The sequence below is a fragment of the Coregonus clupeaformis genome, chromosome 30 (assembly GCF_020615455.1).
Source record: "Coregonus clupeaformis isolate EN_2021a chromosome 30, ASM2061545v1, whole genome shotgun sequence".
Lineage (NCBI taxonomy): Eukaryota > Metazoa > Chordata > Actinopteri > Salmoniformes > Salmonidae > Coregonus > Coregonus clupeaformis.
This window is the reverse complement of record NC_059221.1, coordinates 12553965-12626053: the sequence shown is the minus strand read 5'-3', so window position 1 is coordinate 12626053 and position 72089 is coordinate 12553965. Positions and strand designations below refer to the sequence as shown.

The 72089-nt window shown below is 43.9% G+C and overlaps 2 protein-coding genes across 3 annotated transcripts; one reads left to right on the top strand and one right to left on the bottom strand.

Annotated features, from left to right (window-relative positions):
* The first annotated feature begins 5588 nt into the window (after positions 1 to 5588).
* On the top strand, positions 5589 to 21603 carry LOC121546755 (ceramide kinase-like). The gene is made up of 13 exons (XM_041857995.2): positions 5589 to 5979; positions 8884 to 8982; positions 9742 to 9879; positions 10365 to 10493; positions 10737 to 10800; positions 11142 to 11287; positions 11555 to 11629; positions 12140 to 12292; positions 14419 to 14524; positions 15829 to 15932; positions 16132 to 16328; positions 16500 to 16786; positions 20989 to 21603. Exons 1-13 carry the CDS (start codon positions 5853 to 5855, stop codon positions 21107 to 21109), a joined length of 1746 nt encoding a protein of 581 aa, XP_041713929.2. The 5' UTR covers positions 5589 to 5852; the 3' UTR covers positions 21110 to 21603.
* Positions 21604 to 37855: 16252 nt separating this feature from the next.
* Positions 37856 to 68449, bottom strand: LOC121545887 (polypeptide N-acetylgalactosaminyltransferase 6). 2 transcript variants are annotated; one of them, XM_041856779.2, is made up of 12 exons: positions 68252 to 68449; positions 58517 to 58751; positions 55058 to 55341; positions 52588 to 52760; positions 45804 to 45953; positions 44310 to 44544; positions 43905 to 44022; positions 43058 to 43258; positions 40287 to 40418; positions 39710 to 39811; positions 39149 to 39307; positions 37856 to 38681 (listed from the first exon to the last, which is right to left on the bottom strand). In XM_041856779.2, exons 2-12 carry the CDS (start codon positions 58721 to 58723, stop codon positions 38568 to 38570), a joined length of 1875 nt encoding a protein of 624 aa, XP_041712713.2. In that variant the 5' UTR covers positions 58724 to 58751; positions 68252 to 68449; the 3' UTR covers positions 37856 to 38567. The 2 variants fall into 2 exon arrangements, with proteins under 2 accessions (XP_041712713.2, XP_041712714.2); XM_041856780.2 differs by lacking the exon at positions 68252 to 68449 and adding an exon at positions 66121 to 66170.
* Positions 68450 to 72089: the final 3640 nt, after the last annotated feature.

The following is a 72089-nucleotide window of genomic DNA, read 5'->3' as shown; positions in this document are numbered from 1 at the left end:
AAAAGAGACGTTATGGGAGCTGCCACCTGTCCAAAACCCCGGATAAACCTCCGGTAGTAATTCGCAAACCCCAAGAACTGCTGCACCTCCTTCACAGTGGTTGGCGTTTGCCAATTACGCACGGCCGACACCCGGTCTACCTCCATCTTCACCCCTGACGCAGACAACTGATAACCCAAAAAGGAGACCGACTCCTGGAAAAACAGACACTTCTCTGCCTTGACATACAGGTCGTGCTCCAACAGCCTCCGCAACACTCTGCGCACCAGGGCCACATGCTCGACACGGGTAGGCGAGTACACGAGAATGTCATCTATGTACACGACCACCCCCTGCCCCTGCATGTCCCTGAAGATCTCATCAACGAATGATTGGAAAACTGAAGGAGCGTTCATCAACCCGTATGGCATGACAAGATACTCGTAATGGCCCGAGGTGGTACTAAAGGCTGTCTTCCATTCATCGCCCTCCCTAATGCGCACCAAGTTGTACGCGCTCCTGAGATCTAATTTAGTGAAGAAACGCGCCCCGTGCAATGACTCCGTCATGGTCGCAATCAGCGGGAGTGGATAACTGTACTTCACCGTGATCTGATTGAGACCACGGTAATCAATGCACGGGCGTAATCCTCCATCCTTTTTCTTCACAAAAAAGAAACTCGAGGACGCAGGGGAAGTGGAAGGCCGTATGTATCATTGTCTCAGAGATTCGTCTATGTACGTCTCCATAGCTCTCTTCTCCTCCTGAGACAGAGGATACACATGGCTCCGTGGGAGCGCAGCTCCTGCCTGGAGGTCTATCGCACAATCTCCCTGCCTATGGGGAGGCAACTGCGTCGCCCTCGACTTACTGAACACAATAGCCAAATCCCCATACTCAGGGGGAATGTGCAATGCGGGCACCTGGTTTGGACTCTCCACCGAGGTAGCCCCTATGGAAACGCCTAAACATCGACCCACACACTGGGAAGACCACTCCATCGAGTAAAGGTGTGTGATTCTCTCAAGGTAGATGTAGGTGGGTGTGGGTGGAATCAGGCGCAGGACGCAGTACGTTAGTCCAACAGACTTTAGTGAGGCACAGCAAAACAAACACGAAATAAATGCCCTGAGGCAAAAGCTCCGCACGTAGGCGTAAACACAAGCGCACAAACAGGTGCGACAAAATACTCCAAAACTAAGGAGCAAACTAGCTCAACCGAGCAAACAGTAAATATCCAGCCTACCGGCACGACAGTAAAACAATCACACACAACACCTGACAAACACAACGAGAACTAAATAGGACACTAATGACACTAAATGATAACAGGTGTGACAACAATCAGACAAAAGCAAACGAACATAGAAACATGCAACGGTGGCAGCTAGTATTCCGGAGACGACGAACGCCGAAGCCTGCCCGAGCAAGGAAGAGAGGCAGCCTCGGCCGAAACCGTGACACCCAACACCCGGCCTGGTTTGCTTGGTCTTCTTCACAAGCGTTCCCAGAAGTCTCTGGGTTTTGCACCTCTGGTTGCATTTGAGCAGATCACTTTTGTCAAGTGGGTCTAACAAACAATGGTCACCGCCTTTCAAAGTGCGTTACATTATGGGGATAAAAATTGTCCAACTTGCGCCTACATGTCGACTGCATGAACATTACAGAAATCATGTGATCAAAGCTCATGAAGTTTTGACTACAGTCGACTGCAAGTTTCTGCAATTGCTCTTCACCAACTTCATCCTGCAGCCATCGCCTGCATTGTGGAAGGCTCTATTGTCAACCAATCATTAAGGTGTTTTTGTTTGACACACACAAATGTGACCAAAGACATGACTGAAACAGGAACCAACTTCATGTAGGCTATACAGTGGATAGCCTATATACAGTTGAAGTCGGAAGTTTACATACACTTAGGTTGGAGTCATTAAAACTTGTTTTTCAACCACTCCACAAATGTCTTGTTAACAAACTATAGTTTTGGTAAGTTGGTTAGGACATCTACTTTGTGTATGACACAAGTAATTTTTCCAACAATTGTTTACAGACAGACTATTTCACTGTATCACAAATCCAGTGGGTCAGAAGTTTACATACACTAAGTTGACTGTGCCTTTAAACAGCTTGGAAAATTCCAGAAAATTATGTCATGGCTTTAGAAACTTCTGATAGGCTAATTGCCATAATTTGAGTCAATTGGAGGTGTACCTGTGGATGTATTTCAAGGCCTACCTTCAAGCTCAGTGCCTCTTTGCTTGACATCATGGGAAAAATAAAGAAATCAGCCAAGACCTCTGAAAAAAAATTGTAGACCTCCACAAGTCTGGTTCATCCTTGGGAGCAATTTCCAAACGCCTGAAGGTACCACGTTCATCTGTACAAACAATAGTACGCAAGTATAAACACCATGGGACCACGCAGCCGTCATACCGCTCAGGAAGGAGACGTGTTCTGTCTCCTAGAGATGAACGTACTTTGGTGCGAAAAGTGCAAATCAATCCCAGAACAACAGCAAAGGACCTTGTGGAGATGATGGAGGAAACAGGTACAAAAGTATCTATATCCACAGTAAAACGAGTCCTATATCGACATAAACCTGAAAGGCCGCTCAGCAAGGAAGAAGCCACTGCTCCAAAGCCGCCATAAAAAAAGCCAGACTATGGTTTGCAACTGCACATGGGGACAAAGATCGTACTTTTTGGAGAAATGTCCTCTTGTGTGATGAAACAAAAATAGAACCATTTGGCCATAATGACCATCGTTATGTTTGGAGGAAAAAGGGGGTTGCTTGCAAGTCTACCTGAAACGTTTGACCCAAGTTAAACAATTTAAAGGCAATGCTACGAAATACTAATTGAGTGTATGTAAACTTCTGACCCACTTGGAATGTGATGAAAGATATAAAGCTGAAATAAATCATTTTGTCTACTATTATTCTGATATTTCACATTCTTAAATAAAGTAGTGATCCTAACTGACAGGGAATTTTTACTAGGATTACATTTCAGGAATTGTGAAAAACTGAGTTTAAATGTATTTGGCTAAGGTGTATGTAAACTTCTGACTTCAACTGTACAAATGAATCAGGGGCGTAGGCATGGGTGGGCCTGGGTGGACACAAATTTCTGTCCACGCCCCTGAAATGAATGTGATATTTGAGTCTCTCTCTCAGTAATTGATTGTACAATGAACACACGTATGATTTTAGTTTGTGAGTGTGTGATATGGGGGTTGGAGCCATGATTATTTTGACATACAGTGGGGAAAAAAAGTATTTAGTCAGCCACCAATTGTGCAAGTTCTCCCACTTAAAAAGATGAGAGAGGACTGTAATTTTCATCATAGGTACACGTCAACTATGACAGACAAAATGAGAAAAAAAAATCCAGAAAATCACATTGTAGGATTTTTAATGAATTTATTTGCAAATTATGGTGGAAAATAAGTATTTGGTCACCTACAAACAAGCAAGATTTCTGGCACTCACAGACCTGTAACTTCTTCTTTCAGAGGCTCCTCTGTCCTCCACTCGTTACCTGTATTAATGGCACCTGTTTGAACTTGTTATCAGTATAAAAGACACCTGTCCACAACCTCAAACAGTCACACTCCAAACTCCACTATGGCCAAGACCAAAGAGCTGTCAAAGGACACCAGAAACAAAATTGTAGACCTGCACCAGGCTGGGAAGACTGAATCTGCAATAGGTAAGCAGCTTGGTTTGAAGAAATCAACTGTGGGAGCAATTATTAGGAAATGGAAGACATACAAGACCACTAATAATCTCCCTCGATCTGGGGCTCCACGCAAGATCTCACCCCGTGGGGTCAAAATGATCACAAGAACGGTGAGCAAAAATCCCAGAACCACACGGGGGACCTAGTGAATGACCTGCAGAGAGCTGGGACCAAAGTAACAAAGCCTACCATCAGTAACACACTACGCCGCCAGGGACTCAAATCCTGCAGTGCCAGACGTGTCCCCCTGCTTAAGCCAGTACATGTCCAGGCCCGTCTGAAGTTTGCTAGAGTGCATTTGGATGATCCAGAAGAGGATTGGGAGAATGTCATATGGTCAGATGAAACCAAAATATAACTTTTTGGTAAAAACTCAACTTGTCGTGTTTGGAGGACAAAGAATGCTGAGTTGCATCCAAAGAACACCATACCTACTGTGAAGCATGGGGGTGGAAACATCATGCTTTGGGGCTGTTTTTCTGCAAAGGGACCAGGACGACTGATCCGTGTAAAGGAAAGAATGAATGGGGCCATGTATCGTGAGATTTTGAGTGAAAACCACCTTCCATCAGCAAGGGCATTGAAGATGAAACGTGGCTGGGTCTTTCAGCATGACAATGATCCCAAACACACCGCCCGGGCAACGAAGGAGTGGCTTCGTAAGAAGCATTTCAAGGTCCTGGAGTGGCCTAGCCAGTCTCCAGATCTCAACCCCATAGAACATCTTTGGAGGGAGTTGAAAGTCTGTGTTGCCCAGCGACAGCCCCAAAACATCACTGCTCTAGAGGAGATCTGCATGGAGGAATGGGCCAAAATACCAGCAACAGTGTGTGAAAACCTTGTGAAGACTTACAGAAAACGTTTGACCTGTGTCATTGCCAACAAAGGGTATATAACAAAGTATTGAGACACTTTTGTTATTGACCAAATACTTATTTTCCACCATAATTTGCAAATAAATTCATTAGAAATCATACAATGTGATTGTCTGTCATAGTTGACGTGTACCTATGATGAAAATTACAGGCCTCTCTCATCTTTTTAAGTGGGAGAACTTGCACAATTGGTGGCTGACTAAATACTTTTTTTCCCCACTGTATGTGAATTCTCTCACCAGTGGTGTTTCCACCAAACTGACTTTTTGTGGATAAAAAAATCAGTGCTTGATGATGTAGTGCACACAAAGTGTACTTGTACTTTTTCGCTTAAGTCTTCATGTACCGAATAAAAATCTAAAGTTTAATGTGTTTTCATCGCATTTATAAAATTGTACCGAAACTTCCTGTTTCCATCACAGCTGTCGTGATTTTCTTTGTATGGTATGACTTTACGCACATGGAAATGTGGTTAATGTAATGGAAACGTAGCTATTGAGTGAAACCGGGTAAACTGTGTTACCCGGTGCAAGCGGGATGAGCTACCATAAATCAAGTGCAAATCAAAACTCTCCACAATCTATGCACATTGCTCATTCAAAAATGTCCCTAGCATTGGCAATAATCAGTGCATTACCAAAGTATTACGTTGATTAAAACATTTAAATAGGCTAACTAAGTCAACACCATTAGGCAACTTCTCAGTTCAATGTGCATTCAAGTTCAGACAATTTAGGCTATAAAGAATAGAACTGGCTCCAGAAAGAAAATAGGCTTATGAGATGTATTAATTCATACAGAGCATTTAAAAGTGGCCAAAGGAATCCAATATTCTGACATGACTTCCATTTATGCTAATTAACCTGCAGCGCAGGTTTCAACATCCAATCAGAGAGCAGCATGCAAATGTTGCAGACAGGTGAGAGATGGAGAGAGGGATATAAGGAAACCAAAATAGTTACAAACCTGTTACTGTAAAGGGAGGGACTTTACATATACAGAAAAGTTTTGCTGGAGGGTCTAGTTCACTATCTTATTTGTCTTATCAGAGTTTTATGGTATCTGAACAACACAAGATAACGAGACATTGTTCTCAGAATGGAGCTGTTATCTTGAGAGTTTATCAATTGTATGGAATCATTGGAGTAACATGTAGAATAAGTTGTTTTACCCTTGCTGACATTCTTCTGCGATATTGAGATAGAGAACTACAATCCTGTCTAGCTGTACTATAGATGTTTGTAGAGATACATGTAGTATGGACGTAGATCTAGTACGGTTTGAGTCCAGTCTATGGGTCGGTAAGAAACGTTACCGGGCAGCACTTACTGGCTGGCACCTCAACTGGACTGAGCTTGATAAGAAGAACCGCGATAAGAAGACCGGTGAGTGCCTTTTATCCATCACTTTCATCATGCATGGCATCTGTTGACTCGCTATCTTTTTAAATGCACACATTTCATTATATAAATTACTTTAAAATAAAATTGTGTATAGGCTAGGCTTATATAATATTTACACAGGATTTTATCTTAAGTTGCCTAATAATAACTGCATAACAATCTCATTCGCTCTTAGAATAAAGTAAATAAAAGGAACACTTGAGTAGCCTCATATGGTATGATTCCATAACACCAGCATTACCAGTGCTTGTAAGTAGAGTGAATGTGTTCTATGCACCACTAACAGAAAGTCACCAAACCTGTCTTGGAGACAACATGCAAATGGAGACTGATGTAAACAGGCTACATGTTAGTGGTAAAATGTAAAGACTTATTTCAACAATCAAATTAAATTAAATCCATTCTGTATATAAGTTAGTAGGTCAGTAAGAAGTGTGTATTTTAACCATAATTTGGTATAAAAATTGGTATAAACAGACACATTATTATAGTCACTGTATTTCACTCATGAAGAATGTTCCTTTTCCAGTAAAGGTGAATAACAAGTTATACAGCACCAACACGAAACACAACTTACAGATAACTTAACACAGTAAAAACAAAGAAAACACACACATGCAAACACACACATGCAAACACACTCACACACACCTACAGTGGCTTGCGAAAGTATTCACCCCCCTTGGCATTTTTCCTATTTTGTTGCCTTACAACCTGGAATTAAAGTGGATTTTTGGGGGGTTGTATCATTTGATTTACACAACATGCCTACCACTTTGAAGATGCAAAATATTTTTTTTTGTGAAACAAACACGAAATAACACAAAAAAAACAGAAAACTTGGCGTGCATAACTATTCACCCCCCAAAGTCAAAACTTTGTAGAGCTACCTTTTGCAGCAATTACAGCTGCAAGTCTCTTGGGGTATGTCTCTATAAGCTTGGCACATCTAGCAACTGGGATTTTTGTCCATTCTTAAAGGCAAAACTGCTCCAGCTCCTTCAAGTTGGATGGGTTCCGCTGGTGTACAGCAATCTTTAAGTCATACCATAGATTCTCAATTGGATTGAGGTCTGGGCTTTGACTAGGCCATTCCAAGACATTTAAATGTTTCCCCTTAAACCACTCAAGTGTTGCTTTAGCAGTATGCTTAGGGTCATTGTCCTGCTGGAAGGTGAACCTCCGTCCCAGTCTCAAATCTCTGGAAGACTGAAACAGGTTTCCCTCAAGAATTTCCCTGTATTTAGCACCATCCATCATTCCTTCAATTCTGACCAGTTTCCCAGTCCCTGCCGATGAAAAACATCCCCACAGCATGACGCTGCCACCACCATGCTTCACTGTTGGGATGGTGTTCTCGGGGTGATGAGAGGTATTGGGTTTGCGCCAGACATAGAGTTTTTCTTGATAGCCAAAAAGCTCAATTTTAGTCTCATCTGACCAGGGTACCGTCTTCCATATGTTTGGGGAGTGTCCCACATGCCTTTTGGTGAACACCAAACGCGTTTGCTTATTTTTTTCTTTAAGCAATGGCTTTTTTCTGGCCACTCTTCCGTAAAGCCCAGCTCTGTGGAGTGTATGGCTTAAAGTGGTCCTATGGACAGATACTCCAATCTCCGCTGTGGAGCTTTGCAGCTCCTTCAGGGTTCTCTTTGTTCTCTTTGTTGCCTCTCTGATTAATGCCCTCCTTGCCTGGTCCGTGAGTTTTGGTGGGCGGCCCTCTCTTGGCAGGTTTGTTGTGGTGCCATATTCTTTCAATTTTTTTATAATGGATTTAATAGTGCTCCGTGGGATGTTCAGTTTCGGATATTTTTTTATAACCCAAACCTGATCTGTACTTCTCCACAACTTTGTCCCTGACCTGTTTGGAGAGCTCCTTGGTCTTCATGGTGCCGCTTGCTTGGTGGTGCCCCTTGCTTCGTGGTGTTGCAGACTCTGGGGCCTTTCAGAACAGGTGTATATAACCTGAGATCATGTGACAGATCATGTGACACTTAGATTGCACACAGGTGGACTTTATTTAACTAATTATGTGACTTCTGAAGGTAATTGGTTGCACCAGATCTTATTTAGGGGCTTCATAGCAAAGGGGGTGAAAACATATGCACGCACCACTTTTCTGTTATTTATTTTTTAGAATTCTTTGAACCAAGTTATTTTTTAAATTTCACTTCACCAATTTGGACTATTTTGTGTATGTCCATTACATGAAATCCAAATAAAAATCTATTTAAATTACAGGTTGTAATACAACAAAATAGGAAAAACTTATCAGAGTCACATGAGCCTTATAGGTTAAAGCTACAATATCTAACTTTTTGGGCGACCTGACCAAATTCACATAGAAATGTGAGTTATAGATCTGTCAATTTCATTGAAAGTGGTAGATCTGTTCTATGTGCGATATTTCTATGCTTCCCATTCTTAAAGGTGCAATATGCAGAAATCGCTCTACCATTTCCTAGTTGCTAATATGCTAATAGTTTGCCTAATTTCAGTTCATTGTACCATCTAAACCGTTGTGAAATATATTTTCAATAAGCAAGTGAATTTGGTAGGGTCGCTCAAAAAGTTACCTATTGCAGCTTTAAGTTTCATTTTAGCGTCTTTTACTTTCCGTTTTGTACACCAGCTTCAAACAGCTGAAAATACAATTGTTTTGGTTATGGAAGAGTTATTCCCAGCGGTTTAGATGGCACAATGATTCTCTACACAATTACTGCTTGTTTTGTCACATAAATTACAATTAGGCGAACTATTAGAATTTTAGCAACCAGTGATTTCTGCATATTGCACCTTTAAAGGCAAAATATCATAATGGCGTGTGTCTGTCTGTCTGTCTGTCTGTGTGTCTGTCTGTGTCTGTGTGTCTGTCTGTGATCACAGTTTCATTACCAGTATCTGAGGTTATTGGTGTGGAGGAGGGGCGTGTGCAGGTTCTACCCCAGAGGTCAGTAGCTGAAGACACAGAAAGAGAATTCACAGGTGAGTTATGTTACTACCCCAGGTCAGACACATGAAAGTCTCTGGTGACAGACGCAGCTTTTCTTCTACATGGAGACAGGTTTTCCTGGCAAGGCTGTGCTCACTGAGCCTGTACTTTTGTCAAGGTTTTTCTAAAGGTTTTGATCAGTAACCATGGTCAAATAGTTTGCTGTGGTGTCCTGTCGATTTAGGGCCAGATAGCACTGCATTTTGCTTTGTTCTTGTGTTTCCCAATAGGTAATGTAGTTTTGTTTTGACTGTGTTGTAATTTGGTTAATTCTGATTGATCTCTCTCTCTCTCTCTCTCTGACTCTCAATTCAAAGGGCTTTATTGGCATGGGACACATACTGTATGTTTACATTGCCAAAGCAAGTGGAATAGATAATAAGCAAAAGTGAAATAAATAATCAGAAATTAACAGTAAACATTACACCCACAAAATATTATGGCTATGTACAGTGTTGTAACAATGTGCAAATAGTTAAAGTACAGAAGGGAAAATAAATAAACATAAATATGGGTTTTATTTACAATGGTGTTTGTTCTTCACTGGTTGCTCTTTTCTTGTGGCAACAGGTCACAAATCTTGCTGCTGTGATGTCACACTGTGGTATTTCACCTAACAGATATGGGAGTTTATCAAAATTGGATTTGTTTTCAAATTATTTGTGGGTCTGTGTAATCTGAGAGAAATCTTTCTCTCTCTCTCTCTCTTTCTCCTCCTCTCTCCCCTCCTGCCTGTGTGTCCTGTTCTGCAGTGTTCTATGTGAAGCGCAGCAGCAGTGGTAGTTCCTATGGGTTGCTATGGCACCTGGGCAGGACCCAGTTCAGCTGTCCCAGTAGGGACCTCAGAGACCAGTGGATGACCCAGCTGAGGATTGCCCTCAAAACACACAGTAAGGATAACTTCACTTGTCCTGAGATAAGAAACCAATTAAATTAAATGTAACAATTCAACTGAGGCCCCGTGTAGCTCAGTTGGTAGAGCATGGCGCTTGCAACGCCAGGGTTGTGGGTTCGTTTCCCACGGGGGTCCAGTATGAAAATGTATGCATTCACTAACTGTAAGTTGCTTTGCATAAGAGCATCTGCTAAATTACTAAAATGTATTTAGGTTCAAAGGCAATGCAAGATAATATCCTCCAGGATTAACATTGTAGTAGAATGTCCCTTGTGGTTATCCGTACTTATCCACTACATATAATACACTATACAGCCTGACCTTATGGCTCATAAACACAGCCATATCTTTATTTACACATGCTTATGTAGTCTGAAAATCTACCTTATGTCGTTTCTCATTTTTCCTCCTCTCCCTCTACTTTCCCTCTAATTTGCTCTCTTTCTACCGATCTGTCCATCCTCTCATCTCCTCTCCCAGGCCCCTCTCGTCCTCACAGGTTGTTGGTGTTCATCAACCCATTTGGAGGAAAGAAACAAGGGAGACAGATCTATCACTCTCTAGTGGCCCCACTGTTTGAGCTGGCAGGTATCAGCTCTCATGTTGTAGGTGAGACCCGTGTGAGACAATAGTAATGCCGAAAATCCTGTGACTTACTTACAAACTGTTATAACTGGCAGTTAAGTGTGTTTTGTCTGTAGCAGGCTCATTGAAAAGTGCATTGTGTGGTGATATTGGCGTGATATTGGCATGATTATGCTCATACTAACATGGTCTATTGCTATATAATAATATGGTCTATTGCTGTATTTCTAGTAGTAAAAAAAAATCCAATTTGTTTTTGTGATTTAGTGACAGAACGGGCCAACCAGGCGAGAGACCATATACTGAAGAAAGACCTGACTGGTTTCGATGGGTACATCAGACATTACAATGTTGTCATGTAAACAGTAACACTATGGTAGCCAGTCAGACCCACACAAAACAACCTGTTAATAATATTAAACTGGGGTATGTCCCAAAAGTCTACTATTTGGCACCCTATACCCTATATAGTGCACTACTTTTGACCAAGGCCCTATGGTGGGCTCTGGTCAAAAGTAGTGCACTGTGTAGGCAATAGGAGGCCATTTCGCACATACCTGGGATTGGATTTCATCACATCACTGACAGTTTTTTTGTTTTTACCTTTATTTAACCAGGTAAGCCAGTTGAGATCAAGTTCTCATTTACAACTTATGTTTGTCTCTACCTCAGTGTGGTGTGTGTGGGCGGGGACGGAATTTTCAGCGAGCTGCTGCATGGTGTGATTGGCCGAACACAGCAGGAGGCAGGGCTATCGGAGCATGACCCCTCCCTAACTCTACAGTCGTGTGATCTTCACATTGGCATCATTCCTGCTGGTGAGATAGACATTATTGGTAAAAATGTAAGGCATTTGGTTGATATCAAAATTTCTGCCTCGATTTCTTGCATCTCTCCTCACATCTTCTCCCACCTCCTTCTCAAAACTTCAGAAGGAAGTGGATGTTCTCTTCGCGTCCTTCTGAATTTTTGAGGTGGCAGCGAGGAGGGAGGACACAAGGAATCGCGAAAGACTTAAGATTTACCCTGACTATAGAGTTGTGTCTGATATGAGACTGAAATGAGTCTGTGTGTTCTCTCCTCAGGCTCAACAGACTGTGTGTGTTTTGCCACTGTGGGAGTCAACGACCCAGTGACCTCTGCTCTGCACATTATCATTGGTGAGATACTGTATGATACTAAATGAACACATTTCTTAAAACATAATAACACATTTTAGATGACATTGTTATACAGTATTTATAGCTATGGTGTCGCTTAAAATAATTTTAGCCAACTAAACAGAATCGCTTTACTGGAGCCATAGGCAACCACTTTGGCAGTCATAAGCAGCAGCATCATTTTACAAGGGCAGAGTTGTAATGGGGAAACAAACTCAATATACTTTAAAATGACTAAAACCAAATCGAATCTGTGCAGAAATTATAATGGACCTACGTTCATACAGTTTGACTGTCCAGCTCGCTAATCATCTCTGAAATTAAAGCTAGTCAGGGAGCATAGAAAACCCCCAAAATGATGGATTTTATTTACACTGAGGAAATATAACACATTTTCAGTGCGGCCCTCCAGACCTCGTTGAAGAACGAATGTGGCCCCCGGGGCAAAATGAGTTTGACGCCCCTGCTCTAAACCATCCTTGTCCTCCACCTTCCCACAAACCATTGCAGGAGACTCTCAGCCTCTGGATGTGTGTTCTGTCCACCATCGCTCGTCTCTGGTGCGTTACTCTGTGTCTCTGGTGGGGTACGGGTTCTATGGTGACGTGCTGGCTGAGAGCGAGAGACACCGCTGGATGGGGCCTCTCAGATATGACTACTCAGGTACATATGGAATGGAAATTTAAAGCATTAATACCAGAGGAGGTGTACGTAAATGTGATTATTGGCACAACGTGATGCGGTCACTAGGTATGAGGCGAAGCTGAGTGTCTAATATTGCAGACATATATCATAGATGGTGCCTCTCAGATATGACTACAAAGTTATACTGTACATGGAATGCGACTCAGGTATATGGAATGGATCCTGAAGCAGAGACACGCATTATATTCAATTATTACTGCAATACTTCTTAAAGGGATTGGCAATTTGGGATTTGTTTGCATTGGCTCACGAAACTGCCTCAAACTTCCTTCATACTGGACACAGAGACATCTGACTCTGGGGAAGTAGATAAAGGGCCTCATTGCCAAAATCCCAAAGTACCCCTTTAAACACTGTCTGCTAGACCAAGGTGGAGGTCAGAGGATAATAACTCTGTTACCCGACCACATTCTACAAACTAATTACACCTTAAATCAATCAATCTATATGTTACATACAAATTATTAGAGAAAATCCATCCTCTATCCCGCTCTCTGTGTGTTTATAGTACGAGTCAGACACACAGTGCCTTGCAAAAGTGTTCATCCCCCTTGGCGTTTTTCCTATTTTGTTGCATTACAACCTGTAATTTAAATTGATTTTTATTTGGATTTCATGTAATGGACATACACAAAATAGTCCAAATTGGTGAAGTGAAATGAAAAAAATTACTTGTTTCAAAAAATAAATGACGGAAAAGTGGTGCGTGCGTATGTATTCACCCCCTTTGCTATGAAGCCCCTAAATAAGATCTGGTGCAACCAATTACCTTCAGAAGTCACATAATTAGTTAAATAAAGTCCACCTGTGTGCAATCTAAGTGTCACATGATCTGTCACATGATCTCAGTATATATATATATATATATATATATATATACACACACACACCTGTTCTGAAAGGCCCCAGAGTCTGCAACACCACCAAGCAAGCGGCACCATGAAGACCAAGGAGCTCTCCAAACAGGTCAGGGACAAAGTTGTGGAGAAGTACAGATCAGGGTTGGGTTATAAAAAAAATATCAGAAACTTTGAACATCCCACTGAGCACCATTGAATCCATTATTAAAAAATTGAAAGAATATGGCACCACAACAAACCTGCCAAGACGGGGCCGCCCACCAAAACTCATGGACCAGGCAAGGAGGGCATTCATCAGAGAGGCAACAAAGAGAACAAAGATAACCCTGAAGGAGCTGCAAAGCTCCACAGCAGAGATTGGAGTATCTGTCCATAGGACCACTTTAAGCCATACACACCACAGAGCTGGGCTTTACGGAAGAGTGGCCAGAAAAAAGCCATTGCTTAAAGAAAAAAATAAGCAAACACTTTTGGTGTTCGCCAAAAGGCATGTGGGACACTCCCCAAACATATGGAAGAAGGTACCCTGGTCAGATGAGATTAAAATTGAGCTTTTTGGCTATCAAGAAAAATGCTATGTCTGGCGCAAACCCAACACCTCTCATCACCCCGAGAACACCATCATGAACCCCGAGAACATGTTTTTCATCGGCAGGGACTTGGAAACTGGTCAGAATTGAAGGAATGATGGATGGCGCTAAATACAGGGAAATTCTTGAGGGAAACATGTTTGTCTTCCAGAGATTTGAGACTGGGACGGAGGTTCACCTTCCAGTAGGACAATGACCCTAAGCATACTGCTAAAGCAACACTCAAGTGGTTTAAGGGGAAACATTTAAATGTATTGGAATGGCCTAGTCAAAGCCCAGACCTCAATCCATTGAGAATCTGTGGTATGACTTAAAGATTGCTGTGCACCAGTGGAACCCATCCAACTTGAAGGAGCTGGAGCAGTTTTGCCTTTGCAAAAGGTGGCTCTACAAAGTATTGAGTTTGGGGGGGTGACTAGTTATGCACGCTCAAGTTCTCTGTTTTTTTGTCTTATTTATTGTTTGTTTCACACAAAAAAATATTTTGCATCTTCAAAGTGGTAGGCATGTTGTGTAAATCAAATAATATAACCCCCCAAAAAATCAATTTTAATTCCAGGTTGTATGCCAAGGGGGGTGAATACTTCACAAGCCACTGTATGATGGTTGCTAACCCCCCCGGCTCTTCCCCCAGGTGCTATGGTGTACCTAAGTAACAGGAGCTATGCAGGCGTAGTTCAATACCTACCAGCAGATTCCCAGCTCTCCAGCCCCAGGGACAATACACGCTGCCTCTCTGGGTAACAACTAACTATATTTCATAGAGAATAAAAACACTCACTGCCTGGTACACAGATCCAAAACAACAAACTGATAGTTACAACGGATGAGGCTGATCCAGGGAGGAAGAAAAGGATGGTCCTCCTCTTTACTTGTTAAATACGTAGCACATGCGCCTCTAAAAGTTGTAATCGAGAGAGTGCGTTCTTGACCGCATATTGATAAGCTCAGCATTAACAACTCACTGATGCTAACAGAAGGGGTTCTGATATCACTATCTGTCTCAAATATAAAGGTCCTGAAAGAAAATAATTGCCCTAGATTTCATGGTACATCAACCATCCCAGTCCAGTGGAGAGAAAGAGTTCGGTGCAGGATAGACAGTAGGCAGAGATGGTGAAACAAGGATCTTTGCTGGTGTTCCCAAAACCAGGATAGAAAAGAACGGACTTGTCACAAAAAAATAAAGGAGGAGCAAATTGGTCTCCAAAAACAGGCTGACAGCAAACATACGAAATACTAACTATGACTGAATACAACAATGAAACAGGGAGAAAACTTCAAGTACCTGTACATACGTCTCGCGATCAGACACTGATTAGTACTGTTTGGCATCAAGAACTAGCAGAGAAAACAGAGCAAGGGAACACAGGGAAGTGAGGGCATAAATACACAGGTGAACAGGTAGACACAGGTGACACTAATAAGAAAATGATTAGTCCAGACTGTGAGTGAAGAGGTGGCTAAGGTTGTCGGAGGATGACACCTAGTGGGTCGCTCCGGAACTGCGACCCCCTCCTGTAACATTACATCATCAGAAGGCTATAGTGACACAGCCTCAATTCCCTCAGTCACTTCCACCTGCAACAGAGACCCAGGTGTTGGGTGTACTCCTGTACCTTAAGGAGGGCAGTTTCCATGCCAATGTAGGGCAAGCTGATCCGGAAGAAAGGAGAGACAGCACCGCCTTGGGAGAGGATAGAGAAAGAAGAGTGTAGCCTACCTCTGTGAAAGACTATACCCAATGTCTTTTGTCTGAAATAACTGCCCGACGGTCTGTGAGGGAGTGTAAGGGACTGTGAGATGCTACATATACAGGACGCTGGTGTCTTTGACAGACTGTACCTATGTTTTGTATGTGATAGATAGCTACCCCCAAGGGTCTGCGAGGGAGTGTGAGATGATACACATATGAATGGAATGTATGGCTGTCAGGAACGTGCTGTTGTTACATCACTGAAATGTATCAGTATATTACAGTATACCTATGTCACGTGTAAAAATAGTAAAAGGTGGTAAAGTAAAACACAACTGTGTGTTCCAGGTGCAGTGTGTGTTCTAAGGGCACAGAGAGACTGTTCTCCCATTCTCCAGGTGCTAGTTCCCTCTACAGCTCCCACTTCAGTCAATTCAGCAGCGACTCTGAGGGTAAGGCGCTTACACACAGTCTATAAAAAGGCTACACACATCCTATGTAATGTATGGACGTGGTTTGATTAACCACACTGGGGTGGTGAGTAACTTTGTCTGAGACCGGAAGACTTATGTTAGCTCTCAGAGTTAATGCCTAGGTTCAAACCCTGGTATGTCATAGAACTTCCTCTGCTCTCTTTGCCCCGTGCTGCAGGTGAGTGGGTGAGTGTGGAGGGCCGGTTCAGGGCTGTGTCCCTCACCTGTATGTCCAGCTCCTGTCCTCGCAGTCCCCTGGGCCTGTCCCCCTCAGCACACCTGGCCGATGGGACAGGTGACCTTATCATCGTACGGGACACACACCCCTTAGGGTTCCTCACCTTCCTACACAGACACACCAGCACACAGGACCAGGTAAAGACCACCTCAGCGAGGCCACAAGGAATGTAGCCAGACTAAAAATCCAAACTGTAGCCATAATTGCTAACTAGATCGTACTGCACAGCAGTATGGAAATATCAGTTATCTGAGACAGAAATATTTCAATAGATGCATAAATTGTCTTTCCTATCTACTGTATTTTAGTTTGACCTGCCGTTCGTGGACGTCCACCGAGTAAAGGCCATACGCTTTTCTCTCCCTACCGGAGAAGAGGAGGACAAGGATGAAGAGAGGGAGATAGTGAATGATGGAGGGATGACGGAGGAGGGAGAGAGACCAAGCCGAAGCAGTTCCCACAAGCACCTGGTAGAAAGAGGAGAGGAGCGAGGGCAGAAAGACTTCCTGTGTGGTTTGTGCTGCAGTAAGGCTCCTACAGTGTCTGTGTGGAACTGTGACGGAGAGATACTGCCTCACACTGAGATCTTCTGCAGGTAAGGGATGACTCATTAGATCATGTTAATCACTACTTATTGGCTTACCTGACATTAAAGATTCATTGTATATTTAGTACTATGATTTAGGCATTATCTGGAGTCTCTAGTACCCCTTTAACCCTCTTGACTCTAAGTCTAGCTCAAACCGTTTAGATCAGACAGACAATTACGTGAAAAGTAACTTTTTGGCATCCTCTCATGTCTGACAAACACAGGGGCTGACAATAGCCTATCTACCGCATATGTGAACGACCGATAAAGGCGTTTTCAGTGGAATGTGACGCAGCCCATGCAAAAAAACAGGAAGTCTCTAGAGTAAACACACAGGGTTTTATCAAATATTATCAATTATATTATCAAGATGGTCGACTGACAGCTCTAACAATGGAAATGTATGTCCACAAAGGCAAAAGGCAGAAGGGAGGAGGCCAGATCAGGTGGGAACATTCTAGCCAATGAGAGGGCAGATACGTATGTGAATAACAGGTACAAGTCCGATAAAATGTGTTTATTCTAAAAGTTGCCAGAATGTCACGTGCATTATACTTGTAACAAACTAAGCATAATGAAACTTCTATTAGATCAAATAAGCCTCACCTATCAAAATAGTAATTCACTTTTATCTTGACGAAATTCGACAGTCTCTCATTGGCCCCCATACAAAAACTCCTCACTTGGTCTTATTTTTGACAGATTTTGGGGCGGAGTCGACCCTCTTGCTTAAAATCAAATGAGAATTTATGAGTCACTTGCTTCGTAAACAACAGGTGTAGACTAAACAGTGAAATGCTTACTTACGGGCCCTTTCCAACAATGCATAGAAAGAAAATAGAGTAATAATAGAAAAGTAATAACACAAAATAATAAAAGCAATAATAAATACACGAGTAACGATAACGTGGCTATATACACGGGGTACTAGTACCGAGTCGACGTGCAAGGGTACGAGGTAACTTGACGTACAGTGAGGGAAAAAAGTATTTGATCCCCTGCTGATTTTGTACGTTTGCCCACTGACAAAGACATGGTCAGTCTATAATTTTAATGGTAGGTTTATTTGAACAGTGAGAGACAGAATAACAACAACAAAATCCAGAAAAACGCATGTCAGAAATGTTATAAATTGATTTGCATTTTAATGAGGGAAATAAGTATATGACCCCCTCTCAATCAGAAAGATTTCTGACTCCCAGGTGTCTTTTATACAGGTAACGAGCTGAGATTAGGAGCACACTCTTAAAGGGAGTGCTCCTAATCTCAGCTTGTTACCTGTATAAAAGACACCTGTCCACAGAAGCAATCAATCAAATCAGATTCCAAACTCTCTACCATGGCCAAGACCAAAGAGCTCTCCAAGGATGTCAGGGACAAGATTGTAGACCTACACAAGGCTGGAATGGGCTACAAGACCATCGCCAAGCAGCTTGGTGAGAAGGTGACAACAGTTGTCCCACAAACAGTTTGGCAACTCGAACCTTCAGCTCACTCCACAGATTTTCTATGGGATTAAGGTCTGGAGACTGGCTAGGCCACTCCAGGACCTTCATGTGCTTCTTCTTGAGCCACTCCTTTGTTGCCTTGGCCGTGTGTTTTAGGTCATTGTCATGCTGGAATACCCATCCACAACCCATTTTCAATGCCCTGGCTGAGGAAAGGAGGTTCTCACCCAAGATTTGACGGTACATGGCCCCGTCCATCGTCCCTTTGATGCGGTGAAGTTGTCCTGTCCCCTTAGCAGAAAAACACACCCAAAGCATAATGTTTCCACCTCCATGTTTGACGGTGGGGATGGTGTTCTTGGGGTCATAGGCAGCATTCCTCCTCCTCCAAACACGGCGAGTTGAGTTGATGGCAAAGAGCTCGATTTTGGTCTCATTTGACCACAACACTTTCACCCAGTTCTCCTCTGAATCATTCAGATGTTCATTGGCAAACTTCAGACGGCCCTGTATATGTGCTTTCTTGAGCAGGGGGACCTTGCGGGCGCTGCAGGATTTCAGTCCTTCACGGCGTAGTGTGTTACCAATTGTTTTCTTGGTGACTATGGTCCCAGCTGCCTTGAGATCATTGACAAGATCCTCCTGTGTAGTTCTGGGTGATTCCTCACCGTTCTCATGATCATTGCAACTCCACAAGGTGAGATCTTGCATGGAGCCCCAGGCCGAGGGAGATTGACAGTTATTTTGTGTTTCTTCCATTTGCGAATAATCACACCAACTGTTGTCACCTTCTCACCAAGCTGCTTGGCGATGGTCTTGTAGCCCATTCCAGCCTTGTGTAGGTCTACAATCTTGTCCCTGACATCATTGGAGAGCTCTTTGGTCTTGGCCATGGTGGAGAGTTTGGAATCTGGTTGATTGATTGCTTCTGTGGACAGGTGTCTTTTATACAGGTAACAATATGAGATTAGGAGCACTCCCTTTAAGAGTGTGCTCCTAATCTCAGCTCGATACCTGTATAAAAGACACCTGGGAGCCAGAAATCTTTCTGATTGAGAGGGGGTCAAATACTTATTTCCCTCATTAAAATACAAATCAATTTATAACATTTTTTACATGCGTTTTTCTGGATTTTTTTGTTGTTATTCTGTCTCTCACTGTTCAAATAAACCTACCATTAAAATTATAGACTGATCATTTCTTTGTCAGTGGGCAAACTTACAAAATCAGCAGGGGATCAAATACTTTTTCCCTCACTGTATAACTAGGAATAAAGTGACTAGGCAATGTACTGGGCCGTACGCATTACCCTCTGTAGTGCCTTGCAGACGGATTCCAAGCAGTTGCCATACCAAGCGGTGATGCAGCCAGTCAAGATGCTCTCAATGGTGCAGTTGTATACATTTTTGAGGACCTGAAGGCCCATGCCAAATCTTCTCAGCCTCCTGAGGGTGTAGGGGAGTTGTCGTGCCCTCTTGACGACTGTGTTGGTGTGTGTGGACCATGATAGATCCTTAGTGATGTGGACACCGAGGAACTTAAATCTCTCGATCCACTCCACAATCAGCTCCTTTGTCCTGCTGATGTTGAGGGAGAGGTTGTTGCCCTGGCACCACACTGCCAGGTCTCTGACCTCCTCCCTATAGGCTGTCTCATCGTTGTCTGTGATCAGGCCTACCACCGTTGTGTCATCAGCAAACTTAATGATGGTACTCCCTGTTCACCCACCCAGTCTTGGGTGAACAGAGTGTACAGGAGGGGACTAAGCATGCACTTCTGAGGGGCCCACATGTTAATGGTCAGTGTGGCGGATGTATTGTTGCCTAACCTCACCACCTGAGGGCGGCCCGTCAGGAAGTCCAGGATCCAGTTGCAGAGGGAGGTGTTCAGTCCCAGGATCCTTTGCTTAGTGATGAGCTTGGAGGGCACTATAGTGTTGAATGCTGAGCTGTAGTCAATGAACAGCATTCTCACATTGGTGTTCCTCTTGTCCAGGTGGGATAGGGCAGTATGGAATGCAATAGAGATTGCGTCAGTATGCAAATTGGAGTGGGTCGAGGGTGTCTGGGATGATGGTGTTGATGTGAGCCATGACCAGTCTTTCAAAGCATTTCATGGCTACAGATGTGAGTGCTACAGGGCAATAGTCATTTAGACAGGTTACCTTGGCGTTCTTGGGAACAGGGACTATGGTGGTCTGCATTAAACATGTAGGTATTACAGACTGGGTCAGGGAGAGGTTGGAAATGTCAGTGAAGATGCTTGCCAGCTGACTCACATGCTCTGAGTACGCATCCTGATAATCCATCTGGCCCTGCAGCCTTGTGAATGTTAACCTGTTTAAAGGTCTTACTCACATCGGCTACGGAAAGTGTGATCACACAGTCATCTGGAACAGCTGGTGCTCTCATTCATGGTTCAGTGTTGCTTGCCTCGCAGCGAGCATAGAAGGCATTTAGCTCGTCTGGTAGGCTCGCATCACTGGGCAGCTCGAGGCTGGGTTTCCCTTTGTAATCCGTGATAGTTTGCTAACCCTGCCACATCTGACGAGTAGGATTCGATTTTTGTCCTGTATTGACGCTTTGCCTGTTTTAATGGCTCATCAGAGGTCATAGCAGGATTTCTTAGAGGTCTCCGGATTAGTGTCTCGCTCCTTGAAAGCAGCAGCTCTAGGGAAGGGAGATACTGTCCCGGTCCTCATCTTTCTTGTTGTCCTGTTCCTTCCTTCCTTCCTTCCCTCCCTCCCTCTCTCCCTCCCAGGGTTCATGGTCAGCTGGTGCGTCTGTATGCCCGTGGCATTGAGGACGGATCAGCCATGCCCACCAGGAAGTGCCGAGACGGACACAGGAACTGCAAAGGGAGATGTGTCCTCCACATCTGAGGAAGGCTGTGTTAGGGTCCGTTCACACTACTTGCAGAGAAAAACACTATGCCAGAGCGGATGACATTAATGATTCGAATCAATGATTTTGCCGGCTACGACCAATGAAATGGCTTCCTTTCTGTTGTAGTTTTTTCCAGTGTGAATATTTCAATACCTAAGTCTTAAGATAGAGGTTTGAATTCGAAGGCAGTTCAAGGAATACTTTTTCTACATAAAATGACTTGATGCCAGTAGCCTATGACATTTTCTATGACATTTCCTCCTGTAAATGTGTTTTTTTGTTCATTTGAGCTGCTGATTTGCAGTTATGAAAATGTTGTACACACAACAATTTAAAACCTAATACATGGACACCTTTTTACTATGCAGAATGTTGAGCTTCCACATTATTGATTGTTTATGCTATAACTGACATCCCTCTTGCTTAACAATGACATTTACACTCACTTGTAGGGGATACCTGATGCATTTGTGGCTTTGTATGTATAAAATAGGACAAACCTGTTTTTCTTGAACCTTAAGATCATCTCCTTGATGCACAGTGTTGATCTAAGTAGCAGTGAAGCAGGGCAGATGAACCAACAAACATACATTCCATTCAGAGCAACTTGATGAATCAGCAATTGTCATTGTTCAGGCAGTAACATACATTTTTGGTCTTTCACTCCTTCTCCTTCCTTTGGAGCTTCCAGCCCCAGAAGTCAGTCAGTCTGTCTGTCTGTCTGTCTGTCTGTTTATCGGTGAAATGACTGTAGCAGTGTTTATGTGTGTGTGTGTTGTGTGTGGGCTGTAGAGTGAAGGAAGGCTCAGAGCTGGGTCATCTACCTGGAGAGAGAGGAACAGAAAACAGTGTCAGTCATCAGCCAATCACAGCGAAGCAACTTACACCTAGACCAAGCCTGGACTGAGTGATAGGAATGTAGGAACAGTAGATGGAAATATAATTAGTCAGGTTTCTAGTTTGGAAAAGATAGTTTGCAAATTTGGATGGTGTTACCTGATTATATCCCAATATGATTTCATTTTGGTTAAAGACAACTAAGTGAGTTTCAACGGGTGGATTTGAGTAGACAGTGGAGAGCTTCTTATCTTGCTGGGTCATAGTTTGCACTCTTCACTCTGGGCACAGTGTGATGAGGTGATGTCGAAGGAGTCAGGCACAGGAGGGTAAATCACAGAATAACAGGCTTTATTCTGCAAATACAGAGTCACGCAGTAATGCGTCAAAAACACTTCAGTGCGCAAAAAAGGCGCACTGGAAAATACAAGGCACACAGGGAAATATCCCGGCGATACAAAATACACGGAGCTCCACCGAGCTTCACTCTCCTCCACAATAAACAATCACACACAAAGACAAGGGGGCAGAGGGAACACTTTTACAGGTACTGATGAGGGGATATGAACCAGGTGTGTGTAATAAACAAGACAAAACAAATGGAATGATGAGATGAGGAGTGGCAGTGGCTAGAAGGCCGGTGACGACGAACGCCGAAGCCTGCCCGAACAAGGAGAGGTGGCAGCTTCGGAGGAAGTCGTGACACACAGACGTCAGTTCAACGTCTAGTTTTGATTTACATTTCGTTGAGTTGTCAACTAATGTAGATTCAACATGAAATCAACTAAACATTTCACAATGCCATTGGATTTATGTTAAAAGTTAGGTAAGAAAAGACAAAATACCCTTACGCTGATGACTTTTTTCAAATCCTATCAGTTTTTCACATTGATTCAACGTCATCACATAGATTTTTTTAGTTGAAATTACTTGGAAACAATGTTGATTCAACCAGTGGGTTACCTCTTCTGCTCAGGCCTTAGGGTCTCCACTGTGTTTTCGAACACAGCTTCACAGGCATTAGCATTGTCAATCAAACAATTTGTACTTCAGATCTGTACTTTAACTCCTCTCTGTGTTCATTCACTGTCATGGCAAACATGTATGATAATGATAGAAGAGTTAGCTACAGCACAGTATGAGATCATACTTATGTGGGAGAGAGGGATTCAGTCAGGAGTGTGAGAAATGCAGAATGTGAAGTTTTCTGCCATGCAGTATAAATAAGAGAAGGTACACAAAAGTAGCACACATTGGGTACTTCAGATTATCACAGGTGTCTGTAATAATCTCTGGCCCTCTGTGTGGCCTTATCACATGTAAAATATATGAAATCATTGAATAAGATTATTTAAAAATAAAAAATAGAATGACAAAGCTGTAAAACATTATCCTAAATATAAACCATCAACTTAGTGAATACCATTGGTCTTTCATATGAAAGTTTCATCATGAAATACAAACTTGTATTTATTTTACTATGTCAGTTATGTATTTGTTGTCAATGTTTTGGCGTCAAACTAGGGGCAGTTGTGAAAAACTTCAATAGTATGAAGAATTGCAGAGTTAATTGAAAATAATGCCATTGTTGATTAGATGCTTTTTTCATTAATTAGACTATTTTCTCTTGAACCATACAGTGGGGAGAACAAGTATTTGATACACTGCCGATTTTGCAGGTTTTCCTACTTACAAAGCATGTAGAGGTCTGTAATTTTTATCATAGGTACACTTCAACTGTGAGAGACGGAATCTAAAACAAAAATCCAGAAAATCACATTGTATGATTTTTAAGTAATTCATTTTGCATTTTATTGCATGACATAAGTATTTGATCACCTACCAACCAGTAAGAATTCCGGCTCTCACAGACCTGTTAGTTTTTCTATAAGAAGTCCTCCTGTTTTCCACTCATTACCTGTATTAACTGCACCTGTTTGAACTCGTTACCTGTATAAAAGACACCTGTCCACACACTTAATCAAACAGACTCCAACCTCTCCACAATGGCCAAGACCAGAGAGCTGTGTAAGGACATCAGGGATAAAATTGTAGACCTGCACAAGGCTGGGATGGGCTACAGGACAATAGGCAAGCATCTTGGTGAGAAGGTAACAACTGTTGGCGCAATTATTAGAAAATGGAAGAAGTTCAAAATGACAGTCAATCACCCTCGGTCTGGGGCTCCATGCAAGATCTCACCTCGTGGGGCATCAATGATCATGAGGAAGGTGAGGGATCAGCCCAGAACTACACGGCAGGACCTGGTCAATGACCTGAAGAGAGCTGGGACCACAGTCTCAAAGAAAACCATTAGTAACACACTACGCCGTCATGGATTAAAATCCTGCAGCGCACGCAAGGTCCCCCTGCTCAAGCCAGCGCATGTCCAGGCCCGTCTGAAGTTTGCCAATGACCATCTGGATGATCCAGAGGAGGAATGGGAGAAGGTCATGTGGTCTGATGAGACAAAAATAGAGCTTTATGATCTAAACTCCACTCGCCGTGTTTGGAGGAAGAAGAAGGATGAGTACAACCCCAAGAACACCATCCCAACCGTGAAGCATGGAGGTGGAAACATCATTATTTGGGGATACTTTTCTGCAAAGGGGACAGGATGACTGCACCGTATTGAGGGGAGGATGGATGGGGCCATGTATCGCGAGATCTTGGCCAACAACCTCCTTCCCTCAGTAAGAGCATTGAAGACGGGTCGTGGCTGGGTCTTCCAGCATGACAATGACCCGAAACACACAGCCAGGGCAACTAAGGAGTGGCTCCGTAAGAAGCATCTCAAGGTCCTGGAGTGGCCTAGCCAGTCTCCAGACCTGAACCCAATAGAAAATCTTTGGAGGGAGCTGAAAGTCCGTATTGCCCATTGACAGCCCCGAAACCTGAAGGATCTGGAGAAGGTCTGTATGGAGGAGTGGGCCAAAATCCCTGCTGCAGTGTGTGCAAACCTGGTCAAGACCTACAGGAAATGTATGATCTCTGAAATTGCAAACAAAGGTTTCTGAACCAAATATTAAGTTCTGCTCTTCTGATGTATCAAATACTTATGTCATGCAATAAAATGCAAATGAATTACTTAAAAATCATACACTGTGATTTTCTGGATTTTTGTTTTAGATTCCGTCTCTCACAGTTGAAGTGTCCCTATGATAAAAATTACAGACCTCTAAATGCTTTGTAAGTAGGAAAACCTGCAAAATCGGCAGTGTATCAAATACTTGTTCTCCCCACTGTATATCTACTAGAAACTCATGGACAATATTGACACATATATAATAAATTAATACTATATATGAATATATAATTGTAAAGTTATTCAAGTATATATTACCAACGTTGCCATAGATTTTCTGCTCATTACCAAAATTACTGAAGATTGCGGTAACTTTGGTAAATTACTGGTAGCTTTGCAACCCTAGTAAGTATTACTTACCTTTCATAGGTGTATGTTATAGGTGTCTTCTCTCCCTCTATGTGATGGAGGAGGGGAGTGAGGATCATCCAGAAGAGGAAAAGAGTTGAAGTGTTTATAAGACAGAGAGAATGGTCATATGGGTTTATGTCGCCTGTGTAAAAAGTAGGCCCAGAGTTGTTCCTGGTCAGAATGTCCATGGAAAAACTCCTGGGTCTTATGATAACTGCCAAGGAAAATCACATCGTCAGGGCTGGTTCGATGCCAGCTGACCTCCATCACAGCATCTGGCTCAGAGGATCACCCCTATATTAATAAAATGTCATACTTGCATCTTGTCTCGGTTGTTCATTCAGTTAAGCATGCCCTCGATTGAACTACATTACCACAGAATAAGAGAACGACATAAAAATCTGAAAACAGTTACTCAAAGTTTCCAGTGATTGATACTTTGGCATGGCATGACAGGCTATTGCAAATGCAGCCCGTCCTCAACAGATGATGCCAAAGTTGTCAAAGTATCTTCCACTCCCTGCGTACTGAAGGGTTCGTTAAAGGTTAGAACCACACTGTTCCAGATAGGGCCAAAAATACAGTTCCCAAACCTGATGGACAGAGAGACAGACAAATCAAAGAAAACGTTATTGGTCGCGTTATCGCAGGTGCAGCGAAATTATTGTGTTTCTAGCTTCAACAGTGCAGTAATACCCAGCAATACAAAACAATACACACAAATACAAAAATAAAGAAATTAAGAAATATCAGAACGAGCAATGTCAGAGTCCGGATTATATATATATACAGTGCATTCGGAAAGTAATCAGACCCCTTGACTTTTTCCACATCTTGTTACGTTACAGCCTTATTCTAAAATTGATTAAATTGATTAAATCATTTTTTCACCTCATCAAGCTACACACAATACCCCAAAATGACAAAGCAAAAACTGGTTTTTCGAAATCTTTGCTAAATTACTTCAAATAAAAAACAGAAATACCATATTTACATAAGCATTCAGATTGTTATGAGACTCGAAACTGAGCTCAGGTGCATTCTGTTTCCATTGATCATCATTGAGATGTTTCTACAACTTGATTGGAGTCCACCTGTGGTAAATTCAATTGATTGGACATGATTAGGAAAGGCACACCCCTGTCTATATAAGGTCCCACAGTTGACAGTGCATGTCAAAGCAAAAACCAAGCCATGAGGTCGAAGGAATTGTCCGTAGCACTCCGAGACAGGATTGTGTCGAGGCACAGATCTGGGGAAGGGTACCAAAAAAATATCTGCAGCATTGAAGGTCCCCAAGAACACAATGGCCTCCATCATTCTTAAATGGAAGAAGTTTGGAACCACCAAGACTCTTCCTAGAGCTGGCCGCCCGGCCAAACTGAGCCATCGGGGGAGAAGGGCCTTGGTCAGGGAGGTGACCAAGAACCCGATGGTCACTCTGACAGAGCTCCAGAGTTCCTCTGTGGAAATGGGAGAACCTTCCAGAAGGACAACCATCTCTGCAGCACTCCACCAAATCAGGCCTTTATGGTAGAGTGGCCAGACGGAAGCCACTCCTCAGTAAAAGGCACATGAAAGCCCGCTTGGAGTTTCCAAAAGGCACCTAAAGACTCTCAGACCACGAGAAACAAGATTTTCTGGTCTGATGAAACCAAGATTAAACTCTTTGGCTTGAATGCCAAGTGTCACGTCTGGAGGAAACCTGGCACCATCGCTACGGTGAAGCATGGTGGTGTAAGCATCATGCTGTGGGGATGTTTTTCAGTGGCAGGGACTGGGAGACTAGTCAGGATCAAGGGAAAGATGAACGGAGCAAAGTACAGAGAGATCCTTGATGAAAACCTGCTCCAGAGCTCTCAGGACCTCAGACTGGGGCGAAGGTTCACCTTCCAACAGGACAACGACCCTAAGCACACAGCCAAGACAACGCAGGAGTGTCTTCGGGACAAGTCTCTGAATGTCCTTGAGTGGCCCAGCCAGAGCCCAGACTTGAACATCTCTGGAGAGACCTGAAAATAGCTGTGCAGCGACGCTCCCCATCCAACCTGACAGAGCTTGAGAGGATCTGCAGAGAAGAATGGGAGAAACACCCCAAATACAGGTGTGTCACGCTTGTAGCATCATACCCAAGAAGACTCAAGGCTGTAATCGCTGCCAAAGATGCTTCAACAAAGTACTGAGTAAAGGGTCTGAATGCTTATGTAAATGTGATATTTCAGTTTTTATGTTTTATAAATTTGCTAACATTTCTTAAAACCTGTTTTTGATTTGTCATTATGGGGTATTGTGTGTTGATTGATGAGGGGGGAACTATTTAATCAATTTTATAATAAGGTGGTAACGTAACAAAATGTGGAAAAAGTGAAGGGGTCTGAATACTTTCCGAATGCACTGTATATATCACGGTCGCAAGGCATATAAACTAACAGGTTATAGAGCCAACAACGCAATTATCCAAATTAAATGGGCCTATTTATATAAATAAATTATTAAATATTAAAGCATTAGACCTCTCTCTAAAGGCTTCAGTCATACAAAAGCTATACTTAAATCCGAACTGGTTCTCTAGCAGATTAGTAAGAATGGCTCACCCAGTGTTCAAGAATGGCCTTTTTCCCTTTATTCAGATTACAACTATTCACTTTAGGTTATTTGAAAATAATCTCCAAAATATCGCTATTTTGAAAACAAGCCATAGAAAGTTGGTTGCAATTTCAGTTTAATCCACCAGAAAAGACAGAACAAATATTACAACAAATATTATGGTTAAACTCAAATATACTAATTGATAAAAAAAAACATTATTTTTGTAAAAAATATTTAGAAACGGTATATTCTTTGTAAATGATATCCTAAATAGGACTGGTGGAGTTATGTCACACATGCAGCTAACAAAAATATATGGAAATGTCTGCTCTACCCTAAATTACAACCAAATAATTGCACCATTACCGCAAAAATGGAAGAGGCAAGTGGAACGGGGAGAAAGTAAGGAACTTTTCTGTCGGCCCTGCATTAAAGACCAAAATTGGTTTAAGAAGATTGTGATGAATAAAAAAGTACACCAGTCTCATTTAAGAACCCAAACATTTTGGGAAGAGATTTTTTCGATATACCGATTCCATGGCACATGGTTTATGAACTGATATGCAAAACGACGCTGGATTCGAAACTTAGAGTTTTTCAATTTAAATTATTATACAAAATTCTTGCAACCAATAGAATGTTATATATACAGTGGGGAAAAAAGTATTTAGTCAGCCACCAATTGTGCAAGTTCTCCCACTTAAAAAGATGAGAGAGGCCTGTAATTTTCATCATAGGTACACGTCAACTATGACAGACAAAATGAGTAAGAAAAATCCAGAAAATCACATTGTAGGATTTTTAATGAATTTATTTGCAAATTATGGTGGAAAATAAGTATTTGGTCAATAACAAAAGTTTCTCAATACTTTGTTATAAACCCTTTGTTGGCAATGACACAGGTCAAACGTTTTCTGTAAGTCTTCACAAGGTTTTCACACACTGTTGCTGGTATTTTGGCCCATTCCTCCATGCAGATCTCCTCTAGAGCAGTGATGTTTTGGGGCTGTCGCTGGGTAACACAGACTTTCAACTCCCTCCAAAGATTTTCTATGGGGTTGAGATCTGGAGACTGGCTAGGCCACTCCAGGACCTTGAAATGTTTCTTACGAAGCCACTCCTTCGTTGCCCGGGCGGTGTGTTTGGGATCATTGTCATGCTGAAAGACCCAGCCACGTTTCATCTTCAATGCCCTTGCTGATGGAAGGAGGTTTTCACTCAAAATCTCACGATACATGGCCCCATTCATTCTTTCCTTTACACGGATCAGTCGTCCTGGTCCCTTTGCAGAAAAACAGCCCCAAAGCATGATGTTTCCACCCCCATGCTTCACAGTAGGTATGGTGTTCTTTGGATGCAACTCAGCATTCTTTGTCCTCCAAACACGACAAGTTGAGTTTTTACCAAAAAGTTCTATTTTGGTTTCATCTGACCATATGACATTCTCCCAATCCTCTTCTGGATCATCCTAATGCACTCTAGCAAACTTCAGACGGGCCTGGACATGTACTGGCTTAAGCAGGGGGACACGTCTGGCACTGCAGGATTTGAGTCCCTGGCGGCGTAGTGTGTTACTGATGGTAGGCTTTGTTACTTTGGTCCCAGCTCTCTGCAGGTCATTCACTAGGTCCCCCCGTGTGGTTCTGGGATTTTTGCTCACCGTTCTTGTGATCATTTTGACCCCACGGGGTGAGATCTTGTGTGGAGCCCCAGATCGAGGGAGATTATCAGTGGTCTTGTATGTCTTCCATTTCCTAATAATTGCTCCCACAGTTGATTTCTTCAAACCAAGCTGCTTACCTATTGCAGATTCAGTCTTCCCAGCCTGGTGCAGGTCTACAATTTTGTTTCTGGTGTCCTTTGACAGCTCTTTGGTCTTGGCCATAGTGGAGTTTGGAGTGTGACAGTTTGAGGTTGTGGACAGGTGTCTTTTATACTGATAACAAGTTCAAACAGGTGCCATTAATACAGGTAACGAGTGGAGGACAGAGGAGCCTCTTAAAGAAGAAGTTACAGGTCTGTGAGAGCCAGAAATCTTGCTTGTTTGTAGGTGACCAAATACTTATTTTCCACCATAATTTGCAAATAAATTCATTAAAAATCCTACAATGTGATTTTCTGGAGAACAAAAATCTCAATTTGTCTGTCATAGATGACGTGTCCCTATGATGAAAATTACAGGCCTCTCTCATCTTTTTAAGTGGGAGAACTTGCACAATTGGTGGCTGACTAAATACTTTTTTTCCCCACTGTAGCTTGTTTTTGGTTGCAGGTTCAGAAATGGCTGAAGAACTGCAACATTTACCTGGAGTTAACTGCAAATAGCACTACTGGGTGATCTGAAAAGTGATTGTCAATCAACCAATAATATAATAATACTCTTAGCAAAAATTGTTATCTTTAATTTACAATCTGTAGAAACTTTGAGAATAGAAAGGCTCAGAACTTTTGTAAAACATCACAGCACAGTTGAAAAATACATGGCAAATATAAATCAAAGCTGGATGGTGTTCGGTGATAGATGGGAGGGGTTGAGGGGAGCTGAAAGGTGGGACTAAAAATAAAAAAAATAACAAGATAACTAATGTAAAATATTCTGTGTCCGTAAAATGTATATAGGTTCAGAACTTTTGTGAAACATCACAGCACAGTTGAAAGCTATATGAACACTGGTCAACGAGCAGCTAACCCCTTACCCCTGAATTTCTACCATCATTAGAATAAACTTCCCACTGGGCACAACACGTCATTTCAAAGTACAGAATTGGGTAATATTTGGTAGATACGTTGATCAATGACATTCCAACCTATTTTCACCCACTCAAAAAGACAGCCAAAAGTTTATTGAATTCCCAATATGTTATCACTATGCTTTCAACCATTTAAAAGCACAACAAAGTTCAAATAGGAAAACAATGTCTAATATTTTGTTTATACAACAACGTAATGTGTTATCACTGTGCTTCATCTAATAGCACAACCAAATGACCTGGATTGCAGTTGAGATTACATTAAAGTACATGACGCAAGTGATTAATATCTTATAGTGGATATTACGCTGAAAGTCTGACGTTTCAAAGGTACAAATTCAATTTTTTTTTTATACAAGGTTTGTCTATGTTGAAAATTGGTGGCCATGATGACATAATACTGTGGTTAAATTTTACCCTCAAAACAACAGTTTACGTTGATTACTTTTTTTTTCTAATTGAAGGTATTTTCCATGTAGATTCCACGGTAACACTTTACTTGACACCCAGTGTCATAACCATGTCATAATATGACCCTGTCATGACCCATATATTTACACCTGTTGTGACATATAGTATATTGCGTTATTTTATGGCTGGTAATGACACCTTCATACATTTATTGTTTCAGATACTGGGGAAATAGAGAGGCAGCTGGCTAATAACTAATTAGAAAACATCAGACAACAGAAAACATCTCACTCACCATAGTGTGGGATAAATATTATTCCTCTGCAAGATCTCCCTGAATGGATAGAAGTTTAGACAAAAATGTGCTTATAATGTTATGTTTGAGAGTACTCCTCATATTCTTTGTTTCCTATTGGTGCAGTGCAAAGCATGTACATGACACTGAGTCTGTCACGTGAGCTAAGTCTAATATCCAACCTACACAGTACCTACCTACTGGAATAAAACTCTAAATTGACCTAGTCAACGTGGGGCATGGTGTGAGTAGCGGATATGTGGGTCATTTAGACACAACATTGACTACAGTCAAGAATACTAACAGCATTGCAGCATAGGCATTTTGAAAAGGAACCTTTTAATGCACTCAACCGTAGTGAATGGGGATAATAATTTGTGATAGACAGATAGTCAACTCGCATAAGTGGACAAAGATTTTAAGTCCTAAACGTATCTCTCTCTTTCAGCGCTGGATAAAGAAAAGGCAGATGCAGCACATTTCAGTCAGCGTGTACTCCTCTGCCCCTCTACTCTTTACCCTCTCCATCCCCCAGTCACTGGCTGGCTGTAACCACACTATTGTATCACTGCCACACACACACACACACACACAGTTAGTTAACCCCACGTTTGGACTTCAAACCAGATGGAACTAGACAAAGAGAGATATACTAGCTGGGCAATTCGAACAAGCAAGATGCCACGTTTCCATAACAAAACTCACACAGCAGCCTAAATAGTTGTGTGGTTGCTAAGCAGAGTAGGTAATGTGGTTGATCTTAAAGCAAATCTCAAAGGAATCCCCTCTTATCCCACAGGAAGTAATGCAACAAGTCAGTAACTCCCTTTTACATACTGTGAAACCATGGTTATGTTCCAACATTAACACTAGCATACTTCCAGCAATGAAGCAATATACTGAGCATGCAGTCTAAGACGTGGTATGCTAATTGCATTTTACTTAATGTATCCTATGTATCTGCACTTGCAGAACAGAAGTGAACAATACCACAGGAAAAAGGTTAAACCTAAACACATGCCCAGAGGGACTACTACTTAGCCTGAGTGGCAGTCTATTAAGTACTATCATACCAACTCTGTCACTCATGGTCATGCCAAAAATGTTGGGAAGAGCACAAATCTGGGACCAGGCTAACTTCAACAGTACTCACTGAGGCTCCCAGGATGATGAAGATGTGGGAGTCAGATGGATGGGAGAGCTCTCTTCTCAGCTGTCCAAATACCTCAGAAAGGGTGAGACACTCAGGAACACCACTCATCTCTCTCTGTTGTGTTGTCTCTGTATGTCAAGCTTGGTTCCATAAAACAATAGCAAAAGGAAGATCTGAGTAGGTCTACTATGTCTGTGAACTTACCCTCTTATTCATTGTTGTCTCACTCTTTTCTCTGTGTTATCCCATTCACTCACAAAGGAGGGAAATTCTGTCATCATTGCACAGCAGAAATTGCGAAGTGAGGCATTGCTGCCACCCATTACTGCAAAGAAAGAATGTCTGACTTTGTCACTCAATACATTTCCTTATGGACATGGCTTCCCTACATTCCAGACTGTGGTATAGGTATTACTGTCATCCAGAGCTCTGCTGTAACCTATTGTTATAAATACAGGATATCTTTCTTCTTGTCACTCAACACACACATATCCCCCTCATGAAGACAATGTTCAGGCTGTAGCGAATGGAATAGACAGTACGCCACTGAAGATTTTCTTCAATAATTCATCTACTTGATGTGTTTCAGTCTAAGCCTTATTGTTTTGAAGTAATCTGTAAGGGATCATGCTGCCATCGTTTATTACTCATTGATTAATGTTCAGATTGTGACGGGCAAGGCATGAAAGACAAGTCCCAACACATTAGCTACATCTCCACAGTTCAACAGGCCTGGTTTGGCAACTACCTTTCATTTCATCCCAGAAATACACAGGCCTACTCACTCTTCAACTCGCTTCTTTCAATCTTAGTTACAGTCACAGTCTCACACGTGTCATTTTTGTTGAGTTTAAAATTACAGAAATAAATGCATGGCTTTTGTTGAACTTTAGTCTCAGTCTCTCATATGTCATTTGTACTAAGTTTTAATTAATTATCTGAAGGAATGACGTTAAGAGCACCAAACCACTAAGATATTAATTGACTAGCCTATTCAACAGCTCAGTCAGTCACAAGGAGGAATGTTTATTATTGTAGGAAAGGCTTCACTATGTAGGGAATATGGTGCCATTTGGGATGCAGACAAAGTCTCTTATCAGTATCTAGGTTCCGATATGAACCATGGTCTTACCTCCAGAGTAATAAAGTTGGACCAATATCAAGCAGCACTAGCATCATCACTCTGGATCCTGTAGGACTGTGCACGACCCCACATAATCTATACCAGGCGGTGTCAGAGCAAGGCCCCAAAAAATGTTGTAGACTCCAGCCACAGACCGTTCTCTCTGCTATCGCACGGCAAGCGGTACCAGTGCACCAAGTCTGGAACCTGAACAGCTTCTACTCCTAAGCCATAAGACTTCTAAACAAGACTGCTAAATAGCTAATCAAATGGCTACCCATACTACCTGCATTGACCCTTTTTTGACCTAACCCTGTTGCACTGACTCTACCCACACATATTTACACTGACACCCCAACACACAGTATATATATATTTTATCTTTAACTCTGCATTGTTGGAAAAGGACCCGTAAGTAAGCATCTCACTGTTAGTTTACACCAGTTGTTTATGAAGCATGTGACAATTTGATTTGAAACACCAAGTCTGTTCTAAAAACAAGAACAAGGCACGATATTCAGCACCCCTTATTAACCTTGCCAGATAATTTGCATACATTTGCATTGAACCGCTGTAGTTTACAACAATTATAATTTCTAAAGTGGAAGTTGTGAGAGTTATATTTCAGTGTTTCAGTGAAACGTAAGTGAGGGAGGCCCCGCTCTCTCGCTTTCCCAGATGTTTAGTTAATTTCATTCCGATCTCCTTTGCATTATTGTAGCCTTTTCTGTAGCCTGTCAACTATGTGTCTGTCTATCCCTGTTCTCTCCTCTCTGCACAGGCCATACAAACGTTTCACACCGCGTGGCTGCTGCCACTCTAATCTGGTGGTCCCTGCACGCACGACCCACGTGGAGTTCCAGGTCTCCGGCAGCCTCTGGAACTGCCGTTCTGCGGCCAACAAGGGAGAGTTCATCTCAGCCTATGCTACCCTCCAGTCCCTCGACTTCTTGGCACTGACAGAAACATGGATTACCACAGAGAACACTGCTACTCCTACTGCTCTTTCCTCGTCTGATCATGTGTACTCGCATACCCCGAGAGCATCTGGTCAGCGCGGCGGTGGCACAGGAATCCTCATCTCTCCCAAGTGGACATTCTCTCTTTTTCCCCTGACCCATCTGTCTATCTCCTCATTTGAATTCCATGCTGTCACAGTCACTAGCCCATTCAAGCTTAACATCCTTATCATTTATCGCCCTCCAGGTTCCCTTGGAGACTTCATCAATGAACTTGATGCCTTGATAAGTTCCTTTCCTGAGGATGGCTCACCCCTCATTTCTCTCTGCCTCCTTTCCACTCCTTTCCTCTTTTGACCTCACCCTCTCACCATCCCCCCCTACTCACAAGGCAGGCAATACGCTTGACCTCATCTTTACTAGATGCTGTTCTTCTATTAATCTCACTGCAACTTCCCTCCAAGTCTCCGACCACTACTTTGTATCCTTTTCTCTCTCACTCTCCTCCAACACTACTCACTCTGCCCCTACTCAGATGGTAATGTGCCGTCGCAACCTTCGCTCTCTCTCTCCCGCTACTCTTTCCTCTTCCATCCTATCATCTCTTACCTCTGCTAAATCCTTCTCCCTCCGTTCTCCTGATTCTGCCTCCTCAACCCTCCTCTCCTCCCTTTCTGCATCTTTTGACTCTCTATGTCCCCTATCCTCCCGGCCGGCTCGGTCCTCCCCTCCTGCTCTCTGCTGTTAAAGCCACTTTCTACCACTAAATTTCAAGCCTCTGCCTCTAACCCTAGGAAGCTCTTTGCCACCTTCTCCTCCCTGCTGAATCCTCCTCCTCCTCCCCCACCCTCCTCCCTCTCTATGGATGACTTCGTCAACCATTTTGAAAAGAAGGTTGACGATATCCAATCCTCATTTATTAAGTCAAATAACACTGCTGGTCCTGCTCACATTGCCCTACCCTATGCTTTGACTTCTTTCTCCCCTCTCTTTCCAGATGAAATCTTGCGACTTGTGACGGCCAGCCTCCCAACAACCTGCCCGCTTGACCCTATCCCCTCCTCTCTTCTCCAGACCATTTCCGGAGACCTTCTCCCTTACCTCACCTCGCTCATCAACTCATCCTTGACCGCTGGCCATGTCCCTTCCGTCTTCAAGAGAGCGAGAGTTGCACCCCTCCTCAAAAAACCTACACTGTCAAAAAACCTCCGATGTCAACAACTACAGACCAGTATCCCTTCTTTATTTTCTCTCCAAAACTCTTGAGCGTGCCGTCTCTAGCCAACTCTCCTGCTATCTCTCTCAGAATGACCTTCTTGATCCAAACCAGTCAGGTTTCAAGACTGGTCATTCAACTGAGTCTGCTCTTCTCTGTGTCACGGAGGCTCTCCGTACTGCTAAAGCTAACTCTCTCTACCCTGCTCTTATCCTTCTAGACCTATCTGCTGCCTTTGATACTGTGAACCATCAGATCCTCCTCTCCACCCTCTCCGAGTTGGACATCTCCGGCGCTGCTCACTCTTGGATTGCGTCCTACCTGACAGGTCGCTCCTACCAGGTGGCATGGCGAGAATCTGTCTCCGCACCACGTGCTCTCACCACTGGTGTCCCCCAGGGCTCAGTTATAGGCCCTCTCCTATTCTCTCTATACACCAAGTCACTTGGATCTGTCATATCCTCACATGGTCTCTCCTATCATTGCTACGCAGACGACACACAATTAATTTTCTCCTTTCCCCCTTCTGATAACCAGGTGGTGAATCGCATCTCTGCATGTCTGGCAGACATATCAGTGTGGATGTCGGATCATCACCTCAAGCTGAACCTCGGCAAGACGGAGCTGCTCTTCCTCCCGGGGAAGGACTGTCCGCTCCATGATCTCGCCATCACGGTTGACAACTCCATTGTGTCCTCCTCCCAGAGTGCAAAGAACATTGGCATGACCCTGGACAACACCCTGTCGTTCTCCGCTATCATCAAAGCGGTGACCCGATCCTGCAGGTTCATGCTCTACAACATTCGTAGAGTACGACCCTACCTTACACAGAAAGCGGCACAAGTCCTAATCCAGGCACTTGTCATCTCCCGTCTGGATTACTGCAACTCGCTGTTGGCTGGGCTCCTTGCCTGTGCCATTAAACCCCTATAACTTATCCAGAACGCTGCAGCCCATCTGGTGTTCAACCTTCCTAAGTTCTCTCATGTCACCCCGCTCCTCTGCACACTCCACTGGCTTCCAGTTGAGGCTCGCATCTACTACAAGACCATGGTGCTTGCCTACGGAGCTGTGAGGGGAACGGCACCTCCTTACCTTCAGGCTCTGATCAGACCCTACACCCAAACGAGGGCACTACGTTCATCCACCTCTGGCCTGCTAGCCCCCCTACCTCTACAGAAGCACAGTTCCCGCTCAACCCCGTCAAAGCTATTCGCTGCTCTGGCACCCCAATGGTGGAACAAGCTCCCCCACGACGCCAGGACAGCGGAGTCACTCACCACCTTCCGGAAACACTTGAAACTCTACCTCTTTAAGGAATACCTGGAATAGTATAAAAGTAATCCTTCTACCCCCCCCTCCCCATAAAAAAAAAAGTGGTTTTCCCACTGGCTATCCTAAGTTGAATGCACCAATTTGTAAGTCACTCTGGATAAGAGCGTCTGCTAAATGACGTAAATGTAAATGTTTTGAATACAGTACTCAGTTCATGCGATATAATATGTAAAGTAGTACATAAGCAGAACCAAAACAACTACAGAGTCTTGTAGAATCCAACCAAGCATCACAATGGTAGCAGCTATTGGATGCATTGACATTCAATTGACTAATCCACAACCATCTTCTTTTATTGAATGCTTAAGGAAGGCTGTAGTTGACATCACATCTCTTTGAGTGCATGATGTTAATCAAAATAAAAACAAGATATCTCAAAAGTATTAATTCAATTTCTATCATATGTTTATAGTAATAGTTTTCATTATCTGAGAATATCTCCTAAACGTAAAAGCTGAGACAAACATTTACATTTTTGTAATTTATCCAGAGCGATTTACAGTAGTGAGTGTATACATTTTCGTACTAGTCCCACATGGGAATCAAACCCACAACCCTGGCGTTGCAAGAGCCATGCTCTACCAACTGAGCCACACGGGACCTGTCATTTTACTCGTATGACAAATAATCCAACTGTATACAGATAAAAACTTTATTTAAAATATTGACACCTTTCTCTTTGGCAGATATATGCATTGTCACAGCAACAACATTCACTGTATCTACATTCATTACCTGTCAAGATAAATTAGACAAGCAAAACTATGATTTAAAATCTGGAGTGTAAAGAGAAGGCACTTCTGGGTTGAGGTCCTTGTTGTCTGGAAGAGACCTCCCGCCTGCCACTCCAGGGTCGTGTCCAGTAGGGCACACAGTGGTAAAACGTTTTGCCATGGAAAACTAAAATATGTGTTCTTACTAGATAAGTTCAGGTAGTAGGCCTGTTCTCCCCGTTTCACTCCATTCCAAAACATTTTCTCCCTACTGAACACGACCCAGGCTGCTGAGTTCACTGTCCACACACTCCACGAAAAGTACAGAGGCCATCTAAAGCCTTCATTCCTGAGTCTCCATCATCATAAATATATAGTTAAAGCAGTGGTTATCCTGAGATCCTTCACTTAGGTGTGCACTGCCATAGCACAGTCAGCACTCTACATTCAACCTGTCCACTCCACTTAGGTCATCAATGGTCTCTAGTGCTTATGCTCCATGTTGTGTCCTGTTAGGTTCAGCTAGTACTGGTGCTGGTACTGCCTGCTTGACCCATAGTCTATGGGTAGATCGATAGGGTCTATAGGTTGGCTGATAGCATCTATGGGTCGGAGGTCAGGGGTCGGAGGTTAGGGGTTAACTGAATGCCCAGTGCTGGTTGAGGTCAGCTTCGTTACAGTAATCCATCACTATCTGGCCCCCTTTCAGGAGTAAGCACTTTCCACTTGCTGGGTTCTTGAGGAGATTCTCCTAGAGAGGGCAGAGGGTTAAAAGTACAGCGTAAGACCATGTACTGCAGTGGGATAACATTGGGTCAGCTGTAGCTCAGTTGGTACAGCATGGCGCTTGCAACGCCAGGGTTGTGGGTTCGATTCCCACGGGGGGCCAGTATGAAAAATGTATGCACTCACTAACTGTAAGTCGCTCTGGGTAAGAGCGTCTGCTAAATGACTAAAATGTCAAATGTAAATAAATTATCACTCTAGACCTAATCCCTTGTGCGTTGTGACAGATCGTTAACAGATAGTTACCTAAGTAGATGAAATGCATTTCATTGCGTTTATTACATCAGTCACACATGCTTCACAAAAGCACTCTTCAAGAAGGAGGAGTCTAAAATATCTCTCCTCCCAGCAGATCGAGAAATGTGTATGTGTGTGATATATATATATATATATATATATGCGTGCATGCTTGTCCAGGTGATGCTTCCTTACCTCTGTAAAGAGCCACTCCTGTTGTGGGGCCACGCTACTCCCTTGTCCCTTCAGTGTACAGAGCTCTATCTTAACCTGGTCTGGCTGGGGGTTGGCCTGCAGACACAGCTGCTTCCCTATGTTGTGACGCAGCTCCTTATGGGACGTGTACTCAAAGTACTGGGGAAACAGGAGGAGAGATAATCATATGTAGTCAAACATCACTTTCATATGGTGCTGGGGACTAAATAAAAATTACATTATTGAAGATCTTCAGGGCTCAATGTGTCTTAAATAAAAGTTAAACAAAAACTTTGCCTTTAAACCTGAATATTCACTTCCAAAATTGACTGAACATACTGTAGTTGAATGCTTATCAATATCAGAATATCCCTTCACACAACCATAGAGTGCAGAGTAGGCTGGTGAGAGGAGCTATAGGAGGACAGCCTATTGTAAGTCAATCATGTGGTTTCCATATGTTTGATACCGTTCCATTTATTCCATGCCATTACAATGAGCCCATCCTCCTATATATCCACCCACCAGCCTCCTCTGTTACAGTGAGTGAATGTACAGTACCTGGTTACCCCCCATATTGTGGCACGCGTACATGATCAGTGGCTTCCCTCCTTTGTTGTTCTCTCCCACATCCAGACAGCTCTGAGCACCAGAGTTCTTAATCTGCGCGCGCACACACACACACACACACACACACACACACACACACAGTTATCAATGAACACTTATGCATCGCCGTCACGTACAGTACTTTCCTAGTCACACTTTATTTGGATAGTCCATCTGTAGATGCTCTTCAGATGGTCATACTATCAACAAACTATTTGTTGATAAGCAACTGCTTGCTAAGGTTACGGTTAGGTTTAGAATAATGGGTCAGGGTTAAGGTTAAGTTTAGAGTTAGGGCTAGTGTAGTTATTTGAAATGTTACTTAGTCTGTAGAGCATCTACAGATGGACTATCCAAATACTTCTAGCGTTTGTTTTAGGCTGCCAGGATTTGCACTTTTGAGACATTTCTATTGGTTTCATGGCAACAGGCAAGCTCAATCATGCACAGCTAAAGAATTTCAAATGACTTAAAATAGTATTTGAAACCAGGTCTGATAGTTTGTACGCCTGAATGGAACAAAACGTACCGCTCCAAACTTGGTAGGGGTGAGGTCTGGCACGAACACCTCGGGGTAAATAGTATTCAGATACCAGGTGAAGTTCTTACACTGCAGCCTCTCCCTCAGATTCACACGCTCCGAGATGTCACCAAATCCTTTCTGCAACACACACAGAGTTGTGGAAAGGAGTGAGACAGGAACAAGTGTCTTCCTCAATCCTGTGCATTTATTGTTAACTTTAAAGTAACTGTCCAGTGAAAATCGGACTTTTAAAAGTTCATATTTTGTTAACTCACGCAAATGTTGTTGACTCGTCCGATACTCGTATTTGTGGCCAAAGCATACATTTGAGAAAATTATATATATAAAACAAAAACAAAAAAACGTTAAAAACCCACCTCAAACTTTTATCTCAAACAGACCATTTAAAAAATGCTTGCTATTTCCTCAGAGTAAGATATCATAATCCTGAGGAGGATGAGCTGGCCAATCAGCGATCTACTTGCATGAATATTTAATGACCGGTATACGCCCACATCATTCTGTTGTTTGGGTACGCCCACACTATTCCAACACAGAAAAGCTGCTTTTTAACATACTTAATTACCATTTATTGGAAGGAAAACTATTATTTCACTCATATTGTAAGTAATTAAAGGTAATATTTAATAGAAATCTGGAAAGAATGGACAGTTACTTTAACCCCATATACCGGTAGTCATATCAAATCAAAGTTTATTTGTCGCATACATAGATTTGCAGATGTTATCACCGGTGCAGCAAAATGCTTGTGTTTCTAGCTCCAACAGTGCAGTAATGCCAAAAATAAAATAAAATAAACACAATGCCACAGATGTCTGAAATTGAGGGAGCGTGCAATTGTCATGCTGACTGCAGGAATGTCCACCAGAGCTGTTGCCAGGGAATGTGATGTTAATTTCTCTACCATAAGCCACCTCCAACGTCATTTCAGAGAATTTGGCAGTACGTCCAACTGGCCTCAAAACCCCAGAAGACCACGTGCATGGCGTCGTGTGGGCGAGCGGTTTGTTGATGAAAAAGTTGTGAACAGAGTGCCCCATGGTGGCGGTGGGGTTATGGTATGGGCAGGCATAAGCTACGGACAACGAACACAATTGCATTTTATCGATGGCAATTTGAATGCACAGAGATACTGTGATGAGATCCTGATGCCCATTGTGAGGCCCATTTTTTTGTTAAAGGTATCTGTGACCAACAGATGCATATCTGTATTCCCAGTCATGTGAAATCCATAGATTAGGGCATAATACATTTATTTCAATTGACTGTTTTCCTTATATGAACTGCAACTCAGTAAAATCTTTGAAATTGTTGCAGGTTGCATTTATATTCTTGTTCAGTATACATGTAATGTATATACATATAATGGTGTGTAAAGACAGTATATGAATAGAAAAAGTGTGCACAGCAGTAGTTATATTGAATGAGCCATGACTATAATACATTATATACATACAAAGTGGGTAAAACGTTATGTAAACATTATTACAAGTGAGCAGTGTTCAATGACTATGTACATTGTGGGGTACAGGGTACAGTATCGGGTGGGAGCTGGCTAGAACAGTGACTAAGGCTAGTGGTGACAGTTTAACAGTCTGATGGCCTGGAGATAGAAGCTGTTTCTCAGGCTCTCGGTCCCAGCTTTGATGCAGCTGTACTGTCTCCACCTTCTAGATGGTAGCGAGGTGAACAAGCCATGGCTCGGGTGGCTGAGGTCCTTGATGATCTTCTTGGCCTTCCTGTGACACCGGGTGCTGTAATGTCCTGAAGGGGCGGCAGTGTGTCCCCGGTGATGCGTTAAGCTGACCATACCACCCTCTGGAGAGCCTTGCGGTTTCTGACGGTGCAATTGCCGTACCAGGCGGTAACACAGTCCGACAGGATGCTCTCAATGGTGCATCTGTAGAAGTTTGTGAGGTTCTTAGAGGGGGCAAGCCAAATTTCTTCAGCCTCCTGAGGTTGAAGAGGCGCTGTTGCGCCTTCTTCACCACGCTGTCTGTGTGAAGGGACCATTTCAGGTTGTCAGTGTTGTGCACGCCGAGGAACTTGAAGCTTTTGATCCTCTCCACTGCTGCCCTGTCGATGTGGATGGGGGCGTGCTCTCTCTGCTGTCACCTGTAGTCCACAAATCAGCTCCTTTGTTTTGTTGAGGGAGAGGTTATTTTCCTGGCACCACTCTGCCAGGGCTATCACTTCCTCCCTGTAGGCGGTCTCATCATTGTTGGTAATCAGGCCTACCACTGTTGTCGTCAGCAAACTTGATGATTGAGTTGGAGACATGCGTGGCAACGCAGTCATGGGTGAACAGGGAGTACAGGAGGGGGCTGAGTGGGTGCCCCGTGTTAGGGATCAGCATGGCACAAGTGTTGTTGCCTATATAGGCACTCATAAGAACATATTTATTGTAGTTTAGCCTATTCCAGATAATAAATAATGTCTTATAATAAACAGATTGCAGTATGCGCAGACTGATGCATTTTGCACAGTAGTGTGTTGTCTAGCAGTTAGCCTTGATTCAGCTTTTCCTTTTGTGTCGAGCGAATGTGAGATTACCAAGTCTGGCAACACAAGATTATCTACAATTATTACGGAACATGGAGTGAATTAAAATATGCCATGGACTTAACCCTCTTCTCTCACCTCTTGTGACATTACAGCAGCGTTCTGGTTGCATCCGTTGTAGATGTTTAATGCAAAGCACTATATCTAACAGTACAGTATATGAAACTTGGAGTTGATTGAGAACATAAGCCTACCTCCTTGGCCATCTTGGCAGCATTACTATTGCGTCGGTAGTAGATGTGTTTGTAGTCATCCATCCAGACCTCTGCGAGTCGTACCTGGTTCCTCGTGATGACCTCAGTACCTTTAGGGAAGGTGTGGGGTGACTTGGTACGGAACACGTGACCCACCACGGAACACGGAATGATCTCCAGCTGGCCCCCACACTGCCACACCTGGGAGAAAGTTCATTGAAGTTAGCTGGCTAACTTAGTGACCTGCTTTGTCACTGGAGGCACAAGGACACCGATTATTCACTGTTGAATTGTATTGATGACATTCTGTGAACACTGTGCGATTCTGTAGCAGCTGACAAAGTCAGACAAAGTTGCTTTGACTTCCTACAAGCCTTTTGGGCTGGTGTTTACAGAACATTTGGTGCTGTCTGATTAGGATATAAAGGGCCTGTCTCCAAGAGGCCAGATATACATTTTCTCTGCTTCTGTGCTGGGTGGTGTCTCCTTGTTACAACTTGTAATAAACCAGATAGTTAAAGTTAATCAAAAATCTACAACTGTGCTTGTTTTTGTTTACCTGGAAATTCCTATTACAGATACACATGCTCACAAAAACAGGTTAACAGGATTCCTAAGACCTTTTCTGAGATGCTTTGTGGATACAGGCCCAGAGCCATATACAACGTCGAGGTCACATGACACCATTCAACCAATTGAATTTAGGTAATAATCAACAGAATGTCTTTGAGAGAAACCATAATAAGCAAACACTCTATATATGGCTCTGTTTTAGACTATCTTTAGTATTTGATAGATATTCCACTATAATAACATTGTTAGAGGAAAGGGAAGAGGGGAAACTAACCCTAAAGGACATCTCCACATTCTCACCCCCCCAGATCTCCATCTTGTCATCGTACGTCCCGATGTGTTCAAAGTACTTCTTGGAGATGGAAAAGAGACCACCGGCAAAAGTTGGAGTTCTGAATGAACAGACATGCAGAGATGAGTAACAGATACTGGATGTCCAATGCAACATTATGGAATATACACAGTCTGATTGCCGAGTAGTGATCTGATACATATTTCAAGTGCAGAAATATAACATATGCTGAATTGTACGATTTTTTCAAACGAATATATTGCACAAACAACCTCAGCAATCACAGCACTATATTCACTACACATACTCTACCGGACAGACCTCTCCACTAGCTGTCGGAAGACAACGTCCTCTATGAAACATGTTTGGTGGGTCCCTAGCCCTTACTTGACGGGGTAGGTCTCGTCTTTGCGTTTGTTCCGCTCATGCTCGGGGATGCCTTCCCAGCCGAAGCTGAGGCTCCAGTCAAAGTTCCCTCTGTTGTGGGCCTTAGCGGTGGCTACAGGCTTGTTGAAGGCAAAGTTATTCAGGTTGATGGTGGTGATCTCTGGGCTGACCACGGCCGTGGGCTCCTCTACGATACGAGCCAGCAGGGGCTCCAGCCAGCCATGGAAACACTCACCTGGGGACGGGAGAGGGTAGTGTTCACCAGGTGGAAAACTTGTACAACAAGGAGGTAGGTTGAGATATAATGAATGGAACTCAGTTGGCAAACATTGTGGTTCAGTTGGCAAACATTGTGGAGCGTTACAGATCGAGATATAATGAATGCAGCTGACACCACTCCCAATTCTACACGACAGAAAATCCTGTCTATTCTATATAATACTGTTCTATGTGAGCGTTGTGTAACGTTGCATCCTCCTGGCCTCAACAGACCCCCAGGATGAGTCCTGAGCATTCTGTCAATGATATGTCCTCTGTGTTCACAATTGCCTGACAACGTCACATATGCAAACGCCCTTGTCGGGATGACCCTGGCAATTCACAGTATTTGTGTATGTTATTGTATACATTTTATACATCACTGCAAAGCCTTTATTTCCAGTCCATTAGTATCTATTGCCTTGCATCTGTATTTATAGCCCTTCGTCACTCCACTACTTTGCATATCTCTAAGCATACGTGAGTTGAATGGGGTCATACATCTAGTTCTAGCAGGGAAACCTGAAGAGCAGGTTTCAACGGTTCACTATTTAAAAAAAAGAACCCCAGGTAGTAAATCTGTTCTAAACATGTATACAAATAAAGTTGTAACACAATGGTTGTAAATGGATTGATCTCTTGAGAACCATTTTACCCTATCCTTCCTTGTGGGCTAGGTTAAAGGGGTGATGGGGTCAATAAGGAGTGGGTTGTGTTGCTCTGGCCTTGTGAGCTAGCTAGTCACATCTCCTATCATATTGTTTGTGCTTTTGCTTTTGAACAGAAAGTAAAGGAAAGGAAATGTACAGGAGGAGTTCGAGTCAAAGGGCAGTGGGCTGGTATCCATATAGACTCTGGCATACATCTGAGCCTTAGGCCACCATACATATATTCCTAGTTGGCTAGCTAGTCACAGTGTGCATCCAGGAAGGTAGGTGTCTCTCCCTGGTCCCCCTGAGATTTAGTTAATTAATCCATCCATCACTTGTGGGCTAGTTACTCAAAGTGTGCATTCAGGAAGGTGAGTATATTTCTCTGTGCCCCCCTGGCCCCTTGGAGCTTGGCTGTTATCAGGCACTCATTAATTCATCCATCCATCCATCGTGGGCTAGTTACTCAAAGTGTGCATTCAGGAAGGTGAGTATATTTCTCTGTGCCCCCCTGGCCCCTAGGAGCTTGGCTGTTATCAGGCACTCATTAATTCATCCATCCATCCATCGTGGGCTAGCTACTCACAGTGAGCGTCCAGGAAGGTGAGTATCTCTCCCAGGGCTCCCCGGGCCCCCAGGAGCCTGGCAGTGATCAGGCCCTTCCTCTCCTTCTGTCTCACCACCTTCACTATCTTCAGCTGCTTCACGTACTCATCCAGCCGAGTCCCCAGGTGTTCTGGTAGAAAGGAGAAAACACATGCCTGTTATGACATTCTTTTATTTTATTAAGGTGCTCTGGAGCATCGGAGGGAATCACTTAAAGGGACAGTTCACCCAAAGGACAAAATTACATTGGTTTCCTAACCCTATAAGCAGTCTATGGACAAGGTATGGACAAGGCTTTTGGTTTTGTTTACCTGGCCACTCTTTCAAATGCAAACTTTGTAGCATTTGTGGCACAATCCAATGCAAGTCAATGGTACCCATATTAGCATTTTTGTGCTTCATGTACAAATCTATAAGTAACTTAATTCAGTTATACAATCCATTTTCTTATACCTAAGGATGATTTGGACATGAAGCGCAGAAATGCTAATATGGGTGCCATTGACTTGCATTGTGACACAAATTCTAAACAGTTAGCATTTGAAACAGTGGCCAGGTAAACCAAACCAAAGCATCGTGGTCCTCTGTAGCTCAATTGGTAGAGCATGGCGCTTGTAACGCCAGGGTAGTGGGTTCGATCCCCGGGACCACCCATACGTAAAAATGTATGCGCACATGACTGTAAGTCGCTTTGGATAAAAGCGTCTGCTAAATGGCATATTATTTTTATTTTTTTATTACAGTCATACCTTGTCCATAGACTGATTACAGGATAAGGAAACAAATATGTAATTTTGTAATTTGGTTGAAGACATCAATTAAACAAACACTAAACTTCATGTTTCGTTAGGAATTTGGCTGTCTCTTCAGGTAATACAACATTATTTTCTTCAGGTGAGGGTGCAGCGGTTAATGACTGGAGGTTAAGACCAGCATCTCTAGGGAACTGACTGAAAGAGAGCAGGGGTGTGTTCAGTGACATGTACATTGGAATGTAATAAATAGAGCTGACACAATTCCCAATACTACCAGTCATTGTAACGATCCCGGCAGTCTGAGTCGGGTCCTGTCTGTGGACTAGTTTTTTCTGCTCGTGATCTCCAGTTTCCCGAGGGTTCTGGAACGCTCCGGGGAGCTCTCTTGATTTCCGCACCTGCATCCCATCAGCAATCTGCACACCTGGTCCTGATCATCACCCTTCTTAGGCTCTGGCCTAACATCCATTCCCTGCCGGATCGTTAGCCATGAACAGTAGGTTTACCAGAGTATCAGTCTTAGAGCCTAGCGTTAGTTTTGTTGTTTTTGCACCTTGTTGTTTACTTACCTCCGTTTTGTTCCATCTGCAGTCACCCGTCCGGAACCTTCATCCAACCTCTGCCTGGTGGTCGGCGGCTGCCGACCCATGATGGGATCAACCACTGCACCCCCAACAACTAATCAACGCCGCCCGCTCTGTTCCCTGGATTATTCAGCATCACTCTTGAATTGTAAATAAACGCTCACCTTCGTTTCAACTTACCTTGTCCTGGTCTGCTTCTGGGTTCTGGCTTTGCAACTCGTGACAGAACGATCCGGCCAGTAATGAACCCAGCGGACCTGGACTCTGTTCGCCATGCCATTACCCAGCAGGAGAAGATGTTGGGCCATCATAGCACGGTACTACAGGAGATCGCGTTGTCAGTTCGGAACCTTTCTACCGGTCTGACGGAGGTCCAGAACCAACGCCAGTTTCCGGTGGAGGATCCACTACCGGTTTCACCCATCTCGCCTGCCGCTTCTGGAGCTGTGTCCTTCCGTGAGCCCAAGGTTCCGACGCCGGATAAATATGAGGGGGAGCTGGGAAGATGCCGTTCCTTCCTTATGCAGTGTGGATTAGTGTTCGATCTACAGCCCTACTCTTATGCCACAGACAAGGCTAGGATAGCCTTTGTGATTGAGTTGCTGCGTGGTCGAGCGCTGGAGTGGGCTTCAGCCGTTTGGGAACGACAGGATCCCTGCATGGCTTCATACCAGGGGTTCACGGCCGAGATGAGGAAGCTCTTCGACCATTCCGTCCGAGGGAGGGACGCAGCTAGGCGCCTGTTTTCGCTTCGCCAAGGAACTCGCAGCGTGGCCGACTTCGTGATCGAGTTCAAGACGTTGGCTGTGGAGAGTGGGTGGAATGAGGAGTCTCTGCAAGCGGCCTTTTACCAGGGTCTGTCGGAGCAGCTCAAGGATGAGTTGATCTCCTATCCGGAGCCTAGTGACCTGGACAGCTTGGTAGCCTTGTCTATTCGGGTGGATAATCGAGTCCGAGAGCGAAGGAGGGAGAAGCAATGGGTTCCGTCCAACCGATCAGCTTCTCAGGTTCCAGTCGGGTCGTCAAACTGCGCGGCTCGCTAAAGTTGGGAGGACTTTTAGCGAGCCAGTTTCGACCTCTCAATACCTCTGTCAGACCCCGTTTCCCGGCTACCCTTATGAACAGGAATCAGAGCTTAGCGATTAACGCTTTTATCGATTCAGGTGCCGGTGGAAGCTTTCTAGATGCCGAGTTGGTGGAACAGCTGGGGCTTTCCAAGGAGCAATTGCCGGAAGCCATTGAAGCTACCACTCTGGACGGCAGTAGTCTGGCACGTATCACGATGAGGACTGAACCGGTTAAGATGCTGTTGTCGGGGAATCATTCTGAGATGATTTCATTCTTCATTCTGCCGTCTTCCCATGTTCCTCTGGTCCTTGGATACCCCTGGCTGAAGGAACACAATCCCACGTTCGATTGGGTGACGGGCAAGGTAACGAGTTGGAGCCTTGATTGTCATGCTAACTGTCTCAAGACTGCCTGTCCCCATTCGGTTCCCAGTCAGGTGATTGAGGCTAAACCCCCAGATTTGTCCCTGGTTCCCGAGACATATCACGATTTGGGGGAAGTTTTCAGTAAGCAGAAGGCTCTGTCACTCCCTCCCCACCGACCATATGATTGTGCCATCAACCTGTTCCCTGGAGCTGTCTACCCCAAGGGAAGGTTATACAGTATCTCCCGACCTGAACGTGAGGCTTTGGAGACCTACATCAAGGAGTCCCTAGCTGCTGGTCTCGTTCGTCCCTCGTCATCACCCCTGGGGGCAGGATTCTTCTTTGTGGGTAAGAAGGATGGCTCTCTTCGACCGTGCATTGATTATCGGGGGTTGAATGACATCACGGTCAAGAACAAGTATCCCCTGCCCTTGATGAGTTCTGCCTTCGACTCCTTACAGGGTGCTACGGTGTTCACCAAGCTAGACCTACGCAATGCGTATCACATGGTCCGGATCAGAGAGGGGGACGAGTGGTTGACGGGTTTCAATACACCGATGGGTCACTTCGAGTATCAGGTGATGCCGTTTGGACTGACCAATGCTCCAGCGGTATTCCAGAGTATGGTGAACGACGTCCTGAGAGATATGATCGGTCTCTTTGTGTTTGTTTACCTGGATGACATTCCTGATCTTCTCGAAGGAACCTTCCGACCACGTCCAGCATGTCCGGCAGGTTCTGCAGCGATTGTTGGAGAATCGCCTGTTCGTGAAGGCCGAGAAGTGCGAGTTTCACGCCCACACGACATCCTTTCTCGGGTACATCATCTCCAGGGGAGAGATTAGGATGGACCAGGAGAAGGTTAGAGCGGTTCTGGAATGGGCCCAGCCCGGTACGAGATTGCAGCTCCAGAGATTTTTGGGGGTTTGCGAATTTCTACCGCAGATTCATCCGGGATTACAGCCGTGTGGCCGCTCCGTTAACTGCCTTGACTTCCAGTATCAGGACCTTCAAGTGGAATCCGGAGGCGGATCGAGCGTTTCTGGATTTGAAGAGGCGATTCACCAACGCACCGATTCTCTCTCAACCGGACACGGCCCGTCAGTTCGTCGTTGAAGTGGACGCGTCTGATGTGGGGAGTTGGCGCCATCCTGTCGCAGCGATGCTCCACGGACAGTAAACTCCATCCCTGCGCCTACTACTCTCGTCGCCTTTCGCCTGCGGAGAGGAATTACGATGTGGGTAACCGGGAGCTTCTCGCGGTGAAACTTGCCTTGGAGGAGTGGCGCCACTGGTTGGAGGGCGGAGCAACCGTTTATTGTCTGGACTGACCACAAGAATCTTGCTTACGTGCAATCGGCTAAACGTCTCAACTCCCCGTCCAGGCCAGGTGGGCGTTGTTTTTCGGACGATTCAAGTTTTCCCTGACGTTCCGACCTGGATCTAAGAACGGCAAGGCGGACGCCTTGTCCCGGATGTTCTCCAAGACGGAGGAGAGTGGGTCCAAGACCGAGACAATTCTCCCCCGGAACTGCGTCGTGGGAGCAGTTATGTGGAAGATTGAGGAGGAGGTGCTGGCGGGCCTTCGGACTCAGCCCGGTCCCGGTAACGGTCCACCCGGTCGGTTGTTTGTGCCTGAGTCGGTTCGTCCTGCTGTCCTCAAATGGTCCCACGCCAGCAAGATGGCTTGTCACCCTGGCGTGGCTCGGACAATGGCGTTTCTTCGCAGACGTTTTTGGTGGCCTGCCATGGCCGAGGATACTCGGGGTTTTGTTGCTGCCTGTCCAGTGTGTGCGCAGAATAAGAGTACCAATCGGCCCAGCTCTGGACTACTTCACCCCCTTCCTATTCCCCGGCGACCATGGTCGCATCTGGCCCTGGACTTCGTCACTGGGTTGCCCGCTTCTGAGGGGAACACGGTCGTTCTGACTATCGTGGACAGATTCGGCAAGTTCGCCCACTTTGTGCCAATTGCCAAGCTTCCCTCTGCCTCGAAGACGTCCGAGATCCTGGTTAGGGAGGTTTTCAGGGTCCACGGGTTGCCCAGTGATATCGTTTCCGACCGTGGCCCTCAGTTTACCTCTGCTGTCTGGAAGTCCTTCTGTTTGGCCATTGGAGCTACAGTCAGTCTCACATCTGGTTTTCACCCCCAATCCAATGGTCAGGCGGAGAGAGCCAACCAGAAGATGGAAACCACGCTACGCTGCCTGGTCTCTTCCAACCCCACCTCCTGGGTCTCTCAGTTGCCTTGGGTTGAGTATGCCCACAATACTCTCCCTACATCTGCCACTGGGATGTCTCCCCTTCCAGTGCCTGTATGGCTACCAACCTCCCTTGTTCCCTTCTCAGGAGAAGGAGCTCTCAGTGCCCTCTGTTCAGGCCCATATTCGTCGTTGCCACCGGACCTGGCATCGGGCCAGAAAGGCACTCCTTAGAGTTTCGGACCGGTATCAGCTCCAGGCGAATCGTCGCCGGATCCCCGCTCCCACCTATACCATCGGAGATAGGGTCTGGTTGGCCACACGGGATCTTCCGTTACGGACTGAGTCTAGGAAGTTGTTACCGAAGTTCATTGGTCCGTTTGTGGTGGAGAAGGTGATCAATCCAGTGGCAGTTCGACTCAAACTACCGAGGACGCTCAGAGTCCATCCCACCTTTCATGTCTCCTGCCTCAAGCCGGTTTTCCTCAGTCCTCTGTTGCCTCCTCCGCCTCCTCCTCCTCCTCCTCGGATGATCGGAGGTGGTCCTGCCTACACGGTGCGACGAATCATGGATTCCAGACGGCGGGGCCGGGGTTTCCAGTATCTCGTGGACTGGGAGGGGTATGGTCCTGAAGAGAGGAGTTGGATTCCGCGGCGACAGATCCTAGATGCTGACCTCATCCGTGACTTCTACCGCCTCCATCCTGGCGCTCCGGGAGTCCGCCCGGTGGCGTTCGTCGGAGGGGGTACTGTAACGATCCCGGCAGTCTGAGTCGGGTCCTGTCTGTGGACTAGTTTTTTCTGCTCGTGATCTCCAGTTTCCCGAGGGTTCTGGAACGCTCCGGGGAGCTCTCTTGATTTCCGCACCTGCATCCCATCAGCAATCTGCACACCTGGTCCTGATCATCACCCTTCTTAGGCTCTGGCCTAACATCCATTCCCTGCCGGATCGTTAGCCATGAACAGTAGGTTTACCAGAGTATCAGTCTTAGAGCCTAGCGTTAGTTTTGTTGTTTTTGCACCTTGTTGTTTACTTACCTCCGTTTTGTTCCATCTGCAGTCACCCGTCCGGAACCTTCATCCAACCTCTGCCTGGTGGTCGGCGGCTGCCGACCCATGATGGGATCAACCACTGCACCCCCAACAACTAATCAACGCCGCCCGCTCTGTTCCCTGGATTATTCAGCATCACTCTTGAATTGTAAATAAACACTCACCTTCGTTTCAACTTACCTTGTCCTGGTCTGCTTCTGGGTTCTGGCTTTGCAACTCGTGACAGTCATATCTGTTCTACATAATACATTGCTTTCTAAATGTGATGGGACAGGACGGTAACCACATCCAGTCATATTGAGAACAGACAAAACTGTAGAGGTCTGAAACTGTGTCACAAGTTTCAGTTTAGTATTAATAACACGCACTGTATGCAATGCACTGGCCACAACAGACATCACACTTCTTCCACAGCATATTATTTTTAACCAAGTGAAAACGCAGCTAGCTAGTATACAGGCGGTGGTTAAAACACGGCAAGAGACTAAACCAAACTATATGGTCAGGAGGTTCCAAGGCCCAGAAGTAGATATTGAACTAGGTGTCAAAGCACTTCCTCTCTTAGTCTTGATTAGTGAAGCTAGGCCAATGCAACATCCTGTTCTTAAGAACAGTACCCTTAGTTTCAGAATGACTGACAAAACGTTTCGCTATGGTGTGCCCATACAATGATGCCACAATGGGTAGACCGGCGGCCATTTTGAGTGCACCCATAGCATTCATTTTCTCTGTGCCCACCTGCGGTGCTGGCGTCGTCCACCATGATGATCTCAGTGAGAAGGGCAGCAGGGGAGGTGTGGAGGACACTGTAGACGGTACGCAACAGGGTGGACCAGGCCTCGTTGTGGAACACTATGATTACACTGGTGGTGGGGAGGGGAGGGCAGCGACGGAACTTACGCTCCACACACCTGGGAAGAAAAGGAAGAGCAAGACACTGTTCGTCATAAAAAGGAAAAACTGTCAATATTATCTGCACTGTATTTGAGATCACATGGGGGGTGTTTGTGTCTACGTAGATGCCCTAGCCATACAATATATACAAAACATCCCTTAGCAAATATGCGTACATAAACCAAACTGATTGTGCTTTTTGGAGAAAACACCACTCAGGCTTTTCACGGCTATCAAGGTTTTGAAATGTCAAGGATTTGAAATGTTGATTAAATAAAGAAAAAGAAACATCTGCAGTAATACAGAAGTAAACAAACACCGTCCCTCCATCACCATGGTTACTCTAAAGACCAAACATTGAGGACCGGTTTTCTGGAAACGGATAGACTCGTCCTAGATTAGCAAGATTCTCTATTGAAAATTATTATTTGAACAAGACTAGGAAACCGCCCCCAAGAATAATACACTACCCACCCCTCAACCCTCCTTCAATCATCATGGTTACAGTTAGGCTCAAAGTCTTAGGGTGCGTCGCAATAATACAGTGGGGAAAAAAAGTATTTAGTCAGCCACCAATTGTGCAAGTTCTCCCACTTAAAAAGATGAGAGAGGCCTGTAATTTTCATCATAGGTACACGTCAACTATGACAGACAAATTGAGAATTTTTTTCTCCAGAAAATCACATTGTAGGATTTTTTATGAATTTATTTGCAAAATATGGTGGAAAATAAGTATTTGCTCACCTACAAACAAGCAAGAATTATTTCTCTCACAGACCTGTAACTTCTTCTTTAAGAGGCTCCTCTGTCCTCCACTCGTTACCTGTATTAATGGCACCTGTTTGAACTTGTTATCAGTATAAAAGACACCTGTCCACAACCTCAAACAGTCACACTCCAAACTCCACTATGGCCAAGACCAAAGAGCTGTCAAAGGACACCAGAAACAAAATTGTAGACCTGCACCAGGCTGGGAAGACTGAATCTGCAATAGGTAAGCAGCTTGGTTTGAAGAAATCAACTGTGGGAGCAATTATTAGGAAATGGAAGACATACAAGACCACTGATAATCTCCCTCGATCTGGGGCTCCACGCAAGATCTCACCCCGTGGGGTCAAAATGATCACAAGAACGGTGAGCAAAAATCCCAGAACCACACGGGGGGACCTAGTGAATGACCTGCAGAGAGCTGGGACCAAAGTAACAAAGCTTACCATCAGTAACACACTACGCCGCCAGGGACTCAAATCCTGCAGTGCCAGACGTGTCCCCCTGCTTAAGCCAGTACATGTCCAGGCCCGTCTGAAGTTTGCTAGAGTGCATTTGGATGATCCAGAAGAGGATTGGGAGAATGTCATATGGTCAGATGAAACCAAAATATAACTTTTTGGTAAAAACTCAACTCGTCGTGTTTGGAGGACAAAGACTGCTGAGTTGCATCCAAAGAACACCATACCTACTGTGAAGCATGGGGGTGGAAACATCATGCTTTGGGGCTGTTTTTCTGCAAAGGGACCAGGACGACTGATCCGTGTAAAGGAAAGAATGAATGGGGCCATGTATCGTGAGATTTTGAGTGAAAACCTCCTTCCATCAGCAAGGGCATTGAAGATGAAACGTGGCTGGTTCTTTCAGCATGACAATGATCCCAAACACACCACCCGGGCAACGGAGTGGCTTCGTAAGAAGCATTTCAAGGTCCTGGAGTGGCCTAGCCAGTCTCCAGATCTCAACCCCATAGAAAATCTTTGGAGGGAGTTGAAAGTCCGTGTTGCCCAGCGACAGCCCCAAAACATCACTGCTCTAGAGGAGATCTGCATGGAGGAATGGGCCAAAATACCAGCAACAGTGTGTGAAAACCTTGTGAAGACTTACAGAAAACGTTTGACCTGTGTCATTGCCAACAAAGGTTATATAACAAAGTATTGAGAAACTTTTGTTATTGACCAAATACTTATTTTCCACCATAATTTGCAAATAAATTCATAAAAAATCCTACAATGAGATTTTCTTGATTATTTTTTCTCATTTTGTCTGTCATAGTTGACGTGTACCTATGATGAAAATTACAGGCCTCTCATCTTTTTAAGTGGGAGAACTTGCACAATTGGTGGCTGACTAAATACTTTTTTCCCTCACTGTATCTTGTTTCTTCTAAAAATGTGCAGTCGTTCACTACTTCCCACAAATCTAAAAGCATTAGATTGGTATAGGCATGTTTATTATACCAGTCATTTCCTTTCAAAAAGAGTGAAGGGAAGTGAACAAGTGCACATTTTTGGATGAAGGAGAGATAATTGGGACATAGTCTTACTCTGGTGGCCGGGTGTCATCTCCTAGGCTACGGCTGAGGGAGATCCTGTCGGAGGAGAACTGGTTGAAACAGTTCTTGGTTATCCCCTCTTCCTTCTCTTTCTCCTCCTCTGGTGTCATGTTGTTTTTCTCGTAGCCCCTCCCATCGGCCCCGGGCCCCTGGGGGTCCTGTGGGGGCCTCTCCAGGACCGGCTTCAGCTCTGCCTGATTGTAGTGACCTGGAGGACAGTGGCGGTCTGGTGTGGCCTGCTGCTCCTCTACCGAAGGGGGTTGGGGAGCTCCGATCTGGAAGCCCAGGTTATTGTTTCTTTATTTTATCATTTTATTTAGATGTATTGTATAATAAACAAAAATATAAAATGGAACATGTAAAGTGTTGGTCCCATGTTTCATGAGCTGTAATAAAAGATCCCAGACATTTTCCATACACACAAAAAGCTTATTTCTCTCTAATGTTATCCACACATTTCTTTACATCCCTGATAGTGAGCATTTCTCATTTGCCAAGATAATCCATCCACCTGACAGGTGTGGCATATTAAGAAGGTGATTAAACTGCATGATCATTACACAGGTCCACCTTTTGTTGGGGACAATAAAATACCACTCTAAAATGTGCAGTTTTGTCACACAACACAATGCCACAGATGTCTCAAGTTGAGGGAGTGTGCAATTGGCCTGCCGACTGCAGGAATGTCCACCAAAGCTGTTGGCAGAAAATGTAAATGTTAATTCCTGTACCATAAACTGCCTCCAACGTCATTTTAGAGAATTTGGCAGTACGTCCAACCGGCCTCACAACCGCAGACCACGTGTAACCACGCCAGCCCAGGACCTCCACATCCGGCTTCTTCACCTGCGGGATTGTCTGAGACCAGCCACCCAGACAGCTCATGAAACTGAGTTTGCACAACCTAAGAATATCTGCACAAACGGTCAGAAACCGTCTCAGGGAAGCTCATCTGCGTGCTCGTCGTCCTCACCAGGGTCTTGACCTGACTGCAGTTCGGCATTGTAACCGACTTCAGTGGGCAAATGCTCACCATCGATGGCCACTGGCACGCTGGAGAAGTGTGCTCTTGACGGATGAATCCCGGTTTCAACTGTACCGGGCAGATAACGTACAGTGGAGAGAACAAGTATTTGATACACTGCCGATTTTGCAGGTTTTCCTACTTACAAAGCATGTAGAGGTCTGTAATTTTTATCATAGGGACACTTCAACTGCGAGAGACGGAATCTAAAACAAAAATCCAGAAAATCACAATGTATGATTTTTAAGTAATTAATTTGCATTTTATTGCATGACATAAGTATTTGATCACCTACCAACCAGTAAGAATTCCGGCTCTCACAGACCTGTTAGTTTTTCTTTAAGAAGCCCTCCTGTTCTCCACTCATTACCTGTATTAACTGCACCTGTTTGAACTCGTTACCTGTATAAAAGACACCTGTCCACACACTCAATCAAACAGAATCCAACCTCTCCACAATGGCCAAGACCAGAGAGCTGTGTAAGGACATCAGGGATAAAATTGTAGACCTGCACAAGGCTGGGATGGGCTACAGGACAATAGGCAAGCAGCTTGGTGAGAAGGCAACAACTGTTTGCGCAATTATTAGAAAATGGAAGAAGTTCAAGATGATGGTCAATCACCCTCGGTCTGGGGCTCCATGCAAGATCTCACCTCGTGGGGCATCAATGATCATGAGGAAGGTGAGGGATCAGCCCAGAACTACACGGCAGGACCTGGTCAATGACGTGAAGAGAGCTGGGACCACAGTCTCAAAGAAAACCATTAGTAACACACTACGCCGTCATGGATTAAAATCCTGCAGCGCACGCAAGGTCCCCCTGCTCAAGCCAGCGCATGTCCAGGCCCGTCTGAAGTTTGCCAATGACCATCTGGATGATCCAGAGGAGGAATGGGAGAAGGTCATGTTTTCTGATGAGACAAAAATAGAGCTTTTTTGTCTAAACTCCACTCGCCGTGTTTGGAGGAAGAAGAAGGATGAGTACAACCCCAAGAACACCATCCCAACCATGAAGCATGGAGGTGGAAACATCATTCTTTGGGGATGCTTTTTTGCAAAGGGGACAGGACGACTGCACCGTATTGAGGGGAGGATGGATGGGGCCATGTATCGCGAGATCTTGGCCAACAACCTCCTTCCCTCAGTAAGAGCGTTAAAGATCGGTCGTGGCTGGGTCTTCCAGCATGACAACGACCCGAAACACACAGCCAGGGCAACTAAGGAGTGGCTCCGTAAGAAGCATCTCAAGGTCCTGGAGTGGCCTAGCCAGTCTCCAGACCTGAACCCAATAAATCTTTGGAGGGAGCTGAAAGTCCGTATTGCCCAGCGACAGCCCCGAAACCTGAAGGATCTGGAGAAGGTCTGTATGGAGGAGTGGGCCAAAATCCCTGCTGCAGTGTGTGCAAACCTGGTCAAGACCTACAGGAAACGTATGATCTCTGTAATTGCAAACAAAGGTTTCTGTACCAAATATTAAGTTCTGCTTTTCTGATGTATCAAATACTTATGTCATGTAATAAAATGCAAATTAATTACTTAAAAATCATACAATGTGATTTTCTGGATTTTTGTTTTAGATTCCGTCTCTCACAGTTTAAGTGTACCTATGATAAAAATTACAGACCTCTAGATGCTTTGTAAGTAGGAAAACCTGCAAAATCGGCAGTGTATCAAATACTTGTTCTCCCCACTGTATATGGCGTTGTGTGGGCGAGCAGTTTGCTGATATCAACATTGTGAACAGAATGCTTCATGGTGGTGGTGGGGTTATGGTATGGGCAGGCATAAGCTACGGACCAAGAACACAATTTCATTTTATCGATGGAAATTTGAATGAGATCCTGAGGCCCATTGTCTTGCCATTCATCTGTCGCCATCACCTCATGTTTCAGCATGATAATGCACAGCCCCATGTCACAAGGATCTGTACACAATTCCTGGAAGCTGAAATTGTCCCAGACATGTCACCCATTGAGCATGTTTGGGATGCTCTGGATCAACGTGTACGACAGCGTGTTCCAGTTCCCGCCAATATCCAGCAACTTTGCACAGCCATTTAAGAAGAGTGGGACAACATTCCACAATCAACTGCTTGATCAACTCTATGCGAAGGAGATGTGTCGTGCTGCATGAGGCAAATGGTGGTCACACACCGGATACTGACTGGTTCTGATCCACACACCTACTTATTTTTAAAAATTGTTTAAGGTATCTGTGACCAACAGATGCATATCTGTATTCCCAGTCATATTAATTTATTTAAATTGACTGATTTCCTTATATGAACTGTAACGCAGTAAAATCTTTGAAATTGTTGCACGTTGCGTTTATTTTTTTGATCTGTCAAACAAACAAAAAAGGATGGTCATTAAGTAAACCCACCGCCTATTCTACACCCCCCCACCAAAAGGACCCATACAGGTACCTGGAAGCCCAGGTTGTTGACTGCTCCTCGAACCATCACCAGCACCCTCTCCTTGCGTTCCACCAGATCCTGGAACCAGGGGTCCTGGGCAGAGTTGGAGCCAGAGCCCACTTCCTTCTGTAGGATCACCAGGACCACCATGAACAGAGTTCCCCCAGCCAGGGCCAGCTTCAGGGGGGACATGCGCCGATGCAGGAACAGACGCATGGTGGGTCACAATTCAAAATGGCCACCGCTGAGAAAGAGAGAGGGAGGGAAACGGAGAGAGAAAAGTGAGCGAGAGGAAAGAGAGTTCAGTGTTTCCCCTATATTAATTTAGCAGCGGCACAACCTGCTACACTTCCAGGTTTGGCTACACTTCCAGGATTACAAGATAGCTAGCTAGTCACCTTGGAAGATTCTCGGACGATCTCTAACTTTGTAAAAAATGATTTTAAAGCTAGGGTAAAAACTATGGTGGAAAATGATTTAGGGTATATGTTTTGACCCTTGTTGAGACACTCCTCCCAAAACCAATTAGCCTTTTCAATGTGTAAACTGATGTTTTTAAACTGCGGTGCTTTGTGTTTTATGTTGTTGTCACGAATACCGCCGAGGCTGCTCCTCCTCCTTGTTCGGGCAGGCTTCGGCGTTCGTCGTCCCCGGAGTACTAGCTGCCACCGTTGGATGTTTCGATGTTTGTTTGGTCATGTCTAGTTTAGTGCACCTGTTTCGTATTCTGTCCTGATTATGTCACCTATAAGTTTCACTGTATTATGTTTGGTAGTTGTGTGTTATTGTCCGCCTGTCGTTTGTCCTTTTGGTATATTTTGTGCATTAGTGTTTTACGCATTGCGCGTAGGTTATCGCCTCCTGTGTGTTCGAGGCCATTTATTTTTGTATTGTGTCACTGAGTCTAGTAAAGTCGTTTTTACTTATCCGCTGTGTCCTGCGCCTGACTTCACCACCACATCCACAAGTATACCGTGACAGTTGTAAATGTTTGAAACTGTGTCCTGCTTTTTTTGGCCAGGTCTCTCTTGCAAAATAGATTTTTAATCTCAATGAGACGAACCTGGTAAAATAAAATGGTAACTAGCTAGCTAGCTTGTAATCCTGGAAGTGTAGCCAACCCTATTACTAGATGTATGTAATAATTGTTAGCTAAGATACAGTAACGTAACGCTAGCTAAATAACGTTTTGGGTTAATATAGAATTGTCCTGTGATGTCATTGAGATTAAGAGATACAAATTCAACTGTTCTCGATTTACAGATGAGTTTCAAAGGAAGAGAAAATAGTGACCTCATGAAGTGACCTCAGTCACTTAACCCCCCCAAATAAATCTCCCTGGTGGGGGGGGGAGGATCCTAGGGGAAACACTGGAGTTAATTTTTAACTGGAGGCATTACATAGTAATAGCAGTGAAGAGCTGGAGTATTTGAGACTATCATTTTCTTCAATAGACACTGGACTCAAACCCTGTTTGGAATAGAACAAAACAAAACAGAAAACACTCAAATACTTTCTTTACCTGACACCAAGGTGAATCTATGGCAACTAAGGATACGTTTTAAAATGTAGTTCTACCCAAAACCAGTCGTCTATAATAACTACATGCCAAATGTCAAAAGATGTGGTCCAGTCAGCTCTTCTTAACCAGCATGTACTGTCCCTGTGTACCTAGCCACTCCCATAGCACTCCTCCACTGTCATAGCTACTCTCCCTCCCGCTCTCCTGAGTAGAGGTGGAGCCCCAGAGGAATAGCCTCACACACACACACACACACACACACACACACACAGAGGGAGTAGAGAGAAAGAACAAACCTCTCGGTAAACAACCTGGAATATTGCACCAGTATTCACCTGCTCTAGCCAAGAACATACCTATCATATACCCACCTATTCCACTCCCTCCCGGATGCACATGGGCCTTCCCCTGTTGGCTGACTTAGCAGCTCACACACACATTAATGAATGACGCCTTACATAAACACACACACACACACTAGTAGAATGAGTATGACTAGACTTATGACAAACACACTGGACATATTTAGCTCCACAGCTAGCCTGAGTCCCAGATCTGGGTCCCACTCATTAGTGCACATCGTAGTAAAATGTAGTTTACCGTTTCGCAACGGAAAATGTAAACAAGCGTTTCTTATTTCTTAAGTTCAGGATACCCTTTGGTGAACACTGCTTAGGGCCTCTTCATTTATCATTAATTTAAGCCAGTCCTCTCAAGGAAATCCTACCTCCTTCATAATTGATCAAAGACACTCTCATGCTTCCAGAGCCCAACAATGGGCACACAGTGCACTATCCCTGACTCAAATGTCATCTTAAATTGACAACCTGTTTGGCTTGTTCTTATACCGGTAACAGACATGGGTAATGTGAAGAAAGGAAGACAGGTAGGTGAGAGGCTTGCTGCCTCAACTCTTTCTAGTTCTACCATATGATATGGAAAATGTTTTCAGAAGAACTTTGAATGAAACGTCTGCCCTTCAATTAATGTCATTAATGTGCCAAAATGCCTTTAAAAAAAGGTCAAATGCAGCCATTTTTATCCCAATGTTGAATATTTTCTGGGTAACTACTAAGTATCTTCCTGCGATTGTTTTCAATTTAAATGGTCAAAAAGAAACAAAATTAGCTTCTTAGCAAAGAGCAATTTCTGAAATAAATAATTTTACTAGGACTGCCTGGGAGTGGTCTGAGTGGAGAGAGGAAAACTGAAAACTAGCTGTTATTGGCAGAGAGGTTTGGAAGTCTCTTTCTTATTGGTCTATTAAAATGATCAGACCCTTTATTTCCATTTTCACCTAAAATGACATACCCAAATCTAACTGCCTGTAGCTCAGGACCTGAAGCAAGGATATACATATTCTTCATACCATTTGAAAAGGAAACACTTTGAAGTTTGTGGAAATGGGAAATTAATGTAGGTGTTTATAACACATTAGATCTGGTAAAAGATAAAACAAACAAAAATACATGCGTTTTCTATAAAAAAAATGGTTCCGTCATCTTTGAAATGCAAGAGAAAGGCCACAATATAATATTGCAGTTTAGGCACAATTTAGATTCTGGCCACTAAATGGCAGCAGTGTGTGTGCAATGTTTCAGATTGATCCAGTGAAGCATTGCAATACTGGACTATTTTGTATCAAGTCTGCCCAAAAGTGCAGAATTGGTCAATTGATACATTTTCAAGTACATAACTATAGAGAACATACAAAAATGATATGGTAATACAAAATATAAGTTTACACACTCCCAGGAATGTCATACATGATGGATCATTAGCTTATACACTAACTTTTACACATCTAGATGGCTGGGCGGGTTGGTTGTGGAGCCAGAGACAGCAGGGGTTCAAACTGTAGAACCGAGTTCCTACATTTGAATATAAAAATTGATATATTCAAACAAAACTATGCTACATTTTATCTCTGGGACCTTTAGGATGACAAATCAGAGCAAGATTACTGAATGTAAGTACATTATTTACCTTCAGAGGTGAATGTATCAAACCAGTTGCCGTGATACGTTTTTTGTTGTTGTGCACTCTCCTCAAAAAATAGCATGGTATTTTTTCACTGTAATGGTTACTGTAAATTGGACAGTGCAGATAGATTAACAAGAATTTAAGCTTTCTGCCCATTTTAGACATGTCTATGTCCTGGAAAGTTTGCTGTTACTTACAACAGTCGTGCTAATTACATTAGCTTAACCATCCCGTATACGGGACACCAATCCCGTAGAGGTTAACTAATTTACCAGGCAGGCCAAAACTCCATCCCACCAAAACAGGCTTAAATTTCAGGCGGTCTTTTCAAACCGCTCTTACACTAATTTGGGCATTATCATGTTTCACAATATTATTCCAACCTCAGTGTTGAAATATATATAAAACACACTGGGCCTTTAATATTTTGTTGCAAAGTTCTTGGACAAACAAATAATGGATGGAATTTGTACCATAATAATATTGCACCTCAAAGTCTTCCCTTTATGATTATCAGTGAATGCAATGCCAAATATAATTGCACTACGCATGCAGTGAGAATAGGAGGTCCACCCATAAAACTGGTTTACCAGCCATTTACACATACCAGAGACAGTACAAAAGTTCAGAAACTGAGGTGGAGTGATGTGCACCATCCATGCTACTGCTAGACACTACACTCAATGTACAAAACAATAGGAACACCTTCCTAATATTGAGTTTCACCCCCTTTTGCCCTCAGAACACCCTCAATTCATTGGGGCATGGACTCTACAAGGTGTCAAAAGCGTTCCACAGGGATGCTGGCACATGTTGACTCCAATGCTTCCCACAGTTGTGTCAAGTTGGCTGGATGTTCTTGGGTGGTGGACCATTCCTGATACACACAGGAAACTGTTGAGCGTGAAAAACCCAGCAGCGTTGCAGTTCTTGACACACTCAAACAGGTGAGCCTGGCACCTTCTACCATACCTGTTCAAAGGCACTTAATTATTTTGTCTTGCCCATTCACCCTCTCTCTGAATGGCACACCATCCTACAATCCAAACTAGATGCCCTCAACCTCACGCAAATTATCAACGAACCTACCAGGTACAACCCTAAATCCGTAAACATGGGTACCCTCATAGATATCATCCTGACTAACATACCCTCTAAATACACCTCAGCTGTCTTCAACCAGGATCTCAGCGATCACTGCCTTATTGCCTGCGTCCGTAACGGGTCCGCGGTCAAACGACCACCCCTCATCACTGTCAAACGCTCCCTAAAACACTTTAGCGAGCAGGCCTTCCCTAATTGACCTGGCCCAGGTATCCTGGATGGATATAGATCTCATTCCGTCAGTAGAGGATGCCTGGTTGTTCCTTAAAAGTAATTTCCTCTCAATCTTAAATAAACATGCCCCATTCAAAAATACAGAACTAAGAACCGATATAGCCCCTGGTTCTCCTCAGACTTGACTGCCCTTGACCAGCACAAAAACATCCTGTGGCGTACAGCATTAGCATCAAATAGCCCCCCGCGATGTGCAACTTTTCAGGAAGTTAGGAACCAATATACACAAGCAGTCAGGAAAGCAAAGGCTAACTTTTTCAAACAGAAATTTGCATCCTGTAGCACTAACTCCAAAAAGTTTTGGGACACTGTAAAGTCCATGGAGAATAAGAGCACTTCCTCCCAGCTGCCCACTGCACTGAGGCTAGGAAACACTATCACCACCGATAAATCTACAATAATCGAGAATTTCAACAAGCATTTTGCTACAGCTGGCCATGCTTTCCATCTGGCTACCACTACCCCGGCCACCAACTCTGCACCCTCTGCTACAACTTGCCCATGCCCCCCCGCTTCTCCTTCACACAAATTCAGACAGCTGATGTTTTGAAAGCGCTGCAAAATCTGGACCCCTACAAATCAGCTGGGCTAGACAATCTGGACCCTTTCTTTCTAAAACTAGCCGCCGAAATTGTCGCAACCCCTATTACTAGTCTGTTCAACCTCTCTTTCATAACGTCCGAGATCCCCAGAGATTGGAAAGCTGCCGCGGTCATCCCCCCTCTTCAAAGGGGGTGACACTCTAGATCCAAACTGCTACAGACCTATATCCATCCTGCCCTGCCTTTCGAAAGTATTTGAAAGCCAAGTTAACAAACAGATCACCGACCATTTCGAATACCACCGTACCTTCTCCGCTATGCAATCCGGTTTCCGAGCTGGTCATGGGTGCACTTCAGCCACGCTCAAGGTCCTAAAGCGATATTATAACCGCGATTGATAATAGACAGTACTGTGCAGCCGTCTTCATCGACCTGGCCAAGGCTTTCGACTCTGTCAACCACCGTATTCTTATTGGCAGACTAAATAGCCTTGGTTTCTCAAATGACTGCCTCGCCTGGTTCACCAACTACTTCTCAGATAGAGTTCAGTGTGTCAAATCGGAGGGCCTGTTGTCTGGACCTATGGCAGTCTCTATGGGGGTGCCACAGGGTTCAATTCTTGGGCCGACACTTTTCTCCGTGTATATCAATGATGTCGCTCTTGCTGCTGGTGACTCTCAGATCCACCTCACGCAGACGACACCATTTTGTATACATCTGGCCCTTCATTGGACACTGTGTTAACAAACCTCCAAACGAGCTTCAATGCCATACAACACTCCTTCAGTAGCCTCCAACTGCTCTTAAACACTAGTAAAACTAAATGCATGCTTTTCAATCGAACGCTGCTGGCACCCGCCCACCCGACTAGAATCACCACTCTCGACGAGTCTGACCTAGAGTATGTGGACAACTACAAATACCTAGGTGTCTGGTTAGACTGTAAACTCAACTTCCAGACTCACATAAAGAATCTCCAATCCAAAGTTAAATCTAGAATCGGCTTCCTATTTCGCAACAAAGCCTCCTTCACTCATGCTGCCAAACATGCCCTCGTAAAACTGACTATCCTACCGATCCTTGACTTCGGCGATGTCATTTACAAAATAGCCTCCAACCCTCTACTCAGCAAATTGGATGTAGTCTATCACAGTGCCATCCGTTTTGTCTCCAAAGCCCCATACACTACCCACCACTGTGACCTGTACGCTCTTGTTGGCTGGTCCTCACTACATGTTCGTCGTCAAACCCACTGGCTCCAGGCCATCTATAAATCACTGCTAGGCAAATCCCCGCCTTATCTTAGCTCATTGGTCACCATAGCAGCACCCACCCGTAGTCTGCGCTCCAGCAGGTATATCTCACTGGTCATTCCCAAAGCCAACACCTCCTTTGGCCGCCATTCCTTCCAGTTCTCTGCTGCCAATGACTGGAACGAATTGCAAAAATCTCTGAAGCTGGAGACTCTTATCTCCCTCAATAACTTTAAGCATCAGTTGTCAGAGCACCTTACCGATCACTGCACCTGTACACAGCCCATCTGAAATTAGCCCACCCAACTACCTCATCCCTATATTGTTATTTATTTTGCTCTTTTGCACCCCAGTATCTCTATTTGCACATAATCTCTTGCACATCTAGCATTCCAGTGTTAATACTATTGTAATTATTTTGCACTATAGCCTATTTATTGCCTTACCTCCATAACTTGCTACATTTGCACACACTGTATATATATTTTCTGTTGTATTTTTGACTTTATGTTTTTTACCCCATATGTAACTCTGTGTTGTTTTTATTGCACTGCTTTGCTTTATCTTGGCCAGGTCGCAGTTGTAAATGAGAACCTGTTCTCAACTGGCTTACCTGGTTAAATAAAGGTGAAAAAAAAAAAAACACGTGCACAATCCATGTCTCAAGGCTTTAAAATCCTTCTTTAACCTGTCTCCTCCCCTTCATCTACACTTTGAAGTGGATTTAGCTGGTGACATTAATAAGATATCATAGCATCCACCTGGTCAGTCTGTTATGGAAAGAGCAGGTGTTCCTAATGTTTTGTAAATACCCCATTCATAGACGCCAACTACTTTTTGCACCTATTTTGTTAAGAGTCCCGATGCTTTCTAAACACGCATCGATTGCGGTACGGTTTTGAAAACATAAGGAATGTATCTTTCATATCAGCGAGAAATAATTTTCTAAAAACTAAAGGTTAAATTACTACACACCTTTATAGAGTTAGTGTTCACACACGGACATATCTCCACGTTACAGCGCGTGTTTGCGGAAGACAGAGGTGACCACCTGTTCTAATTAGCCATCTAGCGTGGTCTGAACAACTAACTGTGTGTAACGGAAGAAGGCCGCCAGAAACGTGTTGTAACTGAAAAATACTGCAACTGTGTTAAAGCCGTATAAAACGGTGTACAGTAAGTGTATCTTTTGGAATTGTAAATGTGATGTGATATGAAAGTAGAAAGCTTAATGTTTAGGAGAACTGTATAGCAATTGATTCACGTTTAGATGGAATATTTGGCTGTCTCTGAAAATAACATACAGTTAGCTCCAAAAGTATTGGTACAGTGACACATTTGTTGTTGTTGTGGTTCTGTACTCCAGCACTATGGATTTTTTATGATACAATGACTGACTGATATGTGCGTCTAACTTTCTCACTCATTATTCACGATTAATTCAGGACTATATGTAATCATGGGAGTATCCACATTAATGTAGAAGTGTTAAGAAACATTATTCTTATTTACATTTTTTAAAAGTGAATCAAATGACAATACATTATGTACCATTCATTTCTATTGGGAACAAAATAATCAGAAACAACCAAAACAACCAGCAAATGCAGCTAAGAAATGTGTAGTCACAAGCACGAGCTTGATGTAGTCATTGCGTGCTAGGAATATGATATAATATAACAATAATACAAATACTTAACTTTTTATTACTTTAATACACACACTGTATAAGTGAATATGTCCCAATACTTTTGGTCCCCTAAAATGTACAAAAAGTGATGTACTGTCTAAGCTGTTCACCCAATATGGATGAAAATACCCTCAAATTAAATCTGACTGTCTGCACTTTAACCTCAGTCATTGTATCATTTAAAATCCAAAGTGCTGGACTACAGAGCCAAAACAACAAAACATTTGTCACTGTCCCAATACTTTTGGAGCTCACTGTATAAGGTCCTTGGACCTTAAAGGAGTAATGGTAGGACATTACTTATGAGTACAACCTTCGCCTAATCAGAAACTACAGAGAGACACTAAGTGAACATCAAAACGGCAACAATGTAACACTACTGTACTAAATAGGATTTTGAAAGTAAGTAACTACCGAATAATGGAAGGCAATGTATGCCCTGAACTGATCTACAATGAATTCAATTTCCAAGTAAAATGTTGTAGTTTTATAAACGGTCCGTGCTATACTGGATCCTTGGGACGTCCCTTACCCATTGAAGCTGAAATGTAATGGTTAAAGTTAGGGTTGTGTCTCCCGAGTGGCGCAGTGGTCTAAGGCACTGTATTGCAGTGCCAGCTGTGCCACTAGAGATCCTGGTTCGATTCCAGGCTCTGTCGTAGCCGGTCGTGACCGGGAGACCCATGGGGCCGCGCACAATTGGCCCAGTGTCGTCCAGGATAGGGGAGGGAATGGCCGGCAGGGATGTAGCTCAGTTGGTTGAGCATGGCGTTTGCAACGCCAGGGTTGTGGGTTCGATTCCCAGGGGGGGGGGGGCAGTATTTTTTTATATATATATATATATAAAAGAATGATGTATGCACTCACTAACTGTAAGTCGCTCTGGATAAGAGCGTCTGCTAAATGACTAAAATGTAAATGTTAGGGAAGCGACGTCCCAAGGACCCGTAACCCCGGATAGCACTGACCGCTTTTAAACATGTTGCCTCATCTACTAAGAAGATCTCTTTCAGCTCGAGCGTGTAAAATGATGCAATTTAGCAGGAAATTGGTTGTGACAAAAATATCAGGAAGTATTTGACTGTATCGCCGATTATAAAATACGAGTTAGTAAAAAAAAAGTGTTAAGATAAAGGTGTCCCATTGATTTACACAATAACAAAATAACTAAATGTATGACAGATAGGATAAAATAGAACCATAACATGTCACCATCTTTATCGTTTATCTCAATTTACTTATCTTGTTATCCAGTGTCTCACAGGAAATTACATACAGTTATATGAAAACGTAAAGGCTACATTGTTGCAATATAAATTCACCCTATCTTGTGCAACAAGAAATAACACAATTCCTGGTAAGATACAAGAGGCGCAATGACGCGTTGTCTCCGGAAGATCTTTCTTTATGTCTTACCTGGGAACCTGTTCACAAATTTGAAGACGGCCTTACTGTGTCTTTGCGACGCTCTTTATTGAGTAATGCGAAGACGATAGATGGACGTAAATATGAACTTCAAAAGGCTTTTACTCAGCGCGAAAACGATACACTAACATCACCAATGATTTACATATAAATATATATATATACACCATTGAGCACCACCACCGCGGCTTCCCCTTTGAACGTAACAAGTGACATTGGTTGAAATTATTAACTGCAGTCTCCAGGGTCCTAAAGGGAACTCAGTTCGGTCCGACCATTTCAAACACACATCCCACTGGGCACGGACACGTCTGTTCCACGTTGGTTCAACGTAATTTCAATGAAAAGACGTGGAAACAACGTTGATTCAACCAGTGTGTTCCTAGTGGGATGGGCTACTCGTTCTTTGCAACCAAGAATAGAACCTTAACATTTGTAGCATAGATAATTTAACTCTACATCATAATCACTCCGATTTTCAAGAAAATTACATTTGCTTTGTCAATAGGAAAAATAATTCACATTGTTTAATTAATGCTCAGCATAGAGTACTGTAGCCTAAGTTAACACAGCCATTACCTCAACAGAGTTACATTATTCATGTCAAGAAATTAAATACCATCTCCACTACCTCTGTCTTTAAACCGTAGAGGGATTTATTCAGGCGGCATCCCAAGTGGCGCCAAATTCCCTATATAGTGTACTACTTTTGACCCGGGCCAATAGGGTCAAAAGAAGTGCCCATATAGAGAACAGGGTGCCATTCATGTACTTCAGACATTGAGAAGAACTGAAACAGATTTTTTGACAGAGATGAATAGGAGAGAAAAGTGGAAGTGTGGTCTTTCACTGCCCTCCAGTGGTACTAGCTAGGTCCTTCCGTATGGTGTGTTGGGAACAGAGAGCTAGAGATCTCTACTTGGAAATAACCAGTTTTTGCTTGGAAATTGCCATTGAGGACTTCCACAATTTTAAATCCTGACTAGTCTCCCAGTCCCTGCCGCTGAAAAACATCCCCACAGCATGATGCTGCCACCACCATGCTTCACCGTAGGGATGGTGCCAGGTTTCCTCCAGATGTGACGCTTGGCATTCAGGCCAAATAATTCAACCAGAGAATCTTGTTTCTCATGGTCTGAGAGTCCTTTAGGTGCCTTTTGGCAAGCTCCAAGCGGGCTGTCATGTGCCTTTTACTGAGGAGTGGCTTCCGTCTGGCCACTCTACCATAAAGGCCTGATTGGTGGCGTGCTGCAGAGATGGTTGTCCTTCTGGAAGGTTCTCCCATCTCCACAGAGGAACTCTGGAGCTCTGTCAGAGTGACCATCGGGTTCTTGGTCACCTCCCTGACCAAGGCCCTTCTCCCCAATTTGCTCAGTTTGGCCGGGCGGCCAGCACTAGGAAGAGTCTTGGTGGTTCCAAACTTCTTCCATTTAAGAATGATGAGGCCACTGTGTTCTTGTGGACCTTCAATGCTGAAGAAATGTTTTGGTACCCTTCCCCAGATCTGTGTGCCTCGACACAAAGGACAATTCCTTTGACCTCATGGCTTGGTTTTTCCTCTGACATGCACTGTCAACTGTGGGACCTGATATAGACAGGTGTGTGCTTTTCCAAATCATGTCCAATCAATTGAATTGACCACAGATGGACTCCAATCAAGTTGTAGAAACATCTCAAGGATAATCAATGGAAACAGGATGCACCTGAGCTCAATTTTCGAGTCTCATAGCAAAGGGTCTGAATACTTATGCAAATAAGGTATGTTTTTGATTGGTAATACATTAGCAAAACATTCTAAAAACCTGGTTTCGCTTTGTCATTATGGGGTATTGTATGTAGATTGATGAGGATTTATTTGTATTTTTATCCCTTATAGAATAAGGCTGTAACGTAACAAAATGTGGAAAAGTCAAGGGGTTTGAATACTTCAAACACATTCCCTGTGGTATTATGCACCCTTTCAGTTTGTTTACCAACTCATTACACGGTACCCTGTCCTGTTTATTCTGTTTAGCCTCAGCCCAAACTTTATCGCCATTACCAGTTGTTGTCTTAGCTCTCTCTAATAACACCTGTGATTGCTTTATGCCTCTCTCCCATGTCAATATGCCTTGCCTATTGCTGTTCCAGTTAGTTCTTATTATACAATTTCACTGTAGAACCCCAAGTCCCTCTCAAACTGCCTCAAATAGTTCCTTTGTTCCACCCCCCATACACGCCGAGACCAGCTCAATCGGTGCCTCCAGTGATGCTATCTCTTTCATTGTTACCCAACGCTTAGGTTTACCTCCACTGTACTCATATCCTTCCATATCCTTGTCTGTACATAATGCCCTGAATCTTTTCTACAACGCCCGAAAATCTGCCCCCTTTATTCTCTGTACCCAACGCACTAGAAGACCAGTTCTTAAACCCTTTAGCCGTATCCTTATTCTAGTCCTCCTCTGTTCCTCTGGTGATGTAGAGGCTAACCCAGGCCCTGCAGCCCCCAGTATCACTCGCACTCCCCAGGAGATATCATTTGTTGACTTCTGTAACCGTAAAAGCCTTGGTTTTCTGCACGTTAACATCAGAAGCCTCCTTCATAAGTTTGAGTTATTCACTGCGTTAGCACACTCCGCCAACCCTGATGTTCTAGCAGCATCTGAATCCTGGCTTAGGAAGGCCACCAACAATTCTGAAGTTTCCATCCCCAACTACAACATTTTCCGTCTAGATAGAACTGCCAAAGGGGGTGGAGTTGCAATCTACTGTAGAGATAGCCTGCAGAGCTCTATCATACTATCCAGGTCTGTGCCCAAACAGTTTGAGCTTCTACTTCTAAAAATCCACCTTTCCAGAAATAAGTCTCTCACTGTTGCCACTTGCTACAGACCACCCTCAGCCCCCAGCTGTGCCCTGGACACCATATGTGAATTGATTGCCCCCCATTTATCCTCAGAGTTCGTACTGCTTGGTGACCTAAACTGGGATATGCTTAACACCCCGGCCATCCTACAATCCAAACTAGATGCCCTCAATCTCACACAAATTATCAACGAACCTACCAGGTACAACCCTAAATCCGTAAACATGGGTACCCTCATAGATATCATCCTGACTAACTTACCCTCTAAATACACCTCCGCTGTCTTCAACCAGGATCTCAGCGATCACTGCCTTATTGCCTGCGTCCGTAATGGGTCCGCGGTCAAACGACCACCCCTCATCACTGTCAAACGCTCCCTAAAACACTTTAGCGAGCAGGCCTTCCTAATTGACCTGGCCCAGGTATCCTGGATGGATATAGATCTAATTCCGTCAGTAGAGGATGCCTGGTTGTTCTTTAAAAGTAATTTCTTCTCAATCTTAAATAAACATGCCCCATTCAAAAAATACAGAACTAAGAACAGATATAGCCCCTAGTTCTCCTCAGACTTGACTGCCCTTGACCAGCACAAAAACATCCTGTGGCGTACTGCATTAGCATCAAATAGCCCCCACGATATGCAACTTTTCAGGGACGTTAGGAACCAAACCAAACTAACAAGCAGTTAGGAAAGCAAAGGCTAACTTTATCAAACAGAAATTTGCATCCTGTAGCACTAACTCCAAAATGTTTTGGGACACTGTAGTCCATGGAGAATAAGAGCACCTCCTCCCAGCTGCCCACTGCACTGAGGCTAGGAAACACTATCACCACCGATAAATCTACAATAATCGAGAATTTCAACAAGCATTTTGCTACGGCTGGCCATGCTTTCCACCTGGCTACCACTACCCCGGCCACCACCTCTGCACCTTCCGCTGCAACTTGCTCATGCCCCCCCCGCTTCTACTTCATACAAAT

Coding starts and splice junctions, on each gene's coding strand:
- LOC121545887 (XM_041856779.2), bottom strand. CDS start 58,723: ATGCGTCTGTTCCTGCATCGGCGCATGTCCCCCCTGAAGCTGGCCCTG. Junction 43,259..43,904: donor ATGTGGAGATGTCCTTTAGG/GTTAGTTTCCCC, acceptor ACTTTCTCCCAG/GTGTGGCAGTGTGGGGGCCA. Junction 39,812..40,286: donor CCCCTACCAAGTTTGGAGCG/GTACGTTTTGTT, acceptor GTGCGCGCGCAG/ATTAAGAACTCTGGTGCTCA.
- LOC121546755 (XM_041857995.2), top strand. CDS start 5,853: ATGGACGTAGATCTAGTACGGTTTGAGTCCAGTCTATGGGTCGGTAAG. Junction 10,494..10,736: donor TATCAGCTCTCATGTTGTAG/GTGAGACCCGTG, acceptor TTTGTGATTTAG/TGACAGAACGGGCCAACCAG. Junction 15,933..16,131: donor ATTCAGCAGCGACTCTGAGG/GTAAGGCGCTTA, acceptor CCCGTGCTGCAG/GTGAGTGGGTGAGTGTGGAG.